General features: G+C 34.7%; 3 protein-coding genes across 6 annotated transcripts; 1 reads left to right on the top strand and 2 right to left on the bottom strand.

Moving 5' to 3' along the window:
* Positions 1 to 2,307: 2,307 nt before the first annotated feature.
* On the bottom strand, positions 2,308 to 7,737 carry frzb (frizzled related protein). The gene is made up of 7 exons (XM_088931224.1): positions 6,822 to 7,737; positions 6,640 to 6,678; positions 6,243 to 6,302; positions 5,544 to 5,609; positions 4,847 to 5,051; positions 4,676 to 4,739; positions 2,308 to 3,547 (listed from the first exon to the last, which is right to left on the bottom strand). Exons 1-7 carry the CDS (start codon positions 7,270 to 7,272, stop codon positions 3,494 to 3,496), a joined length of 939 nt encoding a protein of 312 aa, XP_088787350.1. The 5' UTR covers positions 7,273 to 7,737; the 3' UTR covers positions 2,308 to 3,493.
* Positions 7,738 to 15,446: 7,709 nt separating this feature from the next.
* nckap1 (NCK-associated protein 1) lies at positions 15,447 to 61,559 on the bottom strand. Of its 4 annotated transcripts, none has more exons than XM_088930038.1 (32): positions 61,240 to 61,522; positions 53,796 to 53,813; positions 52,208 to 52,318; positions 47,568 to 47,660; positions 47,050 to 47,106; positions 46,816 to 46,958; positions 45,511 to 45,601; positions 44,736 to 44,873; positions 44,395 to 44,443; positions 43,357 to 43,513; positions 42,957 to 43,013; positions 42,397 to 42,493; positions 42,098 to 42,204; positions 41,483 to 41,615; positions 41,075 to 41,156; positions 40,308 to 40,366; positions 35,890 to 36,035; positions 35,274 to 35,406; positions 31,069 to 31,188; positions 30,279 to 30,418; positions 29,789 to 29,920; positions 28,688 to 28,906; positions 27,507 to 27,637; positions 26,081 to 26,178; positions 24,658 to 24,751; positions 24,194 to 24,276; positions 23,884 to 23,964; positions 23,482 to 23,575; positions 18,197 to 18,313; positions 17,804 to 17,913; positions 17,059 to 17,148; positions 15,447 to 16,301 (listed from the first exon to the last, which is right to left on the bottom strand). In XM_088930038.1, the coding sequence occupies exons 1-32, from the start codon at positions 61,345 to 61,347 to the stop codon at positions 16,185 to 16,187; spliced, it is 3,405 nt and encodes a 1,134-aa protein (XP_088786164.1). In that variant the 5' UTR covers positions 61,348 to 61,522; the 3' UTR covers positions 15,447 to 16,184. The 4 variants fall into 4 exon arrangements, with proteins under 4 accessions (XP_088786164.1, XP_088786165.1, XP_088786167.1 ...); XM_088930039.1 differs by having other exon boundaries at positions 47,568 to 47,654; positions 61,240 to 61,514; XM_088930041.1 differs by lacking the exon at positions 53,796 to 53,813 and having other exon boundaries at positions 47,568 to 47,654; positions 61,240 to 61,559.
* A 1,890-nt stretch (positions 61,560 to 63,449) lies between these two features.
* dusp19a (dual specificity phosphatase 19a) lies at positions 63,450 to 67,368 on the top strand. Its single transcript, XM_088930686.1, has 4 exons — positions 63,450 to 63,802; positions 64,419 to 64,465; positions 64,569 to 64,721; positions 66,348 to 67,368. Exons 1-4 carry the CDS (start codon positions 63,580 to 63,582, stop codon positions 66,564 to 66,566), a joined length of 642 nt encoding a protein of 213 aa, XP_088786812.1. The 5' UTR covers positions 63,450 to 63,579; the 3' UTR covers positions 66,567 to 67,368.
* The last annotated feature ends 4,721 nt before the right edge of the window (positions 67,369 to 72,089 follow it).

Below are 72,089 nucleotides of genomic sequence, written 5' to 3'. Positions count from 1 at the left end.
TTTTTTTTTCTCTGAAAGAAATTCCTAATTTACAGTAACTTTATTTTAAAAAAAATGTACACACTGTTTACAAAATTAAGAGAACACATTTTAAAAGACAGCCTAAAGTGTTGTTTGCACATACAGTATGTTTGTACTGTAAGTATATTGTTTTATGTGAGGAATGTGTTTCTTTAGGTTCCTCATTCTACTTAAATTCTCATAAAGCAATTTCAGCTGGACTAAGTTTAATTTCGTGACATTGAGGTGCATTTTCAAATTGTTTCATTGGCATGGCCATTTATGATGTTGTTTTCAAGTCTATGAAAACCTAGTTTGTGTAAATTCTCATTAGCTTATTTTGCAACATATAAAAGCACATTTCTGCCCTATTATTTTGATAATTCATTCTTGATTCATTATTTGATATTGTTCATTCTTTTTTCTTTGACAGTTAATACATTAATCTCTTAACTCTAGAGGTTTAAGTCCTCATAACAAAAATGTTTTCTTGTAAAAATGAAAAGAATATTCATGGGATACAGAGAATAGTAAATGTTCTATGCAAAAGTATTTGACATTCTAGCCTTAACATATATTTTTCTTCAGATTCCAAGGCTTTGAAAACCTGGATTTCTTCCAGACATGCAACAATAGCTAGTATTTTCCTCTTGCCAGTATTATTATTTCTTACTATTTAAAATACATTATTATAGAAGTTTCAACCTTTGCCACTTCTGTAACAGGGTAGATCACATCTCTGTGTCATAATTGTCTTGTCTACTCATATCGAAATAATGGCATGATTTGAAATGAAAGTAGTCTGATATTAAAAAAATGTAAATAAACTTTTTTTTTAACGCACAAAAAGACTTTTGCAGACTTATTAATTTAAAAAATTGGGCAAAATTCTAAAAATCAAAACTTTAGGGTTTGCAAAAGGTGTATATTATCACAAGCTCATTATTAATATTTTCAAAATCTGTTTGCATAGCAAGTCTATTTTTTCAGAATACAACCAAAGGCAACTTGGACATTTAACCTCTAAAACTCCACAACGGAATTCTTAGTCCAGACAGCAGTGGTACTAAGACATGCAAGAACCAAGCAGCAGACTAAATGTAAAGATAAACAATATCTTAAGGTCTGTCTTACACAACACTCTTAATACAGTATATCAGCAGTGTTTACTGAGATGTGACAGATTTGGAGCTTGTGATCTTTGAAAATTTCCTGAAGTCTTCTTGAAAGCTTCAGATGTTTATGTTAAGAATCCTTTTATGCTTAAAAGAAAAATATTTCCTCCCCAATCCCAACACCTCAAAATCCCATGCTGTGAAATGCCAAAATGTGATCTTTATTGTGAAGGTGTAATGTGTTTTAAACACACCAACATTTATCTAAAAATGGGACACAACTTCATGTCCCAATTTCTTTGACAGGTGAGTGAAAAAGTTATAAACTTATCATAAAGTATTTACTCTTTAAACCACAAAGGTGGATTGTGGACAAAATAAGGACATTTATTTTAAAATATTAAAATGATCAAAAGCTTTACTTTGAATATCACATTCATAAATTTGATTTACTCATAAATGACTTCTTCTGTAAAATGGAAATGCAGAATTTGATCATTTTTAAATGCTGAGCAGTGCAGGTGTAAATATTGATGAACCAATGATGTTTGGTTTTATTAATCATGGTTTTCTGAAAAGAAATGAACAAATCTGTTGCCTGTATGCTGAGTTTTAATTTACATTACAGTTCAAAATTTAATTTTTGAAGCAATGAAACTACAGAAAAATAATAGTAATTGTATGATTAAATGAGAATGTCATGTTAAGAAATATTAGCACTAACACTTCTTATCACACAAGTCTTATATATATATATATCCTCAGCTTAACCTTGAATAGAGGACCTGTGGAAATTAACTATTCTAACATTAAAATCTTGAATATCTAACAGGAATATCTTGAAATAGCTATGACCATCTTGAAATCTCAATAATAATCTTTTTTTTATTTCACTTAGAATCACTTATTTTTTCGAATTACTGTAGATTTGAAGAAACATCGCCTAAATACAGCACTCACTAGTGTTGTTGATTCCAACAATGTATTGTTGAGGACATTTAACATTTACTCCAGTGTGCTCACTAGTAAATGGCTGTATTTTAAATCTTTTTAATCTTAAATCTTAAATATAAAGCCTAAAACTTAATGTGATAAAAAATACTGTAACTGTAGAAGTGTTAAAACCTTTTAATGACACATGGTTTTAAGTATGCAAGACAGCATTAAAGCAGCATATGTGAATTCTAGAGAGTTTATTTTTTAACAATTTTTATTAGAATGTCAGAGAGTTTAATACAGGCACCTTTGATTTACACAGAAGGCTTTTTGCATTTAGACCCACCAAATATTTTTATACTGTATATACCTATTTCTGTTTGGAATTACCAATTGTGTCCTTTTGCCCTGGAGTACAGTGTTGACTCCTGCATCCACACAGGCAGTTAGGAAACAGAGACAGACTCTTCTGTATCATCGAGTATACTGTATAATTCTACAAGCTCGAGAGCAACATACAGAAGGTTCATCTCCAACAGATGCTTCGCCACTGACACCCTCCTCCTTACACACTTGGAAATCACAGGGGTTTCTTGTCCACCAGGAGCTGAGAAAGCTTGGCCACTTACATTAATTTCAACTTTACCCCCATGATGCTTGAGAAATCCTGGTAATAGTCAATTAGTGACATCACCCAGGCTCAAACTCATGACATTAGGATCACAGGGCTCCTAGCTATTTCAGGTTGAGCTAGTCAACAGCCCTCAAGGTATTTTTAAGTAAATAACAGGTCTTTACAGTTAACATGAATAAATTTGAATTAATACATTACATTTATCAATAACACTGAACATACGTATTGATTTTTGTCCTTAATATCAAATATTCAGAGCCTTAGGTCATCCCAACACTTGTTCATTTTCTTGCCAACAAAACTTCTATTTTTCTTTCATAGTGTTTCCTTTGAAGGGAGATTAATCCTCTTATGGGTATATAAAGTAAATTGCAGCTGTAACCAGAACTCTGCAGCTCAAAATCCGTTTTCCTTTATAATAAGCCATAAAGCTGTTTTCACACTTAAGACATTCTGAGCATTTCTGTACCAGAATAACTCCTCAGAACCACTTCTGTTGGTATTTAGCCATTAAATAAATATCCAGGCCTTTCCTCTTCTGGCAATGTGGCATCAGATTTTAAGTTCCCTCTTACAGAACTTTCATCTTTTGCTGGATTCCACAGTTCATCAACAGTGATGTCAAATAATCACAACATTCGTGCAAAAGAAGTAATGAAAAGTAAAAAAAAAAAATCTACATTCAACTATAATTCAGTCATCAATGTGAAAACAAAAACGTGCAATAGTGCAATTTTTTCTTGGTTGCTTCAAAAATACTAGTCTCAATATTTTGTCCATTTCACTTTTCAAAGAAATAATTTTGGCTTCAATGACGTTTTTTTTTCATATTGTTTCTTTTTCGTAGCTTTTGGTCCCATCTCTGAAAAATATAATTACAATACATTTTGTATGGATGTTGTTCAAATTCCTAATTGAAGAAATTGTATATGGCTAATAAAGTGATCTTATCTTATCTTAAATACTAAGTTGGCTAAAAGCATCTATAATAAAACACATTTTATCTCAGGTAATATTATAAATAATCACTCAATGATGTGCTTCAGAAATACTTTTCAAAATATTGTACTTCATTTGAACCATGTCTTTAAATTCAAAATAGATTCTCCAGAAGTATAGTATACATTGTCTTTATTAAGCAGAATTCATAATGCCATTATAGTAATTTAATTATAGGTATGACACAGAGTTCGAGGCAGGGTCCTTCAAAGATTAATTTTTCAGTTTGTTGCTTGTACCTAACAGAAACAAAAACATTGTTCTGATCTTTGTTCTAATCTAAGTGGTTCTTGAGTATTCCCAGTGGGTCAGAAATTCTAAAACGACTACAGTAGTTTCCTTAAACTGCTTCCAATCTGTAAGTAAAAAGAAACTTCTGTGTGCTGGACTATGCCTGTTTCTCCTCAACTGTCAGATACATCTTGTCCCTGTCATTCTGGTCTGAACAAATTTGACATTACTGCTGCCCTTGAGAATCTAAAGAAAACAATCAAGTAATCAAGTCTTCCATTTTAAGTTTTCTATATGTATAGTGCAAATATGTAATTTGTTCAACCACTCTATGTGAAATTCACCTTTCACCTGTAGATAGTCTAATTTACTTCACTGGGGTAAAAAATTGATTTATTGGGGGTGGATTCTGGCAGACTGACAAGATTTTAGTTTATGGAGGTTCCAAACTAGCTCTGAAGTCATCGCAACCAATGCAATGCCAAACAAATATGCATCGTAGTTTTCAGTTTGTTAAGCCAGTCATAATCATTAAGAATTCATCTTCTCTGAAACCAAAACCACTTCAGATTCACTGGATAAAAAAACCCAAAAGATATATAGGGTATTATTCAATTGCCTCTATTGTCACATGTTCTTGTACAAGCTTCTAAAAATGAATAAAAGAAGCCGGTGAGGCAGCAATAACTTAGCTTTAATCATACATGTTATTTTTCACGTAATCTCAGAATACAGATAGTGTAGACCTGGTAAGGATTACCTTCACTTTCACGCCAAGACGGTCTTTCCACTTCTGAGCAAAGGACCCCTCAATAAAGAGTAACCTGCATGGACACAGTTAACACTCTATCAACAATGAACGAACAGAACCTCCCTTCAACAAGGGATAAAGACTGTGATTCAAGTCGCAAAAATATGAGTTTTTCTGTACCTTGAACGTTCTTCATTCTCGTAGCCCATAATTATGTACTCCTCGTTGGCGTTCAGGGGAGGGCATAAACAGCCCGAGTTAGAATGCAGGGTTACGATATCCCGAGGGATACTGACCAAGGAAGACTTTAAGACGTCTTTGACTTCGACTACTGCGCTCACGTCATGACGCTGGCTTCTTATTTCTCTCACCTTTGCTCGGATTACTAGAACAAACACAGAAAACATCAACGCGGACGATGTAAAAGGTGAAGAGCAATTAAAATTAAGAATGAAGAAAGAGCAGCTGAAAAAGAAACACTAAAGAAAATCAGTTTCATCTCTCTTGGTTAAAAGTATCTATTTTTCTACAATCAATTAAAATGATACTAACCACAATCTCTCACAATTTAGGTATTTTAAGTACTATATCTTGATGAGATTCATCAATGTCTTAAGTAACATGATTGCCAACTGATAAGATAGCAAAAACATTTAATTTCGGTTTAAGTAGTGTATATTTTGCCATTTTCAAACACTGAGAAAATGGAGTATCTTAACAGTATTTAACATTTCAAACTGTTAATATGTCTAGTACCCTTAACCATCTTCAGAGGCAGTGAAAATTAGGAAAAAAAGCAGACATTGACCTGGCATTTTTAGAGAGATTAAATGATTGAACTGGCACTCATTCTTTCAGATGTAAACTAAAAACTCACCATAATTGTAATTTTTCCTTAAATATGTCTTTTCAACAAGTTTTATTTGCTCACACTTGCAGCGTTCTATAAAATAAAAATGCAAGATTATTGGTAAATAAGATGACATCCATATGTTACATCTAAAGTTTCACTGATAATAGTAGTATTCATTTCCTTAGGATTTAAAAAAAGCATAACTGATGCAGTCACTGAGATCTTAATTGCAAATAAACTGGATTTTAGTAAAATCACTATCAAATGGTAAAAATATGGGAAAAGTGCAATAAACCCAACTGCACATTAAAGCGCCTTGCAAAAGAAGTGTATAAAAATCAATGTATGTATATACTATATGTTTATACAAATATGTACTATATGTATAATAGAATTGTGGCATCTACCATATATGAAATATACATGAAGCTGAGTATAATTCCACACTGAAAATGTAGAAAAAAAATTAAAACAAAAATTTAAGCTGTGGAGCCTCTTGCTGGTACAGCATGTGAAGAAGTGAACACAGCTGAAACTTTATTTCTTTGTACTTTTCTGTGTGGACTTAAAACTCCTTTGCAGCTCCTTTGCAGGAGTTGTTCCTTTGCAGCTCACAGCCTGACACGGCTCTTCACTCTTTCTTTTACTTTATACTGTATATAATATAGATTTTCTACCTCATTCTTAAATCAAATTTGATGAAAGCATACAATAAAATAATACCATTGTTAGTGCCCCTGCAGTTCCCATTGTGAGAATCCATTGGAAATTCTGGCATAGACTCTGAGTTAAAGACAGTAAAAAGTTAGCACAAGCCACCAAAACCAACAATGTACAGACATTGTTACATTTTCCGATTTTTGCTCACACTAAAAATAATTTAATTTTAATAGACGTTATTAAGCCTCTGTTCAAATATTGTACTACTGTATGTCCTTAAAGAAAAATCCCACTTAAAACATTCCAACGCTGTGTTGGATCTGTAGTTATAAGCTTAAATTACAAGTATAACGTTTATAATCCATAGTTAACATTAATTAACATTTTCAGAGTGTTTCATTTATACAGACTTAATATCCGTGAAAGGTGTTTTGCAGAAAGAAAGAGTTAAGAGTCTTACCTGGTATGCATTTGTTAAACTCTTGATAATACGGATTGTCTTAAAAAGAAGAAAAATGAGAGCGGTAAATCTTATTAAGGTAGATCAAACGTTTTAAATTTTCTAGTGATCTAGTTTTAAACTCCTACAATTATACGCTTATAACAAAGAAAATAATAACCATGAAAATAATGATTGCTTACCCGGGCCTTCTGCTGAGACTATCGCCTCCGGAGAGATACAAACACCCCGGTCATAAACTGGCAGGTCTTCGCATGCCAGACTCTCCGGCCATGTGTGATTGTATTTCTTCATGACAGGTTCACAACCACATTTTGCCCTCTCACAGACTGATTTGCAAGGCTTTATTGGATCGTGCTGAAAATCTATTGTACAGATCGGGGCATACATAGCACACAGAAAAAAAAGCAAGTCCGGGCTGCAGTTTGTTCCCAACAAGCCTTCAAACTGCTCAATGGCCAGGATCGCGTTAGCCTGGGTGCTGTGATGAAGATGGTTTGGCATTTTAGTCATGTTCCACGGCATCGACCCGCACATTGGAATCCTTATTGGTTCACATGCAGCCGCTCTGGCTCTGGGTATCCCGATCAGGCACGTTATAGCCAGAAAAGAAATTACTTTGTAAGAAAGCATATTAAAAAGTAAGTGGTACTTCAAAAAACGTCACCGAAATAGTTACAAAAAGTTAAAACATCGGATAAAGTGAACAGGTTTGTGATTTGTAATGCATGTATCAAGTCCTTCTAAACTGAAGAAACTAGGAGTTATACAAACCTTCAATCCTGTTTATATAACGTCCTTTTATGTTCTTCTGTTCACGAGTAGCCTGCAATACCTCTACTCTGCATAGCAAAACATATTCAAGACAATGATAAAAAAAAACGTGTATGCTTATTTTAACTAAAAGACGGGGTTAACACCTAGAAGTCCGGTCAAAAAAGTGGGGGCGTTTCAGAACAGTCCTTGACGTTGACAATGCCAGACCTAACACAGAGGTCCATATTCTGCCATGGTTTCGACGATCTCCAGAGGTAACACTGATGTCTTCGGCTTTGCAGCTGTAGTTGCTGTTGCAAGCAGCAGGAGCACTCGTTGAATGGCTTTTCTCCTCCAAACCAACTCCTTTTTAGTCAGCAGATCTGTACCAAGAGAGACCCTCCTCCTCTCTGAGTTCCCAGAGCTCAAATGCTAACATTGACGAAAGGATGCATTCCATTACTTAAGCTCCTACGAAATGAAAAAGGCTTCATTCTGAGGTCGCGCTTAGAAAATGTAAACTTTCCATTATTGAAGTGTGAAGTAAGGCTTATAAAACTAAAAACGACAGACTAGTTCAATTTTTATGACCCCTGATTTCTGTAAGGAAAAATACATGCAATTACTGTTCTAATAAACTAAGCGACTTTAGCATAAGACCTACCTCTTACTTTATCGGACCTATTTTATCATACCGCACTGAAGTGCCACAGCAGATGTAATTGATCTCTTTTTTAAAGAGGTACCAAAATGGTGCGGTAAAGAGTGTCCAGAAATATGATAAAGATGCCATCAACGGGGCGTTTGCTTCCAACGACAAACAATTACACAGGGTGAGCTGCACAAATTCGCTCTGAAAGACTAAATTAGTTTACACTTAATTACTAGCAAATTAACAAGGCTTTTCTCTAAGACGTTGTAAAATTAACCCATGTGTATTTTTTATTTACTATACACTGTGAGACAATAGAAATCCCTTAAACAGAGAATTCAATTAGTTGATTTGTATCAGGTGATCTGTACAACAAAGTGTTAGGAATGCTTCTTTGTGGAAGCACACTTTGTTGGCAGGAGACTTGATATCTTGAAACTACTTCAGTCATCTTTTTCAATTGCCCTTAGGGGGATCTGTAAATAGTACCCCTGTGTGTGCTTTTGTTGGATTAGGAGTCTTATCAGGCTGTCTGGTTATCATTGCATGTCTGTTAGTGCAGTTTTCTCTTTTCTTCCAGAGTGTCTACAGTTAAAGTAACATTTATCCTTTTTGTGCCTAAAACATCCTGAGAGCCCACTGACCAAATGTTTCATCACATTGGTGTTAATAGTGGGACCTTTGTGCTGACAGGTATCTTATATTGGGATATTGATGAAAGGAGAGAAAGACCCCACACTGGACAGAGGATGTAAAGCAGCTGGATCTCAAAGGGAACGAAAGATTGCATCACCCTGGGGAGGAGTAGTAGCTGTTGTACGGAAGGAGTTACCAACTTCATCAGCTTGGCTTTTGAATACGTGAATAAGCCAGACACTAGCAAGGGCCTCCAGGGTTTCAAGCATGCCAGCACTGATGCTATGGAGTCCTTCCCTGAGTGCCAGGAGGAACAGCCATGAGCCGAGGAAGACAGGCTGGGAGTCTACTTGGAGATGGAGGGGATGCACTGCATCAACCAGTCCAGATTAGGGAGAGCAAGAAATTCTCCCTCACCTTCACTGCGTCTAACGTCCTCCTTCCTGCATTCCGGTGCAGACTCACAGCACACATCCAGCTCAGTAGGTTAGCTAGATCCATAGACACCAGTTCTGTAGGTGTTGTGTGTGCTCACACACCCCTGATATTTTTGATTTTATCATTGTTATAGCAGGAGTAAAGGCATTTTAATTTTATTTATGCTTTAGATATAACCATAGAAGTGTGCATTCTCAGTGCTAAATAATGATTACTTGTTTCAGGCTCTGTAGAAATTGGATGGAGCAACACAGAAAAGTTGACAAAATTGCTGCTGGGGCTGGTGCTTCTGGATATAATCAACAGGACAGCAATCCTGTCTTTCCTGACCCTTTACACTGTAATCTGTCAGTGTGGTGTGGAGTGCCTTGCTTACCTCTACCCAAAGCTTGCTAAAAGAAGGCAGCTAGGCACTGAAAAACAGAGCTTGTAGTTATCCGCTATCCTGCTCAGTAAAAGTCAGCTTTTCCTGAGCAGTGTATGGAGGAGGTGAGACTGGCTACTTCCATGTGAAGAGTAACTGCACACACATATTTTAAGCACCTAAGCTGAAATCAGCTGAAGAAGTTCAAAATTTGTTGTTTTTGAAATGTTTCATTTTTAGAATTAGAATTTTCACACCAGACATGGTCATATGACCAATATAGACTATGCAGAAAAGAAAAGAAACAAAGTTTCGGCTGTGGAGCCTTCTTCAGGTGTGAGGGCCTTCTTCAGAAGGCTCCACAGCTGAAACGTTGTGTTTCTTTTCAGCATGAAATAAACCCCCTACCTGTTCCTTTGCAGCCTACGTATGCTGACGCAGCTACCTACTTGAACTACTTCAATATACAATGTTACAACATTAATATGAGCTCCTAAGATATCATGAACTACATGGAGGGAGAATATTTGGGAAGGGGCACAGCACTTTTGAACTCAAAGTTGTCCTAATGTGGAACTAAAGCAAGAAACCCCGAAGACAGCTTATCATGACCTGAGTGCGCAGTACAACACCTCATAGTATCAGACAACAACTGCTTAACCTGTCAGAAAGTGTGCAGATCCCATAATGATTTTTACACTCACCTTCAGGTGCATGGAAGACAATCTCAGCTGTGAGGGACAGTTCTTGAATAAATGAATCAGTTTAGTATACAGAAGCAGGAGGGAGTCTGTTATAGGGCATAGTTGGCCCTTCAGGAACAAATGAGACCTGTACACATTGGATGGGTTGCACTTGAATCAGAATATCTGAGGTGCATTTAAGACATAGAACTGGGGGTCAAAGTGCTCAGAACATGCCGGTTCTGATGGGACCAGGAGAGCACATGGCAACACTAAAAGGTGGAGCAGAGTGGTGGCTCTGCACCTGTGGCTGGAAGGTTGCCGGTTCAAATCCTGCAGCTAGCAGAGGAATCCTACTCTGTTGGGCCCCTGAGCAAGGCCCTTAACCCCAACTGCTCCAGGGGTGCTGTACAATGGCTGACCCTGTGCTCTGACCCCAGGCTCTCTCCCTATCTGTGTGTCTCATGGAGAGCAAGCTGGGGTATGTGAAAAGACTAATTCCTAATGCAAGAAATTGTATAGGGCTAATAAAGTGATGTTATTTTATGTTAAAAACTACAAGACATCTTGAATACTTATACCTCAATGCCAGAAGGAATAAATGAAGGAACGTGAGGCTACTGCACTAAGAAATGCAAGATTATTAGACTATCCAGAACATGCCTAGGTGTAGATTATGGGTGGTGGTGGTGGTGGTTGAGTGCCATCGAGTTGGTGTCGACTCATGGCGACCCTATGGAAAGTTCCACCATCACTATCCATAGAGTTTTTATGGCAAGATACGGAAGTAGATTTCCAGGCCTTTCTTCCGCGCAGATACTGGCAACACCGCCCCCCCCATACTGATGCTGCTCTATCAACAGAGCTAGTCAGGGAACATGGATTATGGGGATGAATATAAAATTATTTTAGTAACATTAAAAGTTTTCATGAATATATTTAGAACAGAAAGGGTAGTGGGATGCGATTTAAATATAACCTGCAAGCTAGAGAATTTAGGGGAAAGTACACCAACCAAATCTACATGGGTTAAACTGCAAAACACAAAATCTAAAGGTTTAACAATAGGTGTATATTAGAGATGCTCTAATGTAGACAAAGACACATGTATTTTACAGTATGATGAGATCAAAAAGGTGTGTGCTGCAGAGATGCATTACATTATTGGGAGATTTAAATGTATTCTTCTGGGGAATACAGAAGTTTAAATCGTCATGGTAATAATGGTTAAGGTTGCTTTTTAACTGAGTTTTTAAAACCACCTACTATACTAAGGACAATTCTTTTGTAGACTTTTTTTTAAACTACCAGAATTTAAATTTAAAATGGTACAGTATAACAATACAAATGAAAAAAATTCAACGAAGATATGTTAAGTTAGGGTCCATAATTTTAGAAAAGCAAACTATAAATTAATGAGGAAAAGTTTTAGGCACTTACATGTAACTAGGAACAGGCAATTAAGAAGGATGGAGAGAGACTAAAGTGGAAATCAAATCAATCTACAGTGCTGCATGAAAGTTTGGTAGTTCTATGTAGTTCTTTAAATGTTATATTTTTACCATAAAATCCTTGTTAAATCAAAATTTGTCCTTACATTTCTAAAAAAAGGTTTACATCCACAAATTCTACATATTGTTTAGAGGAATTGATGTATAAAAAAGAAAAAGAAACAGGTAAATAAGAATTAGTGTACAGTATGTGCAAAGTAAGCATAACCCAGAACTAAATTAATTGGGTACTAAGTTAACCTGTCAAAGAGCCAGTTCTGATCTCAAACAAAGTTTGGTTTTACCCATACACCATGCCACGATCTAAAGAGACCTCAGATCACCTCAGGAAGAATGTTCTAAGTGCTCATTAGTCTGGAGAGGGTTATAAATCCAGAGCAAAGCATTTTGGAATTCATCAGTCTACTATAAGACTGTCAGTACAAATGGAGATAAGATAGGACCATGGTGACTCTACCTAGATGTGGAAGTCCTTCAGGCTTAACAGAGCAACAGGAAAACTCCTAGGAATACATCCACTTGCAGGATGCGGAAGGCGGTTGCAGGGAAGTACCCCAGCACCACATCTTAAGATATTCATACATCAACAATATGATGCAAGATGAATAGCAATGGAATTGATGGGAGGGTAGCCAGGAGGAAATCTTTGCTCAAAGGATGTGTTTATTGAATTAAAAGGTTCCCTTACTTTTGTATGCTGGGATCATTGAGTTTCTGTTAAATAAACATGTTTTATTTAACAAATAATGCAACTATAATTTTTGTATGTGTGCCTGTTATTTGGGTTATCTTCATTAAATATTGGAGTTCAGATAAAAGATTTAAGATTGTCTAAGACATATGAAAGATGAATGCTTCACATACTTTTATTACAGCACTGTATATGTATAACAATTTAACCTAAGTGAGAGAATTAGAAAAACTGAAGTAAAAAATAAAAGATAAAACACAACAAAAAAACAAAAACAAAAGAAAGTGGCTCTGTGCACCAAACATAATTGCCCAAGATTTGAAGACATAAAAATAGTATTCTGAGCTACAGGAGTGGCAGAAAAGATGTAAATAACGTTATCAGTACTGCAATAGTAAAATAACTGTAAAAGATTAAGTAAATAGTTTATCAATTAATAGCAGCTTAATAATAGAAGAATAAAAATACTAAACATGCTAAAAATATTTTGGGCATATATTATGCTTCTTTACAAAAGAAGATGTCATTAAGTGTCCCGTGTTATAGAAGGTGCACAATCAGTATTAGGTCATTTAAGCAAAGTTGACACTAAGGTTGTAAAAGGACTAGGACATCTTAAAACTAATAAATCACCACAGCCAGATGGCATTGTTCCATTAGTACTTACTCGAATTCACAAATGCCAAATGCCTGGCGATTTCAACTCTCACCTAGGATGAGAACTGCACACACAAATTGGAGATCTGCAAATGTAATACCACTTCATAAAAAGGAAGATAAAACTGAACTAGAAAATTAATCACTCTTGTTCCTGTAACCAGTGAAATTATGAAAATGATATAAACTTGAAGAATTCCTTGGCAATATGAACTTAAAAAGGGATGGTCTTGGTAAAGTTACGAGATCTCTTTGAACAAGCAACAGGAAAAGTTGATAATATAGCATCAGACATGTTTTAAGGTCACTTATAAAAGATTCACAAATTAAATGCCAAGGGAATCCAAGATAAAAGTATGCACATAGTATAATGAACAAGGAACTGCATAACTTTAAGAGGAACAACCTTTAACTGTGCAGATTTAAGTAGTGGTGTACCACAGGGATCCACTTCAGGACTGAGGTTCTTCCTGATCTGTATCTTGCATATGATGTATCAGTAAGAGAAGTGTCAAATACAGAAACAGTCGGAAAGTACCTTTTTACAATCAAAAGTGATCCACTCAGGCAGTAGGAACATGCATTATGTATACTGAAAAAAACGAGTTATAGGAATCTGAGCATAAAAGAGATTAGGCTATTTATGTAGATTCTTTTGTGTCCTCATCAAGACAACATGAAAAATCAATGAATAAGCAATCAAAGCCTATCGTATATACTGTATACACTACACTATGCTTAGACAGTCGTGGCCCAAAATATTGGTACCCTTGCACTTTTTGCAAATAACTCTCAATTTTCTCTAAAAATAAGTTGAAATCGACCAAAGTATTTGGCCTCCATAATTCTTTATCTCACTGTTAATATTACAGAACCTTTGTTTTTGATTCAGAATTTAATACGGTATATCCTTTTAAATCAGAAAATAAAAAGAAATGGAATTGACAAAATTATTGACACCCCAGACTCAATATTTGGTGGCACAGCCTTTGGTCAAAATAACTGCAATCAAGCACTTCCTATGGCCATCGATGAGCTTCCTGCACCTCTGTACTGGCGGTTTGGCCCACTCTTGTGCAAACTGCTCCAGTTCTCCCAGATTTGAAGGGTGTCTTCTCCCGACTGCTGTTTTCAGATCTCTCCACAGGTTTTCAATGGGATTTAGATCTGGACTCATTGCTGGCCACCTCAGAACAGTCCAGTGTTTTGTCTTGAACCATCCCTGGGTGCTTTTTGAAGTGTGTTTGAGGTCATTGTCGTGCTGGAAGACCCATGACCTTCGACAGAGACCCAGCTTTCTGACACTGGGTATAACATTGTACTCCAAAATGCCTTGGTTTTGGTAAGTTCAAGGCACCAGTGCCAGTGGCAGCAAAGCAACCCCAAAACACCACTGAACCTCCTTCATGTTTCACTGTAGGGAAGGTGTTCTTTTCTTTGAAGGCTTCATTTTGTTTTCTGTAAACATAGAGTTGGTGTGCTCTACCAAAAAACTCTAATTTTGTCTCATTTGTCCACAGGGTATTCTTCTAGAAGGATTTTGGCATGTTCAGGTGTGTTTTGGCAAATTGCAGTTGGGGTTTTTAGTAAAGCACAAGAAGAGTGGGCCAAACCACCAGTACAGAGGTGCAGGAAGCTCATCGATGGCCATAGGAAGCGCTTGATTGCAGTTATTTTGACCAAAGGGCAGTGCTACCAAATATTGAGGCTGGGGTGTCAATAATTTTGTCAATGCCATTTCTTTTTATTTTCTGATTTAAAAGGATATATTAAGTTCTGAATCAACAACAAAGGTTCTGTAATATTAACAGTGAAATAAAGAATTGTGGAGACCAAATACTTTGGTCAATTTCAACTTATTCTTAGAGAAAATTGTGAGTTATTTGCAAAAAGTGCAAGGGTACCAATATTTTTGGCCACGACTGTATATGCATGTGAGGAATTTAAGTCATGAGACTTGGAAAAAAATGTTGATTCATTTGCCTACTAAACCACCAAACAATCAACATCGCAATGGGCCAAAAATCTGGTTTGATTACAACCTGGGGTGCCTTCTGTTTCTGTTTGGAGTTCATGTTCTCCCTATATTTGCATGGGTTTTTGCCAGGAGCTTAAGGCTACTTCCATCTTCAGCTTGGCTGTGTATTGTTTTCAAAATGCCTGTCTGTGTATTCTTGCAATGTAGGGTATCCATCCATGGCTCTGGGTTCATGTGACTCAAGTCAAGCGCTTTCTGATAATGGATACTTTACAGACCTACATATTGTACTGAAGGGTGCAATATTAAACTGTAGAAAAGTAAGAATACTCTGTACAATAATTAGTAAATATTTTGTTTAGGATCTGCCAATAATGGTAATCTCTGAACTAATAATTCAGCATAAACAAATTCCTTATAAATAAAGTCAGGGAACAGGAGTTGATATACCCTAATGTTTATTTTGTGTTACGGAAGATACACTGGAATTTCAAAAAATTTAAAACATATAAAAAAGTGGTTAAGGGAGAACAATTTATAAACATTCAATAAATATGTAAGAATGTTTATCATACCATACAGAAGAGTACAATGGTAGTGTTAATGCCAAGACGGCTTAATGAAAGTTAGTTTAAAAAATTATACTATGCTTTGTACAAACACCTTCTGATCCTTGTAATACTGTGTTGTTAACAACAGTTCTGCTTAGCTCCAAACAAAATGAGATGCTAGTGTCAATAATTTGGCAAATATTTCAAAGAAAAAGTGTAAAAATGTAAATCCACAAAAAGCACATTATAACCCACACAGATGAAATCTAGAACAACCATCTAAAAAGAACCACTATCATTTAAGCATTTCAGTAAACAAGCAACATATTTTGCATGATTGAAGATACTTAAAATCAACCCCCTCCCCCCCAAAATATTTTTTAAACACAAATGGTGTCAAACATGGATTTAGTAGTGTCACTGAGTCTCATCAACCAAGCTTATAGATTACTATACCTGTTATATGAAACAAATTGTCATTAATACACCTTTTATGAAAAAAGAAACATGATCTGATCCCACATAAATCTTGCTTTAAGACTAAAATGCAAAACAACCCACACAGTTTTATGTATTACCAAGGCCAAAGGAATCCACTCTTCAGACCTTGGATTCAGGGTTTTAACTTTTATGCTGAAGATGTAACACTCTGCTTGTAGACTGCATGGTACGCATTCCGTAACAGGACGTATGGGAAGCATGACTCCAGCAAGTCCATAGTAAGGAATGGGGACTCTTGCACAATCTGTTGCAAAATGAAAATAGGATTATATAAAAAATACCTATTGAATACAACATAACACTTATTAACCATCTATAAAAGGTTATTAATGTTTTATACAACATCTTTCAAGACATCTCAAAGCACTTCATAGTGGAGGTAAATAATCAACAGTGTTTGACAGAAGGAACAGCTGAAACAAAAAAACAGCATTTCTTTATTAGCAGGTTGGCAACAGGTTAGGCAACGCTAACCTGAAAAAATGCATTTTTTTAAATGCTAAATAATCTCATACGGTATCTATGTTATCAGGCCAAACCATGGAATGAGACTAAGACTGCCTTTTTGATAAGGGTGAAAAAGACCAATGCAACATTATATAGGCCTAAGCAATGCAGTGTTCCTTTAGTTAGAAAGCTAGTGCAAATATTCCTTGGAAATGAGATCATGATATTTGTAAAGGAATGAAGTAAACAAGCAAAGAATGCAGTACTGTTTCATATAATTATAACTCCAAATATAAAATTGATTCATCACAAAACTTAAGTATTTTAGAAAAAGCTTGTTCTGGTATTCCCAGACATCACGGTGAGCTCACTGTCAAGGTACTTGATTAGCAAAAGGATGACTTCAGTGTGACTATTGTGCTCATGCCAAGCTATGTTTCCACTGGGAAGTGACTTATGACTCTCAGAGATGTTTGTGGAAAATCCTTTGTTGACTCTTCAGTAGTACCATCCCCTAGGTTATGAATACAGCTTGTACTGAACAAACTACTCACCATATCAAGGAGCAAGTAAACAGATTCCCTGTTTCGTGTAGTTGTTTTATCTGTCTCCTGTCCAATTTTCAGCAGGCTGGAAGAAGCAAGCTTAAAAAACAATAAAAAGAGTATTAATGCAATAAATCACATAGTCCTAGTCTCAGTAAATAATTTGCAAAAGCCACATTTTTTAAGAGCTCTATTTCAATTACAGTTGCAGGTTACACAAAAGCACAGTCATCTTTACCAATATATTATGCTGAATCTTTTAACAATTGCTTTGTTCCAAGACTGTAAAAAATGTTGTTAGTGAATTACCACAAGAAGCAATATTAAAGTTTTAAAACTGTTTTCTAGAGTCTTAATAAAGATTCAAACTTGAAACTGTAAACTAGAGTTGCTGGCATATTGTTAAATAATTCTAAGGAAAATAGGGTGCACATGCTTTAAACGATGCATAAAAATTCCACGTTTTCCAGGAAAATAAATTCAAGGTACTAAGAATTATTTGGAATCTCAAACCTTTATGGAACATTAAGTGTAATAAATCTCATTAATGACAGCACATTTATACTCTTGCTAAGGGTAAAACAGAATGGTGAATTCTCAAATGGAAGTCTGACTTGATCAAAGCAGAGAATAAAACCTTTACTGGATACTTCAGTGTCAATTCACTAGTCAAAAAGTGTAACTATTAACAATGTAAGCCAGTGATGTGAGTGGCAGTACCCTTTATGACAAAATAATCAGACTTTGCACTTACAGCCAGAAACTCCTTCAGACGGTCCTCAATACTCCCCTTGTGAATGGTAAACAGGGCAGCAGCTATCTGGTTTATAGCTTTTGCCAAACAATGAATATTGTTGCAGTGTCCTTGAAAGAATAATAACAAGTTAGCAAAATATACTGATAAATGAGTTAAAGTACCCCCAATAAGAAAATGCATTACTCATTTTTCTAGTAAAACATGTATATAAAACCTATTTTGGAAAAACTTTAAAACACACAATAATTGTAAATCAACACAGAATAATATATTGTATATTACAAAATAAAACAAAATCACATACAAAAAATAAGCATCAATATCAGACATTTACACCAGAACAAATACACAATCTAACATTTTAGCTACTTCTAGAAGAATTCAAATTACCTTCAATTGCAGGACTGTACTGTGACATGACATTGCTTGCCAGAGTTGGCATTGAAACTGCCACAAAAACCATCAAAAGGCAAGCAATTTTATATTCCTCCTCTGGGCTGATATTTTCTGGAATAAAACACATTTTAGATGGTTTAGTCTTAAAATAATTGGATTTCCTGATTCTTCTTGCACTACTTTTACTCTCCATGTCCACATCATTTTTAAGGTCACTGAACATTACTTTTTTTTTTTACAATGGCAAGAAACAGATACAAACACCACATTGCATCTTAACATTAAGTTCATGGATGTTTTTGTCATAAATTGAAAGACTTCCAAGGACCATTCTGACAATTTGTAAAAAGCTCATGTAATTAGTTGAATCTAATTTTTAACGTTTATATTTACTAACCACATTAGAAAAAAATAAAGCTGCTGTAATAAAAATGCTTAAGGATCCAAAATCCCACACACAACCAATCAATGTACATGTACATTAGTCCTGGAATGGATCAATAGAATTTCCTATACAAACCAAAAGATTCACATCTTATGTTTTACTCACTTTATGCACATTACAGCATGTTATGCTTTATTATGAGAACAGTTTATTTATATCACACCTGTTATAGTCATTGGTCAGGTGACAGCAACATTTTTTAAAAGCCTGTGCAGAATACTGTTATGCAGTATTGAGGATATCTATATGGATTAGTATACAGACACCGAACAGTCTTGTCCACCCCTCAGTGCAATTAGAGATCAGTTTTTAGGCAGGCCTAGAGAGAAGTGGCAATACAGAAGGCTGCAAATACCAAATCCAAACCCTTCTTAGAGAATGGAGTACAAATAGCTGGAGACTGAAGTAAATTATATGCTAATATAAAAATGAAACTGCAGTTGGTCCAAGAGATTAGTACAGTATATCAGGCCATCATTCCACAACTTTTCTCTATCCCTGATTACAAAACAGGATTATGTAGATGCCATCTTTCACAGGACAAGTTTCTAGATATGGGGCCTTCTTCAAAGACTTTTTCAAGAAACTTCCACACTAACTGAGAGAAAAAGTTTAAAATGAATAGAGGTACCGTGTTCTTATTTTTCGAAATATTTACTTTCATGCCTTCTTGTAGAGTCAAAAGAAACTTGACTTGCATTTTGCTACATTTATTTGATACAGGATGAAGGGTTTAGCTTCAGCTAAGCCAGCAGGTATGCCTGGAATTTGGCTTTTTATTTTTGTAAGAATGATTTTCTCTTTCATATGACGGATTTATCTGTTATTCAGACCCCACTGGGATTTGTCACCATGAAATGTGGATGGCTATGTCTTGGGTTTGTAAAAGGGTCTAGTATTCTCTTATTGAAATTATTTCCAAGAAATCTGTATTTTTCATCTGTTATTTTTTGTAAATAAAAAAGCTGTGTTTAAGTTGTTCAAAGGCATGCTGCACATCGAACAAAGATGCTATTTGACTATGCTCTGAATCACTTGATGGCTGAGACGCTGTGTTTAACTTTTCTAAAATTGCTAAACCTGCTTGATGGGCTGATGTGAAGAAATCACTCACATTTATCACTTAAAGATGAGTATTATGGGACTCCTGAGTGGCTCAAGCAACACTGTTGCTAACCTGAGTGCAGTTTAATCCAGGCATCATGGGTTGGAGCCCGGATCATGTCCTTAACTGACTGTTAGTGCTGGATTCCCTAAGTGGCATGGGCTGTTATTATATTACTAGACAGGGATCTGGGCTACCTGCAAAACACTGATATCTTCAGCCACTAGGGTGCTTGTTAGTTAGGGATATCCCACTGCTCTTAATTGTGCCGACCCCCTGCATGGGGCTGTGTTGCCTCTGATGCGTTATCGCATAAGTAGCTTGATGGTGGGTGGGTCAGAGAAGTACGCCTTTACTTCATCACTACAAAATGTACTGGAGAATTTGTAGCCATGCATCAGGAGATGGAAAAGACAGAACTGGCTATTCCAAATTGGGAGGATTTAAATATTTGCCGATGCTGTATAGAAAAAATTGCAAAAGTTGACACTCCCTGTTTCACTGATCATTTTCTTGTTTTTTTTTAAGTATCAAGGGCCAAGACAAACTATATACACCATTGCACAGTAATTAACTGTAAATTATATTAACAGTTCAACATTTGGAAATAATTCAAATAAGGCAATTTTGGGTCAATGAAGGTTTAATAACAGGGACTATTTTGATACTAAACATTAGGGGGTTTATGTTAAACAGTAAGGGCATGTAACAAAAATTTCTCAACAGACCAGAGACGGGACTGAAATCCCACAGGCTCCGAAAAGCTCTAGGAGAGTTAGTAGTAGTATTATTATTATACATTTCCTTTACAGGCCAAAAGCAGGAGTCTCAACCTGAAGATATTACTGTGGATGTATTTTCTGCTCAACAGCAAAATTACCCTTTCATTGCTGGGAAATAACGTGACAACCTGTCATCAATGTATATAAACACAAATATGACTATATAAGTGGAAAATTACTGTGCTGTACAGAATGTCAAAAATTGTTTGGGCTCGCATTAGCCACCAGTTTCATTATTTTCCCCCTGCATTCTAATTTGTTAGAAGTTAATCAAACCATTTTAATTAATAAAATACAATACCTACAGTATACTTGTGTTTTCGTGGGAGTTTCCTAACCAAAGTTGGACATCATTAAATACTTTCTGGGCTGAAGATAAGTATTTAGAGTCATAAACAAAATATCTTATTTTAACATAAAAATGTGCATTTCAAGAAATCCTAAGAAGATTATTCACCAAGACAAAACCATAACCAGAGCCTATTCTGGTAATAGGCTACGTTTTCTAATATTGCTTCAGATTATTCTAAAACTGAGATCCATGCCATCAGTTAATCTTTACTGTTCCATATTCGTGTTGTGATTCTGTCTCTGCCTCCTTCAGAAATGTAACACTTCAATATGCTAACAATCCTAAACACAGATATGAATGACCTCAATTTATACAGAGACTTTGGGGATAAGTAATGTGTAAAATTCTAAAACTAAAATTCTTCAGTAAAATGCTGAGCTGTATGAATGTACATTATTCTAGTAATTCACCTTGATTAAAAGCAACAGCCAAATTATTAATTTCACACTAATAACTAGTATTTATAATTAATGTACTATCACAGAACAGACACTATCTCAAAATATGAAATGATTATATTAGCCTGTACTTCGTGGTTTTTTCTGCATATGAAGGTGATCGAAAATATATTGAAAATTAAAGGAAACGTATATACAGTAACTGCAACAAATTCACCACATAATCAGAAAATGTACAAACTTTTTTGTAGCAAGCACACCAATACTTTACAGACATGACACTGGCAATTCCATTACGCTAATCAACATTTGTAATTAACAGTCGATCTACTGTTAAAGTCACAGGTTAGTACTGCATGCTCTTCACTAGGCTGCAGATGCTGTTGTGTATGATTCAGTTATATTTGTTTTGTAAAGCCTGAATAAGCATGTGCCTGTTCACTGGTCTCCGAGTCCTACATAATTCATGCTGTCCTATCTCAGACCATCAATGTTCAATGTTAGCACCAGACTTGGTGATTCAGACACAACTGGCATTGGTACAGTATATGAGCACCATGAGGCTACAACGATGATGAAACAACGAAAATGAGATTATCACAGAACAGACACTATTCCAAAGACTATTTTAATGAACTGCAGTTCCAGGACTCAAGTGTTGTTGCACCTTGTAGTTAGGTTGCCATCAACCTGTGTAGCAAGTTTATACTCGCCACTAGACCACTGCACTTGAACATACACTATTCCACCAACTGTGCACTACTTATTTAAAAAATAATTTGCTCACAGTAATTTAATAACATAACCCAGACTGAAAGGGCCATCAGCTGAAATGTGTTTGATTCACTGAATTAGACTGTTTCTGAATCACAAAATCGAGTCTGAGTCAGTAAAGGATTTAGAAGATACTGAATCAGAGAATTAAATCTAAGCAAACACAAACATATTTGAGCTAGAGAATGTAACAGCACCAATAAAAACCAAAAACCAAAATTTCTGAAAAGAGGCTTCCTCATTATGATGCTAAAATTAAGATATAATGCAAAATAGATAATTTTGGTAGTATCCCTTCTTCCATATTAAACTATTTTAAGAAACACGATTCTATTTTTATGAAAATCATAGATGAAATATCACATATATAAAGATGAGGTGTTGAGAATTTAGCTTATAGATGTTATAGATGGTTGTCTTTAGCAGGGTAAAAAAAAAGTAAAACAAAATTAAAAATACAGACTACTGACTATGAACTACGCTTATTTAATTATACTAAATTAAACCAAAACTATTTTGTTCTAGTAGTTGATTAGGTAATATAACATGTTGACATCAAAATGAGATTTTATTAATATGTCAAGAAAGGTAAGGTGAAATTATTAAAGGAGAACTAATGAAAAATTAAACAGTAACTTGACAATTTAAGTGTAATTTCTGAACAAATCAAATCCAATAATAGTTATCAGCTAAACTTTTAATAGTGTACTAAAAATCAGCATTTAACAGTAAAAGCAATATCACACCATATTTTCTATGGGACACACAGCTGAAGTGGAATTGAAAGACTGATCTGGGTCACTGAGATTTCAGTTTACCTATTTAAAATACTTTGTTAATACATTATCCAAAATTTTAAAGACAAAATTCTGTATTCTTCTTGTAATTGGTGTATACAGTGTTTGAATGCTCTTATCATAGTCTGATGTAATTTTTGAAAAATAACCAGCAAAATACATTCTTAACACAGACATTGAATCCAAGTACACTATTAATACAGGATTATGTGTTTTATGGAGTTCAACAATTTCTGATTTCATCATGTTTATTATATCACATTTAACTCAAGTTTCCAAGTTCCTCCCTTTTCTCTCTGAGCTCTCAGTTTGGATCTGAATCATTTCCTGTGTTCCCTCATTAGGCTCCAAGCTCAAGTCCTCTCACTGAACTGAATGACTTAGTGAATCCAATTAATAAATCATCTAGGAAACTGGGAATTAATCTTTCACTGAAATGATTCAATTAAAAAAACAAACTGTGAACAACACAGCTCTACAATATACGGAAAACAGGAAAAAACAGCATTTAAGAAGTAATTCTTTTTTCATTGGAAATTAGTCAGTGAAAGTAAACTTCCTAACCACAACAAGTCATTATTTTAAGCACAGTTTTATCTTAGATCATTTTTCAACCTTTGACTTACCAGACTTTTGAGAAGATAAAGCCACAACTAAGGCTGGATCAATCTCACAGGGCAATCCTGCTGCTGAAGAAAGCTCATACACATTCATTGCCACCTGTTAAATTCAAGAGTTAATGATACATTTCCTGTCTAAAATTAACTAATAGATAATAAGCCTTTAAGCACAATATACACTATAGTTATTATATTAAATCTAAAAATGATTCACAGTACAATATTCTGTAACTATACCTATATAATTCTTCTCATACAACAAAGGCTATAATCTCAAAAACAATGTTAAAAAGAGTTAAAAAAGCACATTTATAACGTCAGATTTGGAGACTGAGGTGATAGCATGTTCTGATTTGCTCATCTATGTGTTCATATTTTGGGGGGGAATAAGGCAGAACATCCGTTTACCTTCATATCAGTTTCTCTTGGAATGTGATCCTTGAAGTCTTCAACTGAGCTTACAAGAAAGGGAATGTGGCAAGACAACACCTGCAGTACGGCAAACCAATTAGAACAAATTGAGAAACGATTCTATTTTATGGTGTGCTTTTGTTAATTGGTTAGCCTTGTGTGGATTGAACATAAGAAAACAATAAACACATACCATATCTACTACTTCAAAACATGTAATCATAACGTTTCAGGACAATACAGCTATTAGATATAGCATTTAAACTAAATCGGAGCAGTAGATTATATGTGTAGAATTGAAACCTACATCTCTGAGTGCTTCTTGCGCCAGTGAGCGGAATGAAAGAATCACACCGATAATGGTCATCCTCTTCAAGACACTGTCAACTGCTACAATACCAATAAAAGGAAGACTTTAATTGCATGGTTTTGAACTGAACTAGGTAATATAAAGCATTCAGTACAACAGCATTGACATACATAACATTAATAGCAACAACAGGAAGTATGGCACAATACTAATATACCAAAAGTAGATTAATTCATATACAACTAGGTTCTCTTTTTAGATATTGCTTTTTGAACAGGACTGGAATTAAATGTTACCTAAAAGATGATTTGTGTTTAAAACATAACACATACATAATTTTATTTGATGATACTAATAACAGCTATATGTGTCACATTCTCTATTCCTTATCTGCTTGGCAGTTTCTAATCCTTAAAGCATTTTATTGCCAGTAAAACGTTCAGATGCTGCTTAATACCCACATGTAAGCTTCTTGAACAGTGCTGCCATCTGGTCTGGCTTGTCAAAGCTGGTCCTCATTTGTGTCAGCACTTCAACATTATCCACCACCAGTTTCTAGAGAGAAACAAGGCCTCATGTCAGACATTGTGGCAATAAGGGAATAAGGCAAAAAGAATCCTGAGGACTTTTCAATTTGGAAAACAGGAAGCAGCAGTTATGAGTACCAGATGTGCCTGCTATTCTGTTTTCTTAAAGACATTTAGATCCATGTAATTGTTCATGATGGGTCTCTTGGCTCAAAACAGACAGTTTTAAAAAATGACACTATACATTTCTTCTTCTATTACACCAGAAACTGCGCACACTAATCAACAGTAGCAGAATGTTGTTTAAAGTCTCTGGAAATGAATCTGAGAAAAAAAGACTGTCTACTATTTCTACAGCAAATTGTACCCATTATAAATAAACAGGGAAGAAAGTACGAAAATGCCAAAACTTAAAAGTAGCTGAATTTTACAAGAGTTCAGGTGGGTAGCTGCGTCAGCATGCGTAGGCTACAAAGGAACAAGTAATAGGTTTATTCCATGCTGAAAAGAGAAAAAAGAAAACACAACGTTTTGGCCGTGGAGCCTCCTCCAGGTGTGAACCTGAAGAAGGCTCCACAGCAGAAACGTTGTGTTTTCTTTCTTCTCTTTTCAGCATGGAATAAACTATTACTCATTGAATTTAACAAGAGTTCTATAAAACTAACTGACATTACTATACATTATATGTTTAAATCATACATATAAATCTGGAATAAATAGTTATTCCAGTATAGATTAAGAAAGCCAGGTTTCTTAGATTTCCAAAACTAGCACATGTTTTCCAATTACTCAAGTTGAGATCAGGGAGATCTTTCTCTCCAAATACCCCTCTTAAGGTATCTGCATCAATCATAAACATTGGAAGACCCAGCAACAGAGTTGGCAGGTGTAATACTATCGAGCACTGAACCCACCAACCTTAAAAAGACCAAATAATCTGAACATGCAACAGGAATCCAAAGTTGCATCTGACAACCCTTTCGTTCACCAGGACAAAACTCAAACTCTACATCATAACCACCTGCAAAACATGCATTTACCCAGCATTACCATTCTGGCTACATTGCATAATCTGCAAACTTTAGATTAGAATTTATCATTTAACTCTTAAAACCTTAACACATGTTCATATAATAGGGTCTGCTGGTATTAATAAGATTTACTGATACGACAACCCACAATAGAGAGCAGAATTAAGACATAATAGGATGATAAATCTGCTTTCTTGTTTAATATCCAATATGAGTTTCAGTTTGAAATTAGGAAGCCAATGCATTTCAATGGTGATACTGACACACCACTACCTTTTAAAAGATGATAATTACTGCCACTTGCTGAATAGGAACCATAACTTTACCTTGAGTTCTGCCACCTGCGATGAGATGTGCCACATGAGACTTTCACTGAGAAATTTCATTCCATATGGTCCCAGCAACTCGGAAAGAGCCCTCATTTCTGTGGAAGAAACATGAAACATGCAACACTATTTGTCAGTGCATGGAAGCCTAGTCACCAACTACAACCACTAGGATGCTTTCTTACTCTACATAGCAATTTTCTCAACCATTTCATTAGTAATACAAATATACTGCTGTTTCTCACCAAGCATCATTAGACACCCCCAGAAATTACGTATATAATTTAGCTTTAACTATCTCTTTCATTTAATAACTTTTAGTTTTTGGCAGCCATCAAGCAGTGATTACTACGTAATTTTTATGCCCATTATTTTATTTCTAAAATAATTTAGAGTGCCGCTCAAAAATATCTGGGTAGTTGAAAACTAAATTAATTTCTAATTGTCATAATGATCAATACAATGCACATTTTATTTTTAGATAATAACATCCGTTCACTTGATCATAATAGGAACAAAACATTCGTTGTGTTTAACAATGATTTCAAGTGACCAAAACTATCGGGACACATGCAAATTAAGTACATTTCAGAGTGTAAATATTGGTATTTTTTTTTAAATGACCATCTGTCATGTTTTGGCAAGGCTTTGCTGAGTTCCTGCCTATTCTTTGGATGTTTTGACTGTGATTTTGCTAACATTACTCCCGCACTCCAGAGGTTGTCAGTGCTCGCACTGACAGTTGTTTTCAGGTTTACCTTAATAGCTCTGATGATTTTTTTCATCATCAAAGGCAAATATTTTTGGCTGACTTCATTTTTTTGCCTTTGTTGATTAGTACTAATAACTTTGGTTTCTTTCTTCCTTGGTATATTCCAAATAGTTGATCTTGGTACACCCAAGTTCTGCTCTGAGGTTCTTATTGATTTTTTTTCCTTTCAGCTTCAACATTGCCTATGCTTCTTTAACAGTAAGGTTTTTGGTTTTCATTCTGACATTTGACTACAGACTCCAAACACTGAAGTCAAAGTGAGAAAAGTTGATAGGATATTTTTATTAGTGCCTCTTTACTCAACAAATTACCTGACCAACAAGAGAAAAATGTCAGCCAACTGGCCCAATACTTTTACTTCAATGCTATGAATTTCATTCACTTAAATAGGGTAGAATTTAACTGACTTCATTAAAAAGACACTTAGAATTTTTTTTGTATTTAGTTCAATTTAGAAGTTGTAGTGGTTTTAGTTTATAGCTAAAAGCTTATTGTAGACTACATAACAAAATATCACATTCTATATTTTTATATACATAATCACACGCATGGTAAATTATATCTTCCAAGATGATGTTTCTGAGTTCCATGAGGCTATAACATGAAGATTATGAAGAGGAACATTTTGGCCACATCTGTATCTATTAATCTTACCCGATATGTCTGAGTATTCTTCTGCATTAAATGTCAATTCATTCTCTGTAGGCAAGTTCACAAATGCTTTCATGGCTGGAAAGTATGCAATGTGTCCATTGCTTACTTGTCTCAGTAACGTTTCCAAATACCTATAAAAAAGATTTTATGAGATATAGTTATTTGCAGCACTAGAGCCCTTTTGGAATTGATCATTTAATTGCTACTACGAAATATTTAATTCTAGATTTGTTTCTTTTAAAATTAAGACTGCAATGATACCTTGATAGGTATAGTACCTTTCAAAAGTATTCAAACCCTTGCACATTTCATATTTTGTTGCTTTAAAGCTGTTATATACACAACCAACTCAAAACCACCTAAGTGAAACTGCAAATTGTAGCAAGTGTTTTTGTGATCAGCCAAGTCAAAATTTGAACTCTGTGATCTAAATGTAAAGCACGGCATTTGATGCAAACCCAACTCAGTCAACACCATCCTTACTGGCAAGCGTGTTGGTGGTGCCATTATATCATAGTTCTGCTTCTCATCAGCAGGGACTGGAAAGCCTTTCAAAACTGATGGGAACACAGATAGTGCAAACTACTTTCAAATCCTAGAGGATAATTTTCTACTGACCTAAAACTGGGATAAAATTTCACCTTTTGACAGGACATTGATCCAAAGCACAAGGGCAAAGTTACACATGAGTGGTTTCAGAGCAGTAAACTGAATGTCCTTGAGATGCCCATTCCAAATCCTGACTTAGATTCTATTGAGATCAGTGTAAAGACTTGAAATGTGATCACCAAGCAATTAGTGAGATAATCTGCTAATATAAATATGCAAAAATTGCATCAACACATTATGAAAAGTTGGTAGCGACTTACTCAAAAAGATCTGGGGATGTAATTGATGCAAATGGTGCTTTCACCAGATTCATGGGTATCAATACTGACGCATTAATCATTAATTGAGTTATGCAAGTCATAAGTTTTAAATAAAATCTAAGGTTTAATGTTTAAAATGTGCATGCATCATTTTGTAACTTCAGAAAATGTGGTGCCATAGAAATGGTCTGAATACTATTTCAAGGCACTGTATACCTATTTCCAGCCATCTGCTTCTTTTAGTTTTCTTTCACATAACAGAGGCTAAAAATATGTCGGTTCCACACACAACAGATTTCTCCAAATACTTACCAGTTTGTGTACAGACTGGTTATTGTTGGTTCTCCATGACTATCTAAGTGCTGTGTCTGCTGCAGGAGAACATTGTTAAACACTCTTGTGATATCAATCTGTACATAGTTTTCAATGGACTGCAGTACTGTCATGTAGGCCCTTACACTGGTCAAAAGTTCTGATGGTTTTGCAATTTCTTGTGTTGCCTGATTGTACATAGTCATCCCAACAATGGATCTAGAAGAAAAAATAAACATATAATCTTTCTGTTCATATATTTCAGAAAGTACATTTTAACATGTATTTATCTCCATTTGAAGATTAAAGGCAAATGAGCTTTGAAACATGAGAATATTTTCCAGATAGTGTACACTATGGGTAACTTCAGGCTCAACGTTAGACATAGCCTGCTACAATTTAGAAATAAAATTCCAGCAAATAAGGATAAAAATTAAGAGTATATTAATTGCTTGCCATTACATGACAAAAGTAACAAAAAGCTTAAATATCATTAGTGAAGCAAATTTTGAATAAGTAGCATATTTGTTTTCAAACAAGTAAGCTTGTTTGAGTAAGGTCCCCAAGGATAATAACATTTTAATTCCTTCCTTGACCTGCAGGACAAAGGAGCAGTAAATAGGTGTAATAAGCCCACACAGGACAGGAAAACTGGATTACCTTTGGGGTCCAGTGCTCAAGAAAGAAAACCTAGCCAAGCAACTCACGTCACAGCCTTGAAGCTGAGAGTGGAAAATACCTGTTATTCATCAAGCTTTGTTTATTTGGTTGGATAAGTTCTTTGCTGGACTGCAATCAAAAGTCAGTTTACTAATCAAAACTGCATCTCACTCTCCAATAAATACAGTTAATTAAAAGGTAAACTGAAGAACAGAATACAGGGGAATTATGCCACTGAGTGAGTTTGACAAGCAAAGATTGTAAAACATGTAAGGTAGTTAAAAGTTAATCACCTTTAATTCATGTTATACTTATTTCTTGGTAAACAGGAGAACCCTCTTTCAGTTTCCAAAATTCCCAGTACCGTTTCAGATGCATAATGTAGCTTTCCTCTCTTGATATTTAAAATGTAACTGCTTTTTCTGACACAGATATACGTACTTGGTAAAGCGGATTTCCAGATGTGACGTCAAATATTCCCTTGGAGTGAAGGTGTGTTCCCAAACGACCATATTTGGTACGTAATTGATAGAGAAACACAGTTCTGACAGTGCTGTATGCAGCTTATCCAAGCTAAAAAATAAAACATCACCACACATTGAAGAGATTTCCCTTGAATTACACTGTAGATCGATGATATTAAAATAAATTAACTTTCAAACTATCTTTTAACTTCAAATGCTCAGTTCAATCACTCTTTTGTAAAACTCTCTTCTCTAACACAGATGAAGACTTTGGGATCGAGGCTGGCCTTTTTCACAGTTCAGGGTCATTAGTTAGATAAAATACCAGCAGGATCACAGGTCACAGGGTAACATGACTGCCAAGCCATAAAGAAAACCAAACCCAGGCTTCTCTACTCACTGTTTTAAAAAAGATGTTTTCACCAATTAAATTAAACATGTACACTTTAAGATAGATGAGCACTTACTTGGTAACAAGAAGCCTGTTCTTTCTCATGCTTTCAACTCCCGGCTTCTCTCGTTCAGGTTCTCCTTTCTTCCCAGTCTGCTTTTTAGACTTCTTGTTCACCGCTTGACTGATGGTTTTGGCACAATGTTTTGGCAGTAACTGAAATGGCAGAAAAAAAGGATGATCTTTATCAAAACTTTTATAAGAACCCCGCTGATTAACTGGATTCTGGGCATTGGATGGACAAGTCTGGTAAATTATGAGCAAACCGCACATTCATTAATGAAAAGAAAATGAAATAATGTCTTTAACAACACCAGACTCTCCTAAAACAGAAAACAGTGAAGGCTATCTGATTAGAAAGTACAGAACACGAATTGAGCTTGTTATAAACTAGAAAGAACTGCACAGTACAATGCATTTCAGTGGAAAGTACATAATTTAGTACAATAACTTGAATACCTCACAAGCATTTGTACTGGAAAAAATTATATAATGATACAATTGAAATAACTGGTACAGCGTTTCTGAGGTTAGTGCTTTGAAGAAAGTATAGAAGCTTGTCTCTTCTAAACATATCTGAAGCACGCATTTTTAGATAGTTGTTCGTAAAGATTTTGTGAACAACTTGTGATTTTAAACCAGTGCTCTCATTACATACTCAATAGTGAAATTAATAGCTTGCATGACTGTGCATACATATGCAAAGAAAGCAAACCAGAAGAATTACCAAATGTCTGACCTACCTTTTATTTGTACTTGCATCCAAACAGAGCCTAAAGGAAACATGGCATTCCTTAGCCTCTTACCTGGTCACTAAGAGTGCACTGTTCTGTGCAAATGTCTGTAATGAGATTCCGGGCTTGCTTTGCCATTTCATCCAAAAACATATTACACAAAGACAGACTCCGGTCTCCAATATGATGTCGCTATTCAAAAGAAAGAATAATGAAGATTTTGGGAATACCAGCACCATACATTTCTAATTTATTGGAATAAACTGTAAATAATAGGAGATGACTAAGAACAATCACTCCTGAACAATTATGTTTTCCATTCATTTGATGTGACAAGTGATTTTGTACACTTTACCACCAATAATTTCAAACATATGGCTAATTTTACAGATTTACAATTTTAATGCTTCTAAATTGAATCTGAAACTTTTAGTAAAGTTTCACAAAATACCTTTTAATACTTAAAATACATTAAGAATATAATTTTACTGTTTTGCATGATTTTAAAACTACAGAAAAATAAAATGATATATTTTTCTATTTACTTTAATATGAGGACAGATGCAAGTTACAAATTTGAACACTTTCTTTTGACTTTTCGCAAGATAAACAAAACCTGCACTGCCAATTAGCACTCTTCTGTAAACATTTCCCACTGTTTTCCTTTAGGAATTGCTCTTACTATTATTTCTGTGCTTCCTTGAACTAAATCCAGATACCTTGCATTTAAATGTATTGGGACAGCAGAGTCAAAACCATTATTTTTGCTTTACAGTCATACAATTTATATTTGTGATCATGAAATTAGAATGTATTTTTGGGTAATTCTATGCATTAATTTGATCATAGAACTAAAACATACTTTTTTATCTTTTTTAAGTCATCATAAAGTTCTGTGAAAAAAGTATTTGCCCCCTTTCAAATTTTCTTGATGTTTGCATATTTTTGGCACTGAATGTTATCAGAGCATCATAGGTTGCTATTAATATAAAAAGTAAGACTGATTGAACAAATAACACCAAAGCTTGCTTCAGTTATTTCAAGTCATTCAACATCCAGTGTCCCTGTGTGAAAAAGTTCACACACCCTTAGATTCAGTAAATGGTTGCACCACGTTTAGCTGCAATAACTGCAACCAAACACTTCCTTGTGATGGTGATTATTCTCTCGCATTACTGTGTAGGAATGTGGGCCAATTCCTCCATGACAAAACACTTGGGGGTTTTCCTGCATGAACTGCTCGTTTCAGGTCCTGCCACATTTCTATGGGGTTTAGCTCTGGACTTTGACATGGCCATTCCAAAACATTGAATTTCTTCTTCTTCATCCACTCTCGGGTAGACTCGCTTGTATGTCTGGGATCATTGTCTAGCCTGCATGACACAACTGTGCTTCAGCTTCAGCCGATGGACAGATTGCCTGATATTCTATCCATCCATTTTCTAACCCCTTTATCAATCTAGGGTCACAGGAGAGCTGGAGTCTATCCTGACGAAGAGCGGGCGCAAGTCAGGATGCGCCCTTAACAGAAATGCCAGTCCATCGCAACACACACGCAGAGAAAAACAAGCACACTCTCACAACAGGGCCAACTTTCTCAAAAACCAATTAACCTACCAGTATGTCTTTGGACTGTGGGAGGAAACTGGAGCACCCAGAGAAATACCACATACAGCGAGAGAATACAAACTCCACGCAAATAGCACCCCAAGAATTGAATCTGGAGCCCCAGCACTGCGAGGCAGCAATGCTTAACACTGTGCCACATGTTGCCCAGATAGCCTGATATTCCCCTGTAGAATTATATAATACAAAACATCAGCTTTCTTCAATGATGGCAAGTCATCCATGTCCTGGAGCAGGAAAAGACATACCCAAATCATGACACCACCACTACCATGCTTGACAGTTGTTATGAGGTTCTTATTGTGAAATGCAGTGTTTGGTTTCTGCCAGATATAACGGCACCCAGGCGGGCCAAAAAGTTCCACTTTTGATTCAACTGTCCATAGAACGTTCCTCCAAAAGTCTGTAGGGTCATCCAGGTACTTTTTGGCAAACTTGAGATTAGCATTAAAGTTCCTTAGTAAGCAAGCAGTAGTAAGTGTAGTCTTCTTTACTACTCTCCCACAAATCCCATTTTTTCCCAGTGCTTTTCTGATGGTGGAGTCATAAACACTGACTTTATCCAAGGGCAGAAAGGCCTGCATATACCTGGAGTGGTTTTGGTAGACGACCACTCTTGGGAAGGTTCACTACTGTTTCAAAATCTTCTCCATTGCAAGACTTATGTCTCTGACTGAGGATACATGGAGCCCAGAGCTTTTGAAATATTTTTGCAACCTTTTCCAGAGTGACAGGCAACAATTACTTTTTTTCTGGAATATTTTTTGAGCAGGGCATGACATGCCTCTTGATTCTATATGGTAATTTACTATGATAAGAGCCAAAGTTTGTGTGTTTGATATAGAGGGGGCTGATTGTTTAATAAGGTATTTACACAACCGATCCTAAGTTATCCTTTTAAATGAATTAATTGAACTAAAGGTGCATTATTTTTTTTGCACAGAGACACTAGACATTGGATAACTAACTAGGTCCCACATAAACCTATGATGACATTCAGTGGTAAAAACATGCAAAATCTCATAAAAAACAAATACTTCTCCATGGAGTACATTCTCATTAAATAAGTCAGTTTCCAACACCACCTTCATATTTTATCATTACAGATTTAGGACAAAACTGGCATAATTATGACAAAATGAGCTATGTGCTTAGCAGAGAGAGAAACCATCAGCATAGGTAAGGAAAAATAGACTTAACTTTGGGTTTAATATGACCTTTGTAACCAACTCCCTGATCTTTTTTCAGTTACCATAAACTGCTCTGATTTTTTGTGTGCTGGGTGGAAATATTCATGGAAACTTTTAGTGCTTTTCCAATATAAATAAAGTTTGCAGCTGTGTAGAGTGGACATAGGAAGAGGAACATTTCAGAGGCATGCTGAGAAAGGGAGTTTCATGTTTGAACAAGAGAAATCCAAGCTTTACATGGCTCAATAAATCTCTTTTATTCTTTTAAGTGCTTTCAGATAGTTTTTTGTCAAGTTATTTTGTGCCACATGAAAATGCTCATTGCACCATTTATTTTTGTCCTGGCAGTTAACTAATTAGAAGTAGCAATCTTTCCATATAGAGCACTGCACAGCTATGGAAGAACTCAAATGTTTTCCAGGAATGAGAACTATTCAGTGTTCCATGAACAAGAATATTTCTACTGAAGAATGAAAACTCCTTTGTGTAGAACTCAAATCCTCAATCTTCAGAGGTGTACAATTAACATTGTAACTCAATAAATCATCTTTAGCCTTTTGTTAAAAAGACGATCTTGCATTGATTACAGCTTTGAAACTCTATTTGACTTTTTGTTATATGATGTTCTAGTTACATATACTGCAGTTCCTTTCTGTATTCTCAGTATGGCATCTTCCTGCTCTCTCCGGAATGTCACTCTACCACTGTGAAGTGAATAAGCAGTACAGGACTTTTCCCACGTTTTCCATTTCTAACCTCAAAAAGCCTACCACCAAGATTATCAAACCATTTTTTTTATTTCACTTGTATAAAACAAAGGTGATAATATCACACAATCTCCCACATCCAGTAAAGCACGGGAATATTGTGTTGTGAGCTTCATATTCAACATGAACGATATTTTTATGGGAAAGATTTTTCGCTGTTGCCTATCCCAACACTAACCAGGCACAAGTCTGCTTAACTTCTAAGATTAAACTCTAATCAAAGACATCTTAAAAACAAATAAAAAAAAATCACAGATTTTTCAAATATAAATTAGATGACAAAACAAGACTATTATGCAATTTACAACACTAAAAATGTTATTTGACAGACAGATATATTTATAAGACACCATAAGGGTGAAAGAGTAAAGAAAAAAACAAAGATCAAGAGACGTATAAACAAAAATATGGACTTAAATGACTAGAAGAAAGCAACGTATCAGCCTAATAGAAGTTATGGCACAGATCCACCTATTGCATGTCTGATATTCTCTACTTTGAAACATAGCATGCCTTCTCCTGGGTGAGTGAAAGAAGAAAGATGGAAGTGATTTTTACATTGTAATCAACCATGAGTGGTGTTTTGGATCTGTTTTTTGAAGAAGTGCCATACTTTAGAATAGAGTTCCATAATGAAACAGCTACAAATCACACAGAGGCACAGTTAAGATAAACTCTAGTTTGGCTGTCCTACCTCTTCTGGGCACAGTTCATGGGTACAGCTCATGAAATGGGTGCAGACCAGTGGGAAAGAAATCGAGTATCTAGATTGTGAAGGCAGCTCCAAACATTGCTGGAACATTTTCTCAAATGCACGACTGTAAAAGCTATCAACAAAAAGAAAAATAGATGTTGGCAAATTCACAGCTCCATCTGTTTAAATCATAGTAAATCCTTTAAAACTGTTTCCCTGATTTAGTCTAGTATAAGGCTACTGAATGTCTTATATTTACTAATCTTAAGTCATTTAATTTAAATCATATACCAATCACATATACCTGCATATCATTAAGCAGCTGAAACATGCCCATGTATTGATAGATTATCTTAAAAGACACCCGTTAAATAACAGAAACATTTCAGATGCACTCTATCACTAGTTTCCTTCCTGATGTAGTTGTCTGAAGAAAAAAAACATTGTTTAATTAAACAAACAGTAACACCAAGTGATAAATATTAAACATTTTAAGTACATGAATGCCCTCAACATTCCTGAACTATTAGACCCCAAACAGTTTCTAAATTGTTCTTTAAAATTTGATTTTAGTGCAGCTAATATGAATTAGAAAAAAATAGTGCTTTATCCATACCAGAATATAGAGAGATCCGAGGTTTCCACTAACATTTCCACAAGTGAATCTACCATTTTAGTGTGAAAAATAATAGTGTTCATCATCTTTCCAAGTTCTCTGTGGTCTGCCAAACCCAGGGAGGCCTTGGACACACTTGTGTAGGCCTGTTAAGAAGAATAAATACACACTTAGCAGATATAAATAAAATAATGAAGAAAAACTACAAAATAAACTACAAAATTGAATTAGGGAATGGACCAAGAACTACCTCAATCGAATCATAGATATTATATCCAAAATGGTTTCAACAATCATTAAGGCAAAGGCCAACAAAATATTACTTTTCGTTTTTATTCTCTACAAAAAAAATATCCCTAAATCCATTTTTATTGGTTTCTGTCCACATTACCCCATATGCAAAAATGTCATGGCAACTTGAACAGTCTGTCCAAGGCAGTCTAGTTATTTTTGCTTCCAAATGGTTTGATTAAAATAGCGAATCTTCAAAACACATCAAGAAAAAGCTTTAGTAAATTAAGTAAAGGCAACATAAAAGAAAATAGTTGAATGACTTGATTTTATAGAATGAGAAATTCTATATCAGCTGCCCTCCATAGCTATTTATATCCCGATGAAAAGGGCAAAAAAAACAACAGACAAATTTAAAATTGGATATGTGCCTTACTTGAAATATTCTAAAAATGTTATACTGTAATCTTAACAGCTTTGCACAGAGCAAAGTCAAACTTGTCATAAATGATTTAAATCGGGTAAACATGAGAGTCACATTTACTCATACCCCATGTAGGTAGTATTTTGCAAATCCTGGCATAGATTACACTGACAAGATACCTCCTTTAGTGTGCTATGAGCTTCTGGTACCACTGAGTTTTTTTACACTTCCTTCAGGCAGACAAAGAACTGGAGATTAAGATGGTCAGTAAAGAACATTTATTTTGTGCTCAGTCAACTATTTATTTGTCAATTTCAACGGACCATGGTCATAAATGAACATTCCAGTATGACAATATTTGAGCTGCTTGACAGAGGTAGCCAGGTGTTTGGGAAAAAATGTTCTGGCACATGTTGGAGTTCATGATTCTCCCTATTTTAACAACGGCTCCATAGATGTAAAACAATCTCAAAATATAATAATTTGTTTTTTCTGGGAATTTTATTTTAAAAAATACATTGGGAATAAATGTGAACCTTGTGTTATTTAACTGCAAATATGACTTTGCTCTGTGCAACTACAATACAGTTTCAGACTGTATTATTCAAGTGTCTAATCTACAAGTCATTCTGTTATATGATGTTTTTACTAATGTATCGCTGGACATGAGAATAAATTTGGAGGGTGGCTGTAGTATAAATTAACTCTTTACAATCATTAATCCTTTACAATACATTCTTTTGGAAGAAGCAAAAATTACGTTGGAACAAAATATGCAACAAACCACAGATCAAACATGATCTGTTAGTTTTTCATAATTACTGCTAACTAAAGAATTATATACAGCCAAAACAATACTACATACCACAAAAAAAACAAATATTTAGCAGGTGCTAAACCCAAATTAGAGAGAAGAGTGCATTTTTTCAAAGTAATGCTTTTAAAGTCTTACATAAACTCCTTTGTGGGCAGCTAAACCAACACTGAAGACATGGAAACAAAAAGCTTAACAGACTATACAAGTCCTTGACTTCACAGCAGATGGTGTCACAGAAAGGTTAAAAAAAAGAATAAGAAAAAATGGGGGTTTTTGGTGATTCAACTAATTCTTTTTGAGGAAAGGTGGTGCTGTCCCTGCTTTCTGGCAGTTAAAACACTATCTGTTAAAATATAATTACACTCCAGCCAGTAAAACCAAAACAAAAAGAAAATATTTAAGTGGTCTGTAAAACACTGGAATTATCCATTCCAACCGTCAACTTTTCACTTTCACAGACACTTTTGTCAGCACTGTAGAAGTACTTATGTAGACAGAAGTACTTATTTATGTAGTACTTATGAAACCAGAAGCTAGTTCAAAGAGAAACTGGTTGAAACATTACAACAATCAAACATTGTCTGTGGAGGATAGAACTCAGGCTTTACTGGTGAAGCTAATTTTCAGTTTTAGATGCTTGTAAATAATTTAGCCATGAAGCTACGTATAAAAAAACAAAAGCTGTTTTTTTGTTAGTGCTTTTAGGTGTTCGAAAAAGTTGCCTTCAACTTTTAGTGGATGACAAGAAGGCCTAACTCTTAAAAAGGTCTTAACAGATTAAAAGTGGTTAAGTATTTCTTTGTTAAATAGAACACTGGTAGACATTTCTGTCTTATTGAAAAAATAATAAAAACATATGTTCAGTGAATTCCCCTCCTTCAAAGCTTTGGTAAGTGCTATTTATTTCGGCATTGATGGATTTTAATATGTACGGCAGCCAAAAATGTATCAATCCATGATATATAAAGCTGTTCTCACACAGGCATTACAGCTGTTCTTAAATTGGCTTGAACTGCATGTTATTCTGTTTCCAATGATTACAGGCTATTTAAATTCACACTGTGCCCTAGCAAGTAAAAGGTTCTTCAAATACATAAAAGAATGTTTCAGATACTTGCTTTCCGTTATCTGTTGACCTTTGCTTAGATAACCCTGTGAAGAGAGGTTAGTGCAAAAGCTGCAGTGGCTCATAATTATTTAAAAAAATGATTTGTACAAATGTGAGCAGATATCCTGCTTTATGTTAGATTTTTCTATCCCAAAAAATAAATTGGAGCTCTTCCAATTGAACAGTTTCTAACACTACTGTGTTTTTTTCTCTAGTGCTTAAGATCAAATAAATATCACTGGAAGCAAAAACACATTTTAGGAAGTACTAAGCAAACCTGAAATATGAATTCTGTCACCCTATACTAACAGCGGTCTGATAAACATTGGTCACAGAAAATAAATTGTCTTTGTAGCCCTGCTGGGACTCTATAGCTCAACCCAGCACCAAGAAGCCAAACTCTATTGTGTAATGAGCCAAATATGAAAATGCTTTTTTATTCCTTAGGGAGAGTGTTCTGATTTAATTGAGTACAATTAAAAGGAAGATAATCACATCTTTAAAGAGTGTTTTTTAGAAAATTTAACAACATTTAAAAGGTAAAACTTAAAAAAACACCACTACTCTCACAATTCATATTGCAACACTCACTTTAACATGCCAAGTTTCAGGCTTCAATAATTTAGAAGATAAAGTAGAACACACAGAACCCCTTCTTAAAAATTCATTATTTACTGCAGTTCTTTTTGTTTCTTTCATAAAATGTTAAAAAGTCTTGCAGTCTTTCTTACAGCAATTAAGAGCAATTATTGCAAAACTAAGACTGCAAAGTAAACTAAGGGTAGTCGACAAAAACATGGAAAGACCTTGGTAAATGATGTGCATAAGAAGCAAAGGCTTTTACACTGGTGTACTGTAACATTTAATTAAGCAGATAACATCCCAAAACAATTGTCTATGTGATTTTCTCATAAATAAGGCTAGCGTGGCTGCAAGAGGAGACACCAGAGACTTTAAAAGAGAGGTGATTGTTGGGGCACTTTTGGCAGGAGCTTTAGTGACCAAGACAGCTTAACTTCCTCATGTTTCACAATCAATGGAGTTTATGGTGAACTGAAGTACATACTCCAGGTCCAGAATCTGTGGATTAATTCAAGTGCAAAGGAACTGCAGATCAATTGACTGTACATATCAACCTGGATCTCAAGCACTCGGGTTTCCTCAAAAACTGGTTTGTTGAAAATTCTACAGAGCAGGATAGCATAGTTTGGTTTCTGCACTAAGACAACTGGCAATGTACTTTTATAGGTTCAGTGGATTACAGAACAGGGGAGAAAAGTGATCTGGTCAGATGAATCATCCTTCACTATGTTCTTGACTAATGGAACTTCTAGAACTCTATAGCCCTCAGTGTTCGGTTCCAACAAGGAGGGGCTCTGGTGGGTTCACAATGACACACATTTTCCTGGCATGGTGCACTCATTCTATTAGAAGGCAAAGTCAATGCTACTTATTCCTCCAGGAAGAGTTTCTTCCAAAATGGCAGTGTCCCCCTCCACAGAGCATGTATGGTTGCCCAGCGGTTTGATGAGCATGACACTAATGTCATCCTTATGTCATGGTCTTCTCAGTCATTGGATCTGAACCCAAATAAGCATTTATGGGGTATTCTAAAACAATGCCATTTTCCATCTCCATCACCTAGGCATGAGCTCACTGACTATGTAATGGAAGAATGGTGCTGAACCCCTTTAGGAGAATTCTAGATGCTCGTAGACTTTACTCCACGACACAAACAGGTCGCACGTGGTGGTCCAAAGCCCTATTAAGTGACTTTACATTGAGGTTTTTATTTTTTGTCCACTGCTGATATATGCTTGACACCACTTATGACTTACCTGCAACCTGAACCAATCCAGCCGCATACCCCTAAAATCAAACACCTCTCCATCCTCAACTGAAATAAAGAGAAAGAAAATGCGTTGGATACAGAATCATGTTAATAAGATTAGTTGTATTAAGAATGAGATGAGTATTTTTACCTAAATGGTATAACAAATGAAACATGTAATCCCCCAGACAAGCTCTTTCTATTGCTTGCAGTTACAAAATTTGAAATATTCATTCATTTAAGGCATTGACAAAAAACACATCTTTCCACTTAAATGTAAACTTAAGATAGACAGATGGTCATACTAAGAAATCATAGTTATGGTTTACAAAAGCAACTTTAAATACATCTCTGCTTTTAGGGAGCTGGTACCCTCAAGATAAAAGATGCCCAAAATGGACACATATGACATTTTCTGACATTCCATTATCCAGAAAGGAAGCCATAATCTAGTGGTAAAATAAACATTAAATACTTCTCATCATTATACTGACATTCTCTTTTATAAAACAATTGCTATCTTTTCTTAACCTATGTATCATATCCTGGAAAAAAGTCTTAATAGTTTGATAATAAAACAGAAATGCATAATACATAACCTATTTGCAAAACATCAAACACATAAGGTTATTTTTCATACCTCCTGAGCTTATTTTCTAAAAAGATGATGGCAAACATTACAGTAAAATGGACTTTTTAAAACCTTAGACCTATTTAATTAAATAATGAATTACATCAGCTTTCAGTCTGTTTCCTTGATCTACAGAAATATACCTTGTTTCACGCTGAGCGAAGTCATAGTGTTCACAAAGGAAGACATTATTATCGATTCATCTTCAGGACAGACAGACAGGTTCTAAATTTAAAACAATTTATTAGAAAATTTATATTCAGTGGTAAAGCATATAGCAAAGATAAATTATTTAATTCTTAAACTATGAATATTTTAATGATAGTGACACTTAAAATCAGGACTGAAATACTTGACCGCCATCTAGTGGTAGAAATTATCTTCACCCAAAGCATTGCTGATTTTACTGAAAAGTTTCTAACTGAAACTTTCCAGCACAAAAATACATTTCAGTTTACTTCTCAACTTATAAATTTAACCAACAATATATACTTTTATAATTAAATACATTTAAAGTAAGCAAACATAATTATAACGAATGAAAATTTCACCTGAACAAGTTCATTCAGTACAACAGCATCAAATCCAGACAGATACTGCACATAGTATCGCTGCATCACTGGTCCATATTTTCGCACATGTGCTCTTAGCTCTTCCATGTAAAATATTAATTCAGCAATATGCCTAAAAAAGCAAGTAATACAATATGATACTGTATAGCTTGATAAAGTAAAGAGTTTAATGAACAAGTAATATTTGTAGATGCATTTAGAAATTCATAGTTTAAAACATGGAACTATTTTAAAAAGACTGCATTTTCAAAATATAGTAAAATGTATTTCCTAAAACCATTAAAACACAAGTTCAAACCAGTAGCACTGAACAAGCAAGTCAACCTACAGTATAATTGGTTATATTTCCACAATGATTTAGTAGGATGGTTTAAGATACAATTATATTTTTTATTATGTAAAACTCATGTTTTAAAAATGTCATTTTTGTAATTAGAACAATCTTTTAATTGTATCTTATTCTTAAAATTATATGTTCACAGCATTTTGTTGTAATTTATGTCAAAGTAACACTTTATGCAGCAACTAATCCATCTACTCATTTAAATTTGCAAGCACATTTTAATTTGTTAACATTTCAAAACTTCAGCTTACTTATCTATGAAGTCATCTGTGCTTTTCTTCTGGATGTTATCTGCATGGCGAAGAAGCCAGATGATTTCATCCCGGGCAAAGGATAGAGCCATGAACACAAACAGTGCCTGAGAAACAAAAAACAGTTTATATGTCAATTCTCCAGCTACACTGGACAATATACACTGACAATATTAACTATAATTTTAAACTTAAGTATAAAAGGAAACACGGAAGACTGTATTACTCTAACAATTTGTAAAATTGTGTTAAAGTAAAAAGAAGGGACAATCTAAATATCACATTACAGTTGTGGGTACCTTTGGGCCCAATAACCCAGGCTGGTCAGCAAGAACTGTGGCAAGCTCTTTTAAGGCAGACCTTAAGAACTTGCGCCGCTCTCTGTGCATGGAGCCCCTTAAAAACAATTACATTTTGATCATAAATTAATTTGTAAGACGGATGCATATCATATTAAAATACTACATGTAATTTTAACTAATGTAATGTTAATTTAATGTTTATGATTCTGTACTTCCCTTCATAAAGTATACAATTAAGCATTATTCTGCAGGATATTCCTTATTTTTCATACGTTGTGCAGGAAAAGCAAACACATTCATCTTAGATTTAGTCTAATTCTGAAAGGAAAATGCTACATAGGTTAGATTCAGTTAGGAACACATGTTCGGGAATACGTCATATCTAGGCTTGATGAATCATTCCTCAAAAATATTTAGAAACACTCCAATAACATTTTCTGTCAATATGTTGATACATTTTATGCATTAGTTAACTTTTTTAATCTTAGCATCTTCTGTTATTATGCTAAGAAGTTTTCTACAACCGAGACAATTCAAACTAATTGATGTGTACTTACGCATGTGATAAGGCAGCCTCTTTGCATTCTCTGACGTCATTGATACGCTTGTTGTAGCTGCAAGAACAAAAAACAAAATTACATTAAATCTGCAAAAAACAAAGGGTAACAATTTGTTCATATAAAAATGAAAATAATGATAGCAAATGTTTAAACAAAAAAGGTCTTCACTGAAAAAACTTTAAAATGTTTATATAAGTAACCATTCATTATCCTGAAAGTTCAAATTCTTAATTAAAATATATAGAAAATAAGTACATACTAATATATTGTGTTTTAAAGGTTTTTAAACATACTACTTCACAATACTGTATGTTTGTGTCATTTGTAGTGTAAACAGAGTTGTGATGTCTATATTTCAGACATAATGTTTTTAGAAGATATTAATTAAATGTTTCACCCTCTAATGTTCACAAATAAGTCTTCTACAGCTTTGTGAATGTGGAAGACTTCATCTCTGAAGAGGCACAGGCAGGAACTGCTCTGAAGGGCAAGCTTCCACAGACTGAGTGCAGCTGCATCACTGCTCAGCACACCATGGCACAGAATAAATCCAACTACAGAAAGAGAAATCCATTCATGTTTTCAAAAAATAATAATAATAAAGGTTTGTTATCCTCATAGATACCTAAAACACATTATTTTTTGTTAGTCAGTCTTTCAAAGATTGTAAAAAATACCAAGAATGTAAATCTAGACTCAGATTTTATCATTGAAATGGGTCACTGCAATGTAGAGTACAGCAAACACTGTAGAAACTATTTGTCATGTTTCCCTTTATATTTTGAATAAGATATTTAAGAAAAGTACATGGCTAAGCTTGGTCCCTAATTTACAAGGGTCAGGGTTTGGTAAAAAAATAAGGACATTCCATAAAAAGAAAATTCAACTGCTTTTATTTCAGTATACCTTGTATTTACATTCACTATATACAGCATATGAGCTTGTTTTAAAACTCAGTTGATAAAAACTGCTAAATCCTGAAAGAAAACATAACTCCAATAGGTACAAGTACTACAAAAACATCTGCAAGGTACATCAGTTTTACAATATGAAATTCACAATACTTGCTGTTTCTCAAATTTAAATAGCATTAAAACATCTAGATTAAGTTTTGGGGAAAAAGCCATCCTAAAAAGCTAACCAGATTATCCTTACTATATTTTGCACTCAATTAGTCCCCAGGTATACAAAAGGTCTTATAACTAAGAATAAACTAGATTAGCAGAAAATGGAGGATTCCTGTGGAAAAAAGGACACTATTTTTGCACATGGTCCACTGGGATCTACACGAAATTGGCATGTGTTAAAAGCAGAAGGGTCTATTATGTGCCTGAATTGACTCATGAGGAATCAAGTCCACATCCCTTTTATTTTATTGTTGCTCATTTGCTTATTCAACCATACTTATGCATAGCGTACTAAAGTGTTTACTTACAGACAATCCATTTCTCCATGGTATCCAGAGAAAGATATTCACAGGGCATCTAGAATATACAAAAAACAACTGATTAGCAATCTGGCAATCCATGTACAATTCAGAATCTCTTGATAAAATTTAACAAGAGAATAATCAACAGGTTCAATCAAGGGGCAACAAGGTAAAATTGTAAAAAAAAATATGCTACTGGCAATGTTTTCCACACATTTTCACAATACGCAGACTTACATCTAATTATGTTCTGATCTACACATAAGCAGAGAAAAAAGAACTTACAGTAGCTCTATCTAAAAATCATCCCAACCACTATTAGGACACTGAAAAACTGTACTCCTTACTGTGTCTGATTGAGCGGGATTAAGCATAGTGCTTGGGGCACTGATCAGACTTAGTAACTGGGCATTTCGCCACTGATCAGCAGATAGATTTCGTCGAGGATACACCATCTGAAGCGAAACCAGAGCATCGGAAAGGGACTGAAAGAAGAAAAAAGACCAGTTTCAACACTGTTAGTGATTTCTTGGAAACAGTTTTTTTTACTTATAAGCTAACAAAGTTATCTTGCTAAATTAAGTGTCTTGTGTCCTCATTCAAAATCGCAACACTGGAATCAGAGATGACCTCTTTCACATTTCTTTGTCTGGACAAGTTAGTTCGGTACTACTATAGTAACAACTAGTTAATATTCACTGTGGAAAAGAAAGATTGGCAAACAACTTCACCCAGCCCAAAGAAGATGGGCATATAAAAAATAATCACAGAAATGTTTACAAACACGAGGTGCTTATGGATGCCTCTCATTCTTGCAAACCCTTGGTAATTTTATTTTCAGTGTTAAAACTCTAGTATAGTTTTTTACTTCTAACTGAACTATTTCAGTTCTAAACAACCACATACATAGAGATGCATGTGATTAATCAAAAACAAAATACAAACAACTTTTCAGTACACACAAGATTAAACATCTTACTTGCACAGTATGTGTAATCAATCAAGGAATATTTTCTGCATGTTTTCCAAAATCATTAAAACATTCATTAGTATACTTAGAAAGTATACTTAGTATGCTTAAACAAATAAGCAAGAGAAAGATTTTAGCAAATATTTTTTTACCTTGCTGTGGGGTACAAATTCTTCCATCATCTTTTTCAGTGGATTTTCATAGTCTACAATCATTTGACCAAGTCTAGGATATTCTCGGTCACTAAAAATTACAAAAAGGTAAACATATACATCTGTACAATTCAAACTAAACAAACACATTCTTCAGAGCTTATTACACAATGAAAAAAAAACAAGAGACCTCTGATCTTCCTGACATAGACTTAAGGAGAAACTTGTGGAAGAATACCATTATAATTTTAATAGATACTAAAACAATTTCATGAAAGTCTCATGTGCACACTTGTCTCATACATACAAAGAGCATTTAGTAGTACAAAGAATGTACTACCTTAAAAAATAAATTGGTAAAGAACTCAAAACAGCTAAAATAGCTTGTCCTAGCAAAAGACAATGAGCACCTGTGTCATGTATATGTACACAACACACCTGTGGATGCTGTGCTATGAAAGTTATCTATGGCATTACTCATTTTGTATGTTAAATGGTTCTGAAAGAGAAAGCAATTTTGCTTCAGAACATATCGTGATATTCAGCGAGCAGACCATGCCAGGCAATATATATACAGGGTAATAAAGTAATGTCCTAATACATATTTCACCTACTGTGAATATATAAATATGCACTGGGATAATATCATTACTGCCCAAAATAGCCTCCCTGGCACAGTCTGCTCACTAAATATTAGGGTATATTCTGAAATGCAGTCGTGTTCTCACTAAGACCCACATAAACCATATGAGGCCTCATTCACAAAATGTTCCTAAAAGTCAGTACCTTACAGTATTAATACCCATGAATGAAAATAAAGTTCTTTAAAAAGCTGCAAAATGAAAGCATCATAAAATACATTATTCATTAATACTATGTACTGCACATTAAAAGAAAAGGTGAACATCTTTGACAATGCAAAAATGTATCTTGAAGGCCATTAAAGAAATTAAATTGCCTCATAAATCCTGTTTTACAGTACCGCACTCTGGAATGTTAGAATCTGGTGAGTCTTCACAGGCTAAGGCAGACAGCACTGCAACTGCATTGGTGCTTAATATCTACCTAAGGAGAATTGTTTTCCTCTAAAAACCCTTGAAAAGTTTACCTTTCACTATTTTTTAGTAAACTAGTCCTTCGAAGCTCTGATTCTTTTTTTCTGCATTAAAAAAACTGAGCTTTTCTGCTTACATTCAATGTGTTCAAGCTTACATAACGTAAATTAGTATAACATTCAAGCTGGAAGAAACTATTTCAAGGTTGGCAAGATGAAAATGTGACACGAAACAGCATGCATGTTCTCACCTCGAACCATGTGTCATTTCGTGAGCATAGTTGTAGAGACCTATGATTGCTTTTCGCTCTTCAATCCGAGACAGCAGCATCATTAATGTAGTGTAGGTTACAATAAGGTCTAGGTAGTTCTTTGTAAGATCAAAGTTTACTGTCTACAAAACAAAAACAAGCAAGTCATAAAAAAACTTTAAAAATACGACACTTGTTACTTTAAATTATCAAATTTTAAAATATGCAACTTACAATGTCAAAGAAAACTTGGCAAGCATCAATAGTGTTCAGCAGTTCACACACATGGTCCTTAAAGAGGAAAGAGAATATGTTTTTTTTTTTCCCAGGCACAACATACAATGCAGGATATGAGAAAAATACAATTATGTATGATTACTATTATTGTTCCTTTACAGCCAGAGCCTTGTCAAAAATGTCAATGTGTGCTTTCTCAGCAACTCGGACCATAAAATACTGAAGCTCTGTGCTCTTCAGCGCTAAATTCTAAGATTTCTACATCTTTCTTATGACATGAATTCACTAGAAGTATTGTTCATTTTGTCCTTTTTGCCATTAATTACACAGATGCTTCAAATTCAATTTATATATCAGAAATTTTAATTTTCTTTTTATTTAGTCAACACTTTGTATTTTAAAAACTCATGACAAGTGTGGTGAGATAAAGTAATTAATTTAAGGTCTTCGTAGATTTAGCTAAATGTAAAGGACCAGAAATATGAGACTTAACTAGTGAAGAAAGATGTCCTTACCTTAAACTCCATGACATCAACAAATGTGAAATAATATAAAGCTAGGTTTTTTAGTATTTCAGATTTTTCTTTTTGAAGTTGTGCAAGCTGTTGCTGCAAGAAAAATATACAAACGCAGATTAGATATACCATGACATGAAGCCTAATATAAATCAAAACACCTGTCAAACCTGTCAACAAGGTTCATTTTATGACTAGAAACTTAACAGTGCTGTTCATTTGATAAATGGTGAGGCAAAGAGGTGTGAAGAGCATGTATTTTGTTAATTCCTAATTTATTTTGTTATAACACTTGAGAAAGGGACACAAAAACACTAAAAAATGTTTTACAATTCTCATCTTTGAGCAATTTTATCCCTTGGCCTGGCATTACCAGTAGCCTGCTCCATTTGGGTTAGACTGAACATCAAAACCCAAGATCACCCCTTCTACCCTTAAGATCCCCACTGCCAAAGAAGACCTCCATGCAGAGACGAGCAAAATGGTTTGGCCAGGTTTAAATGGTTTGATTTCGAATGTTTGCAAGTGGATTTCTGATCTCCAAACCTCTTCGCTTTCAAGTCATTAGATCAAGACATTTACTTAGTGTTGGAACACATTAAGCTAATGTCACTTAAATATAAACCATTTAAGCCAGGTTAAAGTATTTGTATTATGATAAGCTTTTGAGAAACATTTTGCCTTATTATACAAGTTGTAAATAAATAATTTTCAAAGGCTACCAATGGGTTTTAGTTTTTTTGTATTATAAATTTAGAAATGCTTAGAAATTACATATTTCCATCATCTACACTCTTTTACAACAGAATCTTGCTCACAGTGAAGCACTAAACAGCTGTAATAATTTACACACAAAAATAGAAAATACAATATAAAATGAACCCTGCATTAAGTTTGCATTAGAATCAATATTTTGTTTAGTCCCTTTAGCAACTACAGGACAAAGGTGCACTGGAAGAAAATCAGTGATTTTCTGGGTTTTTTTAAGAGATTAAGTGCAACAGTATATAATTTATTGAAGAGTTTTAAAAATGTTAGTAAATATCCTTAAGGAAACTAAGATGCAAACATTCATATGCATACTATAATTGTATGCAGATTAAGCAACTAGAGAGGCAACACCATTGTAAATGGCTCTAGGACAAGTTAACAATGTCATATGAAGTATGACCCTACATCACTAGTATGATTTTGAGATTTAACAAAACTAATTTTGGAACTAAAAATCCAAAGTAAGTTACAGTACCTATTCTTTAAAAGAAATACAAAGAATTGTAAATGTCGTATAACACTGAGATTATAATTTTGATATTGGCAAATACAAAAAATAAGGTTTCTAAGAAGTTGCACTGCACAAACATTTTACAGTATTTGGTGAAAATGTGTATAATCAAAAAAGGATTTAATTAAGTCCACATTGTCCATTTGGTTTATACTTCCACATTTTTTTCCACAGTGCAAGTTTGTACTTGAGCAAAGTTAGTAAATATTTCCAGTTAGGAATATCTATTAAATATGCCATCACACCAAAGGTACACAAAAAGCAATCAAAAAGGCAGCCAACCTTTTAACACTTTCAAATTTGATCTTGCATTCTATTTTTCAATGCTTAAGTTGTTCTCAGGTGTTTGATGACTTCCCAAAAAATCTAAAATTTAAATTTGCAGCATATGTTTTTTTACCAGAATGCAGGCTTTCATTAGACTCGTACTTTAAAATAAGATAACTTTAAAATGTGCCGAGAAAAAGGGAACGTTAATATTTCTTGTAATTTCAAGATACAATGGCTCTGAAATAACATTTCCCCAAGAACTTTAAATACAATTTAATATTTTCAGTGGAAAAAAGTGGCAAAGCTTTATTTAATTTTTCAAAGAAAAATAGCAGCTGAGGAATTCATCATGGCAGATAAAAACTAGTAATATGCTACCGTGACCATAAACCCTTCATCAACAAACTAAAGAAGATTTATATAAAATATATATTGACTCTCATCTCTTTGAAAAATTCAGGTTTGGATATCAAACATTTTTTTAACCTAACAGTGGAGTTCCATTTTACAATTCCTTGCATATGCTATTTTTCACTGAAATCCAGTTTCACTGTATTAGTGCTTGAAACAAAAGAAAGGATCAGTAGAATGAGTGAATGATCTGATGTTACCGTGCAACTAAAGACTGAGGAATCCAAGAATATTGTGTAAAACACACAAAAGCTTTATTCTGCCATTCTTCAAAGTGATCAAAGGATAATTTAAGATTTAAATATAGCATAAAGCCAAAACAGATGTCACAGTTTTATCATAATTTGGAAACTCTTCAGATTCCTTTATGCAGTCTTTTAAGGCAAGAGGTATGCAAGAAAATAAAATAAGTTATTTTTTAAGAATAAAAATTGAAGCTAAAAGAAACTGACTCCAAAAAGTCAAAACTTACCAAAAGAATAATCCAGAAAAAGCCAGTAAAGCATGCAAAATAAAATGTAGAACGAAAAACATAAAACAATACAATAAGATACACAGACAAAAGTTAAACATGATGCAGCAATCTTACATTCCAACAAGCAGTTAACATCATTAAACACAAACACAGCATGGTGTAAAAGTGCATGTTAAAAAGCATTTAAATAAAACACTCCAAAGACAAGGCAAGGCAAACTGAATTACTGGAGAAATCTGAAATACAACTTGACACAAATAGAAATAATTCACATTTGAAAACATAAGAATGTATTGGGGAACAGAACAAAAAAAATAGAACAATGAATGCCTGGTGTAATGATGTTCTTAAAGAAAAAAAATAAAATAAGAACTGGACCTAATCTATGGACTTTTCTCAACAGATCTTGGAATATTCTTGTATTGTCTAGTTATAACAGCACACTACACATTAGGTTCATGATTCATTAAAAAAATCCACATTTCATTTTATTTTTAAATGAAGGCAAGTTATAAAAGAGTGCCTTCTCTTTTCCCTACTGTTGTCACAATGCTACTGGTTAAAAAGAAACATATATATATATACTGAATAAAAAAACACATTTACACATATCAGAAACAAAATTTATCCCGCAAGAATATTTCAAATTATTATTCAAATTATAGTATTAAAAAAAAACCAGCTGTTTACAGCAATGTGCACTGGGAATTCTTGCCAACACAGGGCGTGTCCAGAGACAACACCCACATTCCTGACCTAGTATGATTTAGTCTCCACAGTAAATACAATTACTTCATCTACTGTGGGACATAGCCTACTTATCTTGCAATCTATACTTTTTTCATATCAACAGCACACTGGGAGAAGACTCTCAAACTCTGTGAATACACCCGATGTCTTTCAGCAAAGCAATGAATATATGCAGAACAAGTTATTTTAGTGTCTGTAAGTTACTGTAGACTTAGCTTCCTAGGAGAAATGTGAAAACATCTGCTGTCAAAATGCTGCATTGCAACAACAAAGCAGAATAGTAGAACCAAAAAGAATAGTTTCCATCTTTTTCAACAGCAAGCATTTTACTTCCAGGAAGTAAAAATATACAGTACAAAACACAGTATATCCTGTATATTGTTAACATTTATGTAAACACATACAATTTAGCCATTTTTGAACATTTTAGAAATATAGTGTGATTAATTTACTGAAAATGGTGCATACAGGGCATTGTTTAGGATATGACCTAAACAAAAGTGAACCACAATGAATAAAACTTCAAGGTAAATTCAATACCTAAAATGTTCACCAGTTTTTCATAAGCTACATTAACCACATATATAAAAGTTCAAGTGGGTAGCTGCGTCAGCATGCGTAGGCTGCAAAGGAACAAGTAATAGGTTTATTCCATGCTGAAAAAAAGAAGAAAGAGAACACAACGTTTCGGCTGTGGAGCCTTCTTCAGGTGTGATGTGCTCACACCTGAAGAAGGCTCCACAGCCGAAACGTTGTGTTCTCTTTCTTCTTTTTTTCAGCATGGAATAAACCTATTACTTGTTCCCTCACATATATAAAATGCTATTTACAAAGCAGAAAATCTGATTCCCCTGTATGCTTCTTACATACTGTTTATCTATTTCCTGTATTATCACTTGTACAATTAAATTGCTTATTTAATATTTTATATGCAATGTGTAAATGTTTCTGTTAAGAATAGTTTTCTGGTATCTAAATCAATCACAATGGAAACAACACCAAATACAAACTTTTCATACTGCTTCAAACCCGTATGTATAAAAAACAATTTTCCAGAAAAAGCATGTACATAAAAACAACTCCTCTTATTTAAAATGGCTGAGCATTTCTGCTCGGGATATATGACTGATTTTTATAATATGACTAGTATATATCTGAATATATGACTAGTTTATCTGGTCTATATTACTGTGTGTGACAGGGACTAGAGTAAATTATTCAGATTCCAGAGAAATATAGCTGTACATCAACAAAAACAGCTTTGGTAACTTCCCTCTGATTTGTCTAAGGCACATGCAGAAGGCTACGGTTTTAAAATCAATAATCTTAATAACATTTCCTAAATTTCCGTGTGATTTTGAAGCCTGTTCTATGAAAAACAAAGTGGTAACTAAAATATGTAACTAAAGTGTTGCTTTATAATAAGGTTCTTTTTCTGATGGAAGTACTTACATTGTTGTTGCGTGTTTCCACAGCTGGAAATTTTCTAACAATAAACTTGACAGCAGACTCAAGATTTTTGTCTATTAGATATGAAGGCTTTGCTTTGGGATCCCCACATGCCTAAAACGAAAAACAGGACAAAAACAGCTAAAATTGTCAGAGCTGTAACAACGTGGTAAATTAATACATAGCAGAAGGTAAAAGAGTATTTGGTTTTCAGTGGATAGGCGACAAGATGAAAACGGCAAAGTGCAGGGATTTGTCACAGCTGGAATATGCAATGGGAGAAAGGATACAAGGATGCTGTGCTACGGAAAGATACTGTATGGGAAGTTTCAAAGCAGTTAGTGCAACACAGCGGTGGGTGGAAAGACTCACTCCTACTGGAAGAAAAGGTGCGCATTTAGTTTTCTTTAGGATGCTATCACAAAGCTGTGAATAAATAAGCAAACGTGCAACTGAGGTAGGGCGGTATATGGTTCACATGAAACTGCACATGCATTTTGTGTTATTTTGTGAAATATCCAAAATTTCACTCTGTATACAGAAAAGCAAATAGAACCACTCAGTGTCCACATAAGATACCACTTCTACACCTACTGGACTGCATACTGAACACGGATACATTGGGGGAAAAAAACAGTTTATTCAAACCACACTTCTGCTTTCACAGTTTTGACCTATTATGAGGTTTAATTCTTAAAACATATTAATAAGAGATAAGAGTCTCTCTTTAGCTGAAGACCTATCTTTTTAAAAACGTCCAAATTATGTCAGCATAAGAAAGCAGTGAAGACTACGTTGCCCAGAAAAAGAAAACCATTTTGTCTACTTACAGTAAATACTGATTCCAGGTATTGCTAACATTTTTGCCCTGAAATAACTTCCAATCAGCAGAATAGTGCTGAACAATTTATAGCTGACAAACCACGAATGTTTTATTTACTGCACAATTGGTGCTATTTTTTTAAATTAACAAATCTGAACATAATCAAAAAGCTCCTGTTATATTGAGAGAAAGAACCTGTAAAATCCCGTTTGAAAAAAAAAATAATTTTTTGATTACCACTACAAAATCCCCTACCATACATCGCATTATTGTTCATGTGATTCCCACCAAGTAACCAAGTGATCACTTACCACAAGCTTGCTTTTAGTTAATAAGGAAGTTGTGACAGTAACATTTTCCCCATACACCATACAGCAGTAATTGTCACGTTTTTCTCATGTCAACAAAGTAAAGGATCTCTTTCATACTCATTACTTTTTAATTAAAAATACATTCCGTATCAAAATTATATAACTGAAGGTCAGTTGACATTGTGATAAAACCAATTTACCAAATTTTGCATCAAAAACTGCTAAACCTAGAGTTAGTTCTAGCAGTTAATGTCTTATCTATATATAGTTTTCATGAGTCAGACAGAAAATCAAAAACAATGTGCCTGGTTTAATTGGAGTGGCCTTGCCAGTAAATCTAGCTGGAAATTTGTGAGTTACATAAAGAGAAAAGTCATGGAACATGAGGCTGATCAGAAAGCAGAAGGAAGGGGAAAGGGGGATTGAGATTTAAGGGAAGGTGAAAAGCTTTGCAAACCTTCCAAACTTGTCCTTGCTGGGGAAGCATTGTAACAGAAAGAGAGAAAATTACACATAAACACAGGTTGCCAGTATCTAACATGCATATCTAATTCAAATGATTAGCTTTGGGAACGGACTCTTTTATAGGTTATTATTATGCTAGAGAAAACAAGGATTTATTCTTTAATAATGTTCAGTGCTTATAAAATTCAATTTAGGCATTTGATGTACTACATGTTCCCACAGCTAACATACACACCATGCTAGATCTAGCAGTCTTGGAACAGTGTGTACTTCTAAATTCAATCCACATTTCACAGAGGATCAGGAAGTGTGTGATTAGTAAAAGGAACACCACATGCAAGTAAAACAAAGGAGATTGATACAGTAGTTTCAATCAAGGCCAATGCATATTACAAAAACCTAAAAAAGGAAGAAAAAAAACAAAAATAAAGGAAAAATGTTTACGAAACATGTTCAGCTTAGATGAATCAGAAGCATCACATAGGACTAACACTTCATGCTCCCAACCAGTAGATAATTATTGAAGGTGCATAGCTCAGTGCCATCTATGTATAGATGCACTGTTTTGCAATTTGGTAACCACCCTTTTAATTGCAAATTGTGGTGTTTTTTTTTTTAATTGGATAAAATTCAGGATACATATGTGAGAATCCAAACCATTCCCCCAAACCCCTAAATTTCAGCTATGGCAGAATAATTGCCTTCTAAGTTAAATGTTGGAATCCCAGTTTATCTAAAGCAGTGATCTGTAAATAATGCTTGTAGCTGTGGGACTTTGAAGCAATGGTAAGATGTGATAAGTGTTTAAAATGTGTTGTCGTTAGAGTGTTTAATAATTACAATTTTGAACAGCCGTAGAACAAGTATTTCACGATATTCCTCAGCAATGTAGCAATGTGAAGCAATGTAGCCTACATTTTCTATATTCAGCTACAGTATTGTGTAAATATTTTTTTAAAGTTTTAAAAAGTTATTTTAAAAGATGTTGTGCATTCGGTTATAATATCTAGCTCTATTTTACTTTGGTGTGTACATATCCTATGGATCTGTTGCAGCCAATCATTTATGTAGACTTCCTTAATATCAAAACTATTAAAGGAAACACAGGAATTTACATCCTTAGGTTATGAACACACCAAAATAAATATAAAGCTAGATATCGTATCCCCAAATACAGACAATAATGAGCAAGTTTAATCTATAAAACATCTTTTTATTAGGTTTTATAAGCAAGATTTTTAAAAAATATTTCCAAATATTTTTACAGATGTGAAATAAAGTATTTTTTTCTAAAATCTACAATTGTATAATCCTTTTGCAGTATTGTTCCAACCTGCTGACTTAAACTTCTCTTTAAACATACAGTAATTTGATTACAGTTAGATAATACAATAATTTGTCTTATTTAAATACAAAGGAAAAAACCTTAATGCTCAGGCTCACAGATGCCCACACCAGTGATTTGTGTAGAAAATCCACTGTGTTAAAACAATGAAAAAAAATTATTTTGGTAAATGGCACAATGAGACTACAAAGTGTTTCTGGTTGAATGTTACGAAATTCAGTTCTGGATCAAAAGTTTAAAAAAAACACTCCCTTTGGTACATACTTATGCTACCGAAAAATCATAAAACAGAGAAAGCTTTTCTAGAGGCTATAATTTGCATGCTACAGTGTGCTGCATTACTTACAATCCCCAATGGCAAGAAAACATTTAATAATGCAGATCAAATATGGTCCTGTATAAAATATCATCCTGAGATCACATAAAATGATATTTAGTGCACATATGTAAACGTGACTCTAAAACTGCTTTATTTTATTATTTCTGCAGACATATGTAATTATCACTTCTCTATTAGATGGTCAACTGATATTGAGATGACAGCGCTTTCATGAAACATTAGGCCTTCTTTAAACAAGTGAAGATATTAAGGGCCTTATGAAGATATCCCCTTACTTTACATATGAGTATCATTTTTTAAAAGATTAAAGCAATACAACATGCGATGACTGACTGAAAATGAAACAAACCAACACTGTCAGCATTCTGCAAAAAGTCTATTATTTAATAAAAAGGCAAACAGTGCACAGCTCCTAAAATCAAGAATTTTGCCAAGTGGACTAATACTTTATAAACAAATCTGATATTTAAATTCATATACCCCAAATCTGACCAAATTCTGTCTGACCTTTCTGCAACATAAATAAAGTCAATCATAGCATCAATGCTTTTTGTTGAAACCTGGGTACCAACGTAGAACCCAAGAGTGTGCTACTTCAGCAGCTTAGGTGAAGAGAAACCTACAAGTGACAGAGATGTTTTGTGTGGTCCCTTTTAACAGTCATCAAATCTATACACCACCTAGAACTTCCTCTTGAATAACTACTAGATCTCAAGACTAGTGAAAAATTAAACTAAAACAACATATTTAAGAGTTAAACCTCTCTTCCTATTAGTCCTGAGTAGGAAATTCCCAAAAAAGCATGACAGCATGGTAAAAATGTGTATTTGTGAGTTTAACAGGTTTGCATGCATGAATGGTACACTGATGATTCTATATTATAAAAAGTACACCTATACTTTTGACCACTGATTTCCCTGCTAATCACATCACAAAAATATCCATGACTTACTTTGTCATTTAGAATGTCTAAATCTTTTTGATTTTCCTTTCTAACTTGTACAGCTTTTGTCAGTTTTCCTATTTTAGAATCATCTGCAGACTTTTCACCAGTTCACCAATTACCCTACACTAGGATGTAGTTTTCTTAATATAAATAAGGAAAAACAGTGGTCTTACTATGGGCTCTGTAGTACTCTACCAATAATATTACCCCGATTTGAACATTCACATCTTGTCATCTTGTCTGCAGTCTTTGTACGTTATCCAAACACACCTATTGCCTGAAATGCCCAATGTTTTTTCTTGTTCAAAGAACTCTATCAAGTTAAGCAAGACTTAACTTTTCTAAATACATGCTGACTATCCCCCAAGGGTCTCTTTGCACAGCATACATAGATTATATATTTATATTAATATTAAATATATTTAATAGTTAACTTTTTGTCTTCAGTCTTACCAACTCATTGATTTTGTCCTCAGGAAAGACCTGAGTTTTTCTTTCTTAGTCTGCTTTTCTGATATATATCGCTTGTTCTTTGGAATCTACCTGTACAGGTTCAAATTAAATTTCAAAGGATATACTGAACCACTGATTAGCTCCCTCAACTCTGACAGTCTTGAAGCAGTTCTATGAAGAGGATGGGCCAAAATTCCTAAATGGCGATGCGAGAGGCTGATAAAAGTGTTACAGGAAATGTCTAGTGCCATTAGCTACTGAATCTAAGGACTCACACAAGGATATTTAGTGTTGGATCACCTTAGACATGAGACAGGCCTAGGGGGTTCACAAACCTTTCCTTGGCACCTGATTTGAGGATCTGGAGGCTATCCCGACAAGAAACGGGCGCTGAAATGAGGGCTGACTACACCCTTGATGGGAAACCAGTCAATCACAGGGCAAACAGACACAGACATGCAACACACTCACACCTCCCATAGAGCAATTAACCTACCAGCCTATCTTTGGACTGTAGGAGGAAAGCACCCCGAGGGAACTCACATGAATACAGGGGGAACATACAAACTCCACTCAGACAGCATCTCAAGTTTGGAACTGAACCCAGGATCCCAGCTCTGTGAGCAGCAATTCTAAAATATGCGCTACCTTGCCACCCATGATGAAAATTATGTCACAGAAAAAAAAATCTAACTGCACCTTTTCTAATAGTTAAAGCAAGCTTGAGGTAGAACTTTTTCAGTATATTTTGGTTTTGTTCTGTCAGGTGTCTGACTGCCTGCCAGCTGCGGGGCACCAGAACAACTAATCAGAAATGATGTGCTGAGACTTCAAAAATTTATCTAGAACAAAATATGAAAACAAATTGGATCTGAATCTGCAGTCATGACCTGTTGAAATCTTAAAGACGTCACGTCATGCAGAAAAAGGACAACATGAAAATATGGAAATGAAACAGATATGCAAATGATAGTTTAATGTGTAAAAGGAAGGAAATCATTGTTTCAATTACTGAAATTACTCTTCAATCCCCTGTAGTGCACAGAATACTAGTAGCCTAATGCTGGAAAAGTAACTTCTTACTACTGTAATCATTCTTTATGTCCTGAAAGAGAGAACTGCTGAAACAATGTGGAACAACACACAGTTGAACAAAACTTCATCCATAAAGTACAAATATGAAATTATGAAATTATCTAATTACACAATGTGCAAATCACTCTTTTATCATGATTAAAATAAAACAAAAATCACATACCGTATAGGTCAACACATGGCAGTGATAGGCTAACTCAATGAGGTATTAAGGCTCTTAAGGCTTCTAGAGACTCTGCACTGACAGCCTGCTCAGCTCACCCTCTCTCAGCATGAAAATAACCCACAGCACTTCCACACTTAGGCAAAAAGATCAACTGGCTCTAGTCCTTTTCCAGACTGAGTTGTTAGATACTAGACCTCTATGGGGCAAAACTAATTTTAAAAAAGCAGGCACTCAGCATAATCTTTTTTTTAATAAAAATGATATTTTTATATAATGTATAATTTATACAGAATACAGATTTTTTGAAAAAATCAATTAATATTGTTACAGCTTTAGGTGACTGAGAAGTGTCTCTTAGATTTTAGATAATGTTTGTGACACTTGGAGTAAACACTTCTTCGTAACCCCCCATTTGTAACAATATGCTCAACCTATTTTTATTAACCTACCTGAACATCAACAAACATCAAAGTTCCAGCTTGTCAGAAACTTAAGTCACTTTCAGGCTCATAGTAATGTTTTATAAGAACTTAACGTATTTGTACATGAGCAAGGTATTAAACAAAATACTGTTTTTGGTGTTTGTCCTTACATATTTGAAAAATTGTATTTTTTTATTTTCCTAATTTTTAATCAAGACTTTATTCAATATGCATAAACATAACTGGAAATTTTAAAAAATTTGTAAAACTCTCACAGACAATATCAAGAAATTCAAAACTGACAATCTGAAAAATAAGCATAACATGGATTGCCTAATGTGTTCTATTAGCTTGGATCCATTTGTCTGGAAAATGTGCTACAATTATGTGATTTCTGCATGAAGCTTGCATACAGTGTCTGTGATGCTTGTGGATTATCCAAATCTGCAGCTGTCTACTAGTTGACACAGTATGGTGCCCAAAATGGCAGAATATGTCAACCAATAACATATTACTAAGGTAAATAAAACAAGGAAATGTGCTGTTACTTTTGGCATGGCATAAGCTTCAGACATTCAGTTTACTTATCAATCAAACAGCAAGACCAAAGACGATTTGTTTACCTTTATGCATATAGGTAGCCTACGTACACAAAAGCCTTTAACTCACAAAACATCTCACTTTGCTTTACGTAGTCTTTTGACCATTTGCATCTCAGTAAGAGTAAGATACGGAATACTATACTAAATGTGATTATTAAAAAAAAATCAACCTCATACCTAAAACAATGTTGTAAAAGATGAATGGTAAATATCTGGAACTATGCTTTATTTTGTTACACTGAACATTTAATATGTGCCCACTTTTTCAACAAACAGTACATAATATTAAGAAAAACAACTTCTGACCAAACAATAAAAAAAAGAGCACACTGATTATTCATATAGACTACAAGTGCCAAAAATAATGAAAACATTAACAATGAAAACACACAAAATATCTCTGTACATGTAGGCTATCTTTAGATAGGGTATTTGACAGGTTGTTTCAATCACACCCTTTTAAAATACATTTTGGTCTACTTCACATGACCACAAATAAATGCACACAACAGAACCTGCTAGGATATGTACTCTTTTCTGTAAATTGCAGCTAACGGGGACACTTTTCCCCCTAGAGGTTCTGTAGAGGAACATAAGCTTTTACCTCATTCATGTATTTTATGCTTTTATTCTGACGATTTAAAACAGACATGTCAAAACTAAAATTCCTGCCTTTGTTCTGCAAAGAAGTTAGAAATTAGGTTTTGACACTAAAACTGCACAAATTAGGGAAAAACACTCCCTAAGAAACAAAAACAAGTAGGACACTACAATACAATACAGGTGTATTCCTGAACTTTCTGCAAGTTTCCAGACATAAAAAACCCAACACCCTGCATATGTGCTGATTCACTCACATTAAGCGAGTTAGAAGTATTACCTGATGCAATGTAAGGTTTTCTTCCTCTTCTATCAAATGTAAATTATCTTCCTTTAAGCCCTACCCCATTTATATGATTATAATGTTTTTTTGGTTTTGTTTTTCAATGGTAAAAGTATTGAGTAATTCTCATGTTAAACATAGAAACGGCCCACAAAGCTCTATAAATATTTCCAATATTTCCAATATTTCCTGTATTTCATGCATTTTTTTCCAATGGGATTTAATTCAGAAATGCTATAAGGCGTTAAATCAATTATTATTTTATAATTCATCAGCTTTCCAAAATAGACTGCACAAAATATTGAGGTGCATTGTTAAGAATCTATGGGTAAACTACAGCTTTAAAAAATATACGGTCACTGTTCATTTTATTCATTGATTCCTCTTGCACTAATATATAACTCGAGTGATTAAAAAAATCTGTCACCTACTGCAAACCATGAAATTGAACAAAAACAGGACGCAGTCTAACGCGTTCCTCCGCTGTCAGCTCTCCACCAATAATGCTTAGAGCATTAAAATCACCAATGAAGCGGAATGTCAATTTGTATACAAATAAACTGACAAACAAGTTAAAATGTTACCGTCCATTTTTTTTATGGAGCCCACATTAATGCTACATTGCCGTGATGAGCTTACCAATCAAAACTATCACACAAACACGCAGCGAGAAACAATTAATGTCGTGATTTCTCACGCTGCGGTCGTAGTGCAAACAAGTTGTCTCACTCTCGCTGCCCATCGCTCAAAAGCTTCACAACAACTGGAAACGCCAACCATTCTTCTACATGCTGACGTGCTACACAGCTCGCTATGTATTACAAAACAGCGAAGGGGCTTTTAAGCTCGGGTTTTAAACACCAGACCGCGGAGAATGAAAACACTCTGCCAGCAGGTGAAAAAAAAAAACAAAGATCTGCCAGATTTAATTCACAGACTGGCCGCCAATAACAAGAATTGAAGTAATTTCCTCTTTTCAGTACACTGCTTGTGTTACATGCCATTCCAGGCCTTGGGTGCATTCTTCCTGTCCATATCCCCATTCCCAGGCTCTGCAGAGTCATGTTGCAATGCCAGCTATGGCTTCCAAACGTCTAGGAAACAATGATGCTCACAGAACACTTTACCGTAAGGACTGCGACCCCCCGAAAACAAGCACCCTGTACGTTATAACACTACCTTACCTTTTTGATGTTATAAATGCGGGTGAGCATCCCGATTCCCCTGTCGTTTAGGATGGTCAGTTTCTCCGCCAGCTTCTGCTGGCTTGGCTGCAGCACACCCCTCGACATGCTGCTTGCTTAGTGTTTCACAAAACGGAGCACGCCGTAAAACCTTCGCTGTGTAGTGTGTGATTCGGACCTATTATGACCCCGAGCGTCTTAGTGTTATTTTCTTCCCATATTATGGATAAACAGCTTCGCAAAACTCCCCCCACTCTGCCCTGCGCTGTCTCCCTGTTTTCTCTAGGTGTTGCCCTGACTCTCAGAACGAGGCCGTTTCCTGCAACACCGACGCATGTCACGTGACTCCCGTTGCACTGATTTCCGCCTCTGTGGTCCAAATTGACAGCCTGTTACTAGCCTGTTTTCATACCGCAGACAATGATTCGAATTTTAAAATGACCCACTACTTCTTAATTTCAGTAGGGATTATTTATAAATATACACAAGGCGCTGACTGTGGTGCTTGTGCCCGTTACATTGGCTTGTTCTCTGAGATGTTCCGTTTTCCACCAACACAATACGCGTTCATCCTGAGCAATGCAGCTACTGAAACTCTGAGGCACTTTATTTTCCCAAATGGCAGTAGAAGACTGCTTTACAGACTTACCATTATCATATTTTTATTGAATTCTTTATCATGTTTCTGTAAATAAGAGGGCCTTGCAAAAAAAATAACTCCCCCTCCAATGACGTCCAATATTATTGAATTACAAGTTATGCATACGGCTTTTTAAGCATTTTCTAACCACTTTATCCAATACAGGGTTTATACAGTTATGGGTGAGCTGGAATCTATACCAGCAGGCAATGGGTACAGGGCAGGACACATCTAAGATAGGATGCTAGTCCATTGCAGGGCACACACAGACACAGACACGCACAGACCCACACCAGGAAACCATGCAAACACATAAACAGAACATACAAACTCCACACAGATAGCAACCCAGGTCCAGAATTGAACCCAGGGGCCAGGGATTTAAATATCGTATATAAATAAACTTAATTGTGAATATATAAATATTATAAATACCAAAAACTGCAAACAAGTATCTAAAATTGAAGTAAGTTACTTTAAGTACATACCCCCCCCCCCCCTGCTATGGCAAACCTAATTTATTTAGGTGCACAAAGTAATTAATTTAATGCAAATACTCAAGCGTCATAAACACGAAGTTTTCCAAAAAACACAGGGATTATTTGACCCTATTTAAATAATTATTGCATTTTTCATTATGCTGGTATCTCATCTGGTGGGCACCCTTTTCAGACATTACAAGAGATAACACTTTATGTACTCGCCATGATCTCCAATCAGGTGATAATGTACATTATCAAATTCATATCAAAATAATGTACATTACTCCCTGCTTTACTTTCTCACATCTATATCATTAGAAGAGGGTGAATACTTTTACAATGCCTCATATGTCTCACAAAAACAATATGCAGTTGTATATTACAACAGTAGTATATCACAAAAACAGTGAAATAGATCTCGTTTAAACATAAAATATGGTATATTTCATCCAATATACATGAGTATATTTGAAGTTTATAATATTTAATGATTAACAATAGAAGAATTATCAGCCTTTATAAAATCTATGTGGGATATCCTTTATTTCAAGTTGTTTTATCTGTGCCATCTCCACTAAAAATAACAAATATTGATATATTTATACAAAAAGTCACTATTTTCATCACGTCCTTGATTGTGATACATATTTTTTCATTTTATATTCACCACTAAATTAATAAGTTTTAGCCATTCTGTCTAGGTATATTTACATTACCCTTGAATTATTTGTGTGCTAATATAATGTTTAATATGTTAAAATATGACGAAAGATAACGTGATTCTAATAGAGGGGTCGTTTAATGTGTTTTGTGTTTTCTAAAAAAAATAACACGTTTCTCTTCTAAGAGGAAGCTCGGAATTATCCAGCCATCCATTTTCAGTAAACGTGACGCCTAGGAAATCAGTTCTTGGGAATGAACACTAGCCTGTTTCTTCTGTGAATGAAGATGCAGAACGCAGCAATTGCCGATATTTTAACAGGCGTGTACGCTGCCATAGACTTCCGCACCTACAGATGGCGATGTTTTAAAGTACTATATGCTCCCAAAAAGATATCTAGGTTACAGATGGTTTCTTCTCGGTTTTCAGGCAGTTGATAGCAAGTGATGAGATCTTCGGTGAAGTACAAGAGCGTATTGGAATCCCATTGCGGCAAGTGGACAGCTGAGTTACTGTAGGCTTTTTCTGCTTTGAACTGTTCCTGTAACACACATGTAATGCATTCGCTTGCTCAAGAAATAAGGGCTTTTTCAAAGTCGGCATTGAAAAAGCAATGTACCAGGGTAACGACTTTAACTGGGAAAAGAATAATAGAAACGTGGAAAGACTCCACTGTGCAGGTGGTTGAAGAAACCGTACAACCCGAAGGTGCCTGTGGATATGTTCAGGATCTCAGTTTGGATCTCCAAGTCGGTATCGTCAAACCTTGGCTACTGCTTGGTGAGACAAATAGTTTTGCATTGTCAAATGTCATTCACACAGATTTAAGAAAAAAATTGCACTTAGCAGTAAAGCTGTCAGAATTTATTTTTGAACCACGTGTTAAGTTTTCAATTCCATTTAGCTTAAGCTTTCTGAAGTTTTACTATGGATGAGGCAAATGCCTTATTATTTTAAGAAGTTAGAGCAGCTGTTGACTTCAGGGATAGCAATCAAGGCACTGCATGTAAGAAACGCTTCTGGAAGCACAAATGAATTACTGTATATTAAGATACATTGATGTTTAATTTCAGTGTTGTGTTTTTTGTTATGAACTTTGGTATATGCTTCAAGTATTAGTTTTAAATGAGTCCTTTATCAATAAATTGTTTAAAAATGTTTTTTATGGTACTTCCTACACTTGTTTTTAATACAGTGCCCTTTATCAGAGGAGCTTGTGAATTGCATTTGAGATGCAACATTTAAAACATGCTCTGTAAAATGCTTGGTTCCTGTAATAAGCCAACCATCTTCCCTTCTAGTGTTAAAACACTAGAATAATAACTGCAGTATCAGTGTGAAAATGACACCTATTATTAATTAAAACATTGATGTCAGTGTTCTTTTATTGTTCTAGCCTCACAAGATGTTGCCCAGGACTTTGATACATTAAAGAAATTTAAGGTATTATTTATTTTCAGTGTCTACTGTAAGATATTTAAATTTCTTTACACATTGGCCTTCAATGAGTTTATTTTAAGTAACATTTATTGTTTATCTTTTTCAGGTTACACACATATTGAATGTTGCATATGGTGTTGAAAACACTTTTCGAGATCAGTTTGTTTATAAGCAGCTTTCCATACTGGATCTTCCAGAGACTGTCATTACCTCATATTTCCAGGAATGTTCAGAGTTTATAGAGCAGGTCAAGGCACAGGTAGGCCTTATACTTTTGTTGCATTAGAATAGTATGTCACTTTACGAAACAAAAGGGTGTCCCCTTTGATAGATCTCTAGATTGTAATTTCCTTTCACAAACTGAAGTTATATTTCATTTATTTTAATTTAAGAAAGTATGAAACAATTGGTTCATCTAATCATACTGCCTCAGATTAGTTAAAAAGCAAGTAAGGAGTATATCATGTATTTTAAAAATTCTAGGAGACCTGTCAACGTGTTTCCATACATCCATCCATTTTCTAATTGCCTCAGGGTTGCAGGGGAGCCAGATCCTATCCCAGCAAGCAACAGGTACAAGGCAGACTGACACAGACACGCACACACTCACACCTACTGTAGGGCCCATTGTCCCAGACACCAATTGACCTATCAGTATGTTTTTGGACTGTGGGAGGAAACCGGAGCCCCCAGAGAAAACCCATGTGAATGCGGGAAGAACACCCCATGTAGATACAGCAGCACGCCAGGTCCGGAATTGAACCAGGGCCCCGGGGCAGTGAAGTAGCAGTGTTAACCACTGTGCCACCATGCCACTTGTTAATGTATTTAATGAAGAAATCTGATAATCTCATTAAATATATCTTTGCAGTAATTTCCTGAGTGGTCAGTTTTAGGAGACAGCCTATTTGATACCCTGCAGTCTGCTGGTGCAGAACATTCCTTGCACCTGGTATCAACACAGCAGTGCTAGTTTTCATGATCCATTATTCAGTAGGTAGATAACGATCATATCTCTACAGGCCATTGTATCTCATGCAGCCTTGTTGCCAAACCACTGTCATGGTTATCAGCAGCCTTACTCTATTGCATTTAAGGAACTCGCGCAGGTACAGTATATAATTACATCATGTATTAGAAATAAGTTTCCACTTTACACTTAAAATTGATCTGTCACCATTTTCGTTTGCAATCCAATTAATTCTGACATCGTATTTTATTGATTATAATTACATGGAATACTAGTGTGTCATCTTATTGTTCTCTTGCAAATGTAGAGGTTTTCTAAAGGATAATTTCATTTCAAGTCCTTTTAGGTATAATAAAATATAATCTATTTCAATGAAATTGTGTTTTCAGCTAACGTATGTGTTGAAAACACCTTTTTCACTTACTGTATAGTAAGTGTCAGTCTATGAGGAAACAAATGCAACTTCGTTAAAGAGGTTAAAGAAAATTAAGAGAAGATAACGAGTGATTATTTCCTTTGCATTTGCCAAGTCTAACAAACAAGGACAGGGAGAGAAACTTCATTTTAATTTAATAATATGGCTATATATCATTTTTTGCTGTAAATGGGAAATACAATATGCTTGCTGGCATAGGCATAGGTTCTCCTGTGATCCTGAATTGGAAAAAGGGGTTAAAAATGGATGGATGCATGTTTTTGACCAACACATCTACTAAATGTACTCATACTGTATATTAGTAGTATGCAGTGTGAAGGTATTTTCACCATTTGGTTAAGTATATGGTTCTGGATCTTACTTCTTGACACTGGTTGTGCATTGTTTCTAATTCTTCTTAAATGATTTTTTCACAAAGTTAAAAAAGCAAGAAAATGTTATGTACTATATGAAGATTTTGTTTTCCCTTCTCTCTTTAGAACGGAGTGGTGCTTGTTCACTGCAATGCTGGGGTGTCCCGCTCTGCATCAATAGTCATTGGATACCTGATGTCAACAGAAGGTCTGCGTTTTGATGATGCATTTGCATTGGTGAAAAATGCGAGACCAACTATATGTCCAAATCTAGGCTTTATGGAACAGTTAAGAAACTATAAACCCTGCAGTGAAATTCAGTTTAATGGCATTACAAATACTTAAAATGTTCCCCATTTACTAAAACCCACAATATCTGTAGCAATGGGCATACCACATTACTGTATGAGAATAAACTTGAGACCAAACTTTTTCAAAGTGCTTGAGGATTCTTCTGTAATTTACAGTCTCTTCAGGCTTTTAGAGTGCTACAAAGCAACTTCATGTTTACTCAAATATGTTTTTAAGACATGATAAATGTTAGTGAATTATAAACAGAATACAGTTAACAAGTCCAGGTTTCTGTATTTGTTTTTTTTTTTATCAAGGCATCTGTTTTATGCAAGACTGATATTTCTTAGAGCTGTAGTGTTTCAGATTAAATGTAGTAAACTGGCTTAAAGGTTTACACCAAAGTTAGTATACCTTTTTTCTTTTTGGTTTGCCACTGATGGTTTGATACGTTTTTAAGCAGTTACATATACCAAATTTATAAAGTTACATTTTTCCATAGAAATTGTAATTATTTAATGACAACAACATGTTTTTAATTTTATATGGCATTTTGAAAAGTTTTATCTATTTCTATATATACAGTCGTATCTATATTAATCAGTTTAAAAAAAGTTTAATTTATGTGTCATTTTCTTCACAAAAAATGGATGTACCATCTTTTTCTTTTGAATGTTGCTGAATCTCTATTTTTATCCGTTATTTATATTATGCATATTAAGTCTGTGTCATTCATTTCTTTTAAGTTTTGTTAATGCATGGATTTGTGGTTGATGACATTGTTTGAAAAAGTATTTAATAAAATATATTAATATATGAGCGATTGGGATTATTCCAATCCTGAAAACATGAGTACAGAACTTTTATGCTGTAGCTCTTTAAAATATTTTATTTGGAGCAATTAATTTTCTTTTTTGTTAACCATAGTCATAACTGTGTATCTTGTAGGCTTTTAATGCTCTCAGTAAGAAATGCAATCTGCCAGTCTTAACAAATGACAGGAATTCTTTGGTCCTATTTGCTGATTTGGTTGCTGTTATCTGATCTGTTCTCAGAATACCATTCAGCTGTTTCTTAAATGTTTTTAGAGGATCCGTTTCAACACGATTAGGTACTTTGTTCCACACATTGACTGGACTTTGTTTAAGTAAGTGTTGTCTGCTAATTTTAAATGTGTCCTCTTAATTTCCTCTTGTGCCTCTGGGTTCTTGTGTTATTTTTATACTTGTTGTATTGCTTTGGCTTGACTTTATCAGTGCCTTTGAGGATTTTGAATACTTCAATCAACAGCCCCTCCACAAGTCCCTTCTGTTTAATATTAAAGCTCTTCAGTTCTATTACAGTAACTTATTCTTGCATGACATTGTTTTGAACTGGGGGTTCTTTGAAATTCTTTTTTTTTTGTATTGCTTTTGTCACTAAAATGCCCTGACTTAGTTGTGCAACTAACAAAATCATCTTTTTAAACATATTTTTCCATTTATAGTTCAATTTTACTTTTACATTTAACCAAGCATAAGTAACATACCTAAGTGACTTCAGAATTATTTGCCTACTATCAGAATGCAAAGTCAAGACAAAAAAATAATAGTTTAAAGAACATATGGAAGATATCTAATGATGAATTATATCCCATCTAGCTTTCTTGATTACTAGTAGCTCATTGATCCAAGAATCAAGCTAAATGAATGCATTGCTTGTTCAAACACCTACAACTCTTAAGCAAAAAAGTAACTCTAGTTTACATTACAAATGCACTGCCCCTTAGTTTCCTTTTGATGCTTCTGGTCTGTGTTTTGCTGTTGATTCTGATGAAGTGTAATGGGTAGATTTAGTCAATTTCCTTGAGGATTTTGAATACTATACTTGAATCAGGACCTCATGTAATTCTCTTGTTCAACACCAAAACGTTTCTCTCCCTCCAGCCACCTAGAATACGTTACCCGTGAAAATGAATCTGGCCACTGATCTCTGGAGTGTTTGATCCTTCATATAAAGTGGAAACTAAAACTGCACACGATATAGCAAATGATGTCTCTCAATTGCATTTCACAATTTTAATAAAACATCATTTGATCCAGATTCCGCACAAAACACTGTACCTTGCCTGATTTTGTTGAATTGCATAATCAGAATTTAATATTTTTCATCAAAATGTGAATGCTCAAACTGAACACTTTTTTGGGTTAAATATCAACAGAAACTGCATCACAACTTAAAACTAGAAAATGTTGAATGCATAATTGCTGCTTTTACAGCCACAGATCTTTTTGGATACATCTTTACTGTCATTCCACCCTGAAATGTTGCAGTTTTCATCCATTCCCTTTCGTGTACATGTTCAGGCTCTGTCAGGTGGGTTGGTGATCACTGACGGACCCAGCTGGAGCAATCTGATCATTTTTATAACCTTGTGATTAGATCATAAGTGATATCAAAATGATGTGCGAGACCACTGAACAGTGAAATGATAGAAAACTGGGTGGGCATTAAATATATATGAACAAGTAATAGGTTTATTTCCTGCTGGAAAAAAAAGAAGAAAGAAAACAACGTTTCGGCCGTGGAGCCTTCTTCAGGTGTGAGCAAGAAGAAGAAAGCTCCATGGCCGAAACGTTGTGTTTTCTTTCTTCTTTTTTTTCAGCATGGAATAAACCTATTACTTGTTCCTTTGCAGCCTACGCATGCTGACACAGCTACCCACCTGAACTATTAAATATATATGAGTATTTTTTGTTTGGTAAAAAAAAAATTAGATTTCTTCATTTAATCTATTAAATGTTTTTTTTTTGGTCTGACTGAGCCTGGTCAGTCCTACTGACAAATCCAGGTCAGCGCTACAGGTCATCGTACTAAATTGCCAAAATGTCCAGGCCATTTGGTGATGGGTTACAAATTAGGTTGTGAAGCTGCAGAATAGCATTCAATTTTGTACCCCACTTCCTACCCCACCTATATTACAGTAGTAAAATAGGCATATCTGCATAAAATAGACTGTTTGCTACAGTATGAAATCTACTATCTATTTGACAGATTATGATGCTGCATTAAGATTAAATAATGTACATAGTTTTTTTTTAGGTGAGCAATTTTGCCTATAAGCATTAAGTCCCAGGGGTGTTTCATTTTGATTAACTCCAGCTCTATACTACAGTATAAAATAATGGATAATGAACATGATAAGGCTTTGAAATCGTCAAATTCATATTGATATTCCATTAGGTAATAATATTGTAATAAAACATTATTCACCATTTGTGTACAGTAGCTTACTAAAGTCTGGAATTTCAGAAACTGGTGTCATGGTTCATGATGTTAAACTAAGTACAGTACATACAGTAACAGTATGTACAGTAGTTCCATAAAATTTAGATTATTTTTGTGCTTGAGTTGTTAAGGAAATTATGGTAAAAAAAACAGATTTGTGAAGCTGAATTTTGAAGGCAGTCCTGTAAATGTGGATTAACATCTATATAATTTATCTGTAATTAAATCTATGGTAACTGTTTATATGTGTGTAGAGAAAGGGATCAATCAAGCAATCAAAATATTAAACAACCACAATGCTGTCAGTTACCAGCCCCAGTGATTGTAAGGACAAAGATAACTAAATTAATAATATAAATGCAGGTTACATCCTGGACAGAACGTCAGCACATCACATTGGGGCACACACTCAAACCAGGACCAGTTTTCCCAGAAGCCAATTAACATACCGCTATGTCTTTGAACTGTGACAGGAGCACCCAGAGGAAACCTACAGTATGCAAACACGGGGAGAACATTAAGGTAGCACCGCAGGAATTGAACCCAGGACCCCAGCGGTGTGAGGCAGCAATGTTTACCACCTTCTATTTGTTTACTGAAAATAACAATTACACTTAATGGTATCAGTTTTCATTAAACGTCCTCAGCATTTATTGGTCGTTTTTGGTTCAGATTTGATTCGGTTTCATATGTGATTATTTTGTCTTTTTTATATACTGTACCTAATTCCGAAGGAATTGCGTGCAGAGGCTTTCCAACTCATTCTCAGAATTATTAAGACCGTCGTTGTTATTGATGTGTTGCTTATCGCTATCACCGGGGTAACGTGGGACAAGCTTGCATCATTGCATTTTTTGGTTCACATGAGTTTACGAATGTTTTTTGTGTTCGTGCACTGGGAATTCTAAGTGAACTCATGTGTCTTTCCACATGGGACTTACAGGAGAACCTAAGCAGAAGAAATTGTTTTTATTCTGGAATTGTGTTTCAAACAACAGCTGTGCTTCTTGCACTCAATATTCATCTACTGTACCTCGGATTGCTGAACTTCAGCTCATGCGAAGCATAAAGGGAAATAATGTTAGACGTATGGAGTGACCGTCACATAAAAAAATACTGAGGACTCAATAGGGTGTCACCTAGCAGAGAGAAGATTCAGTCACGTTGCAGAATGCTATTTATTGGTTAAATAAAAACTACATCAGTGTGTTGAGTATTAATGCACAGCACCATTGAACTCAAATATGTAAGAACGGTGGCATTTCACGGATTTAAGTGTTCTGAATTGATTTCATTGCATTAGCTCGTTGTTTTTTTTATTTTACACTAACAAAAGGAGGCAGACGAATGAATCACTAAAGCGGAGCGCTAGCTTGCTGTTTTTCTTTCTCGCTGCAACAGCTGCGGTTTACATGTTGACAGGGGTTTTTTGTTATTTCTGCTATCCACATGGGCACCGTCTCGTCCACGCTCGCCAGAAGGAAAACTGCTACAGTTTTTGTCAAAGATTCCAAAAGAAGTCCTTCATGCAGAACAAGCTCAAGAACCGTCAACGATGGCCAACACGCTGTCATTAAAAATTCAGGCCAACGGGTAAGCCAGGAAGTCCAAAGGACCGCTGTCATCGGAGAGGAAGGCAAGTAAAAAAAAAGTTATACTGAAGTCGAACAGTCCCTCCAGTGTTTTGCAGAACACAGCCATTTATTTTTAACCTAAATTTACCATAATATAGAATGCTCAATTTTAAATAGATATTTTTTTTCAACATTGCATTTGAATGTTAGACTTTGTTATAACTGGGCCTAATGATGAAAAGCTAGTACGTTATAAAAGCTTGATTTTTTTATACCTACTAATTTATTGAAATGCCCTATGAAACGCTATGTAAAAATGATCTGTCTAACATGTGCTTGAAAAAGATAGTCACATGTATTTTTATTTTACTACAGTATTTTATTAGGCCTAAACTGGGCAAACAAAACAACGTGTGTAATCTCTATTAAGGACATTGAAGTTCTCCACTTAGTTAAATTAACAATAATAGTGTATGATTCATAAACAAAACAATGTATGCAATCTATGTGTATGGACACTATTTTTATTTATTAGTGCTCAATGAAATTATCAAAACACCAGCACAAAAATACTTGAAAGCAGAAAATTGAGCCTTTGCATACAAAGTAGCCACTTAGTTTCAGACCTATATGCTTGTCTATGCAGAGGAGGTATTGTGTGGGTTTTAAAAGGAATTGGGATGTGAGACTAATTGTACAAAGAATCCCAAGGGATCTATTTTCTGCATTTTATGAA

This window comes from Atractosteus spatula, chromosome 13 (assembly GCF_055471065.1).
Source record: "Atractosteus spatula isolate fAtrSpa1 chromosome 13, fAtrSpa1.hap1, whole genome shotgun sequence".
Lineage (NCBI taxonomy): Eukaryota > Metazoa > Chordata > Actinopteri > Semionotiformes > Lepisosteidae > Atractosteus > Atractosteus spatula.
Note: the sequence above shows the minus strand (reverse complement) of the source record. Positions and strands in the feature narration are given on the sequence as shown.

What these genes read in the sequence shown, in the direction of transcription:
- frzb (XM_088931224.1), bottom strand. Translation starts at nt 7,272, where the DNA reads ATGCTTTCTTACAAAGTAATTTCTTTTCTGGCTATAACGTGCCTGATC. An exon ending in CTGCAGGGGCACTAACAATG is followed by an intron (nt 5,610 to 6,242) that starts GTATTATTTTAT and finishes TTTATTTTATAG; the next exon opens with AACGCTGCAAGTGTGAGCAA. An exon ending in GTCTTGGCGTGAAAGTGAAG is followed by an intron (nt 3,548 to 4,675) that starts GTAATCCTTACC and finishes TATATTTTTCAG; the next exon opens with AGATGGGACCAAAAGCTACG.
- nckap1 (XM_088930038.1), bottom strand. Translation starts at nt 61,347, where the DNA reads ATGTCGAGGGGTGTGCTGCAGCCAAGCCAGCAGAAGCTGGCGGAGAAA. An exon ending in CTGGAAATCCGCTTTACCAA is followed by an intron (nt 28,907 to 29,788) that starts GTACGTATATCT and finishes TTTTTCTTCTAG; the next exon opens with ATCCATTGTTGGGATGACTA. An exon ending in GTCTGAAGGAGTTTCTGGCT is followed by an intron (nt 17,149 to 17,803) that starts GTAAGTGCAAAG and finishes TTGTTTTTTAAG; the next exon opens with CTTGCTTCTTCCAGCCTGCT.
- dusp19a (XM_088930686.1), top strand. Translation starts at nt 63,580, where the DNA reads ATGCATTCGCTTGCTCAAGAAATAAGGGCTTTTTCAAAGTCGGCATTG. An exon ending in ATACATTAAAGAAATTTAAG is followed by an intron (nt 64,466 to 64,568) that starts GTATTATTTATT and finishes TATCTTTTTCAG; the next exon opens with GTTACACACATATTGAATGT. An exon ending in TAGAGCAGGTCAAGGCACAG is followed by an intron (nt 64,722 to 66,347) that starts GTAGGCCTTATA and finishes TTCTCTCTTTAG; the next exon opens with AACGGAGTGGTGCTTGTTCA.